Source organism: Puntigrus tetrazona, unplaced genomic scaffold (assembly GCF_018831695.1).
Source record: "Puntigrus tetrazona isolate hp1 unplaced genomic scaffold, ASM1883169v1 S000000001, whole genome shotgun sequence".
Classification (NCBI taxonomy): Eukaryota; Metazoa; Chordata; class Actinopteri; order Cypriniformes; family Cyprinidae; genus Puntigrus; species Puntigrus tetrazona.
Window position 1 is genome coordinate 962,536 of NW_025047681.1, and position 60,948 is coordinate 1,023,483.

Below are 60,948 nucleotides of genomic sequence, written 5' to 3' on the forward strand. Positions count from 1 at the left end.
GGACATAAAAACTACTTTGTGGGTGTAGTACTTTTACAGTGTGCTAGAGGGATGCTCTGAACGAGACATCAAGAATTTAAAGGAGGCTTCAGGAAACGAGAAGCCAGCCATGTTAATTATCAGTGTGTGCTCCTCACAAAATTTGTTTATAGCTAAACAACATTTCACGAGTTTGCACTGACATATAATTAATCAGAGTAAAAGTAAGCATGTTTGGCATGCTGTCAGGGAGAGGGCCCAGAGTTTCGACGGACTTCCGATCCCAGGGTTCCCTCTAAAAGCAGCATGTGTGAGCGATCTTCTCTGCTTGGAGATCTCCACAATGGTGGGTGCAATGCTCCTGCTTGAGTTGGCCACCGCAGTGATTTTTGTACGGTCCAAAATTGAAGTTTGATCAGGAACTGGAGGTTATACCTGGCGTGGAAAGATTTAAAGCACTTTCAAGCAGTCAGGTAAGATTTCAGGGTTCTGGGAGATGGTTCACTGGAATATTAGATGTGAATAGAGAGGAACTGGGATGGATAGGGTTCCGCTGCTGGAGCCAAAATCCTGAATTTCTGAAAGGAGAAATGAGAGAGGAAATCACCTATTTGATTTTACTTTACAGAAATATGTTTGGCAATTTTATAATTAATTGGTTGCTAGCTGGGATCCAAATAAGGCCAGGTGAATGAGAACTGTGTTTATGGATGCAGTAAACGCTAAGAAGAGCTTGAAGTGTACTAAAGATATTAGTGGTTGGGGAAGGTTTAATAAAAGTTGGGTTAAGTTGAGGCGAACCAGGGCTGCAGTAGAACCCCCTCTGAAACCTACTGAAGGGGTGGCGTCTGTGAATAATTGGATATCAATAGGGGAGTCAATTAGGTTGTTGTAGAAAACACTGAGATCTTGGAGGCAGGGATTAGTTAGAACTAATTGGTCTTCAAGGTTGTAGACTGATGAAGCCAGGGTGAGGAGGTGGGAGATAAAGGGCAGGAAGCTTAAGTGCCCGAGAAAACCCCATGAATGTTTTATGTTATTAAAAAAATTTACACAGTTTTATACATATTTTGGACTGTGGGGTGCACCATTGTTCTAATGACATAAATGGTTGCACTCCGTGAGCTAGACAGCTCAGAATACACAACTTGGAAAATAAATTATTGATATGATGACCAGAGCAAATAAAAGAGGACTTAGAGGACACAATGGATAGGCTTAAACCAAATGCCGTAGCATGATATTTTTTTTTCCCACAAGAAGTTTAAATTCCCTGGATATTGAGGAAAATTGTGATAAGAAACTCCTCCATGGCCGCAGAGTTATAATAACTGTAAGCAAGTTCTTTCGGTAGCTGTGGTCTACTAAAAGAGACAAAGGCTTCAGAGCTAAAATGGAGATTTTAGAAACTGGTCTTTAGGCAGTTTTAATCGTCTACAAGATACCATTCAAATCTCTTTGTTTCGTAAGCAGGTTTTCCTTAAGTAAGTGGTATAATATATCTAATCAGAAGTCAGGTGCCCCGCATTTACAAAGATTAATATGTGAAAACTACCATTCAATTAAATGTGTAGTTAGTGTGTGACAATCTCTCCAGAAACGTCATTGCATCATCACCAGGGAGTATACACTTCAGAATTTTGGAAGAGAGCAAGATCAGGAGAGATTTTGAGACTGGGATCTACAGTGGTCTCCTGATCAGGATCATCACACCCTTCATTAATCCACATATTGCTCTACAAGTATGTCATAATCTTAACAGTCAACTTTGATGTGTAATTAATTTGACATAAGCTGACCTAAAAAGATTTGAAGCTTGTCATATTTTCTTTTTTTTAATCGTGTATTAAAAAGTTTATTGTGGCTTGCTAATACTAATGATGGATATTTTTTTTTTTTACACCTGTAGGAATGACAAAAGAACGCAACAAGGTCTGTAATTGAGAGGATGATTGGAAAGCTTAAACGTTGAGCTATCAATGGCTTGCAAAATTATTGTGGTCTGTGTGGTTCTTTTTTTAAGATGAAGTGACCTAGTTATTCACATTTGTAGTGTAGCTACATAAAGGGGACATTTATAAGGCACCCTGTTTTCAGAGCTAACCTCTGTCCTCACTGCAGGGTGGTGGTGGGCAACAATGGAGATTTCTTCTCCAATATCTGAGGAGCTTGAATATATGAACCTCACATCAGTGCAGTGGTTTGGAGCAATGGAGACAGGTGAAGCTTCATGCTCCACATCCCTGGTCTTCACTGTTGAACCTGAGAAGGCTAAACCCCACACTCAGGACTCCAAGAGGCAGCACTTAACCTCAAGGAGCAATCAGGCAGAGAAAGAAACAGGGTGAACCCGTGCCTTTTAGGTCCCAAAAGGAGCACTTAGACTGCCAAGAAGACCACGCTTCACCCATGGTCTTCAATAATTTGTCTTCATGAGTTTAATCCTTGATAATGGATTGTTGAAATAGTGTTTCACCTTAATAGCGTTTAGACTCATTCATGAAAAGTGTACGTCACTGATTATTATTAAAAGGATAATTCACTTTACATGTAAAAGAGGACACAGACAGAAATGTATTCAGTTATGAATGTTATAGAAGAAGTGATTTTGTATCATTGATTAAGAACACAGATTGCTGTGATTCAATGTACTGATCTATTCATTGATTCAGTTCTGCATGAGTTTTAGTCTTTACTTGTTTATGAACATTTCTGTGGGTGTAACAAAGACTTTTAGTTTGTAGTTTTGTTGCCTTTTTCCTCCTGTTTTCCCGCTGCCCTGCTTGCTAGTTGTCATGGACACTCATTGGCCACACCCTTCTCCTTGTTAGTTGCCCTGGATACGGATTAGTTCATTAGCACCACTCATATAAATGATCCTGAGTTTCTGAGTCGCCACAAATATAACAGTTCTTGTTTTTGATCTGGTCTAAAAAAATAAATCAGAGGATGTTCGATTATATTTTGAAGAACTTGCTGTGACCAGCTACAAAAGGTCCTGCTAAGTGCTTTAGGTTTCTGAAGGGTGTTCACTTCTGTCCCGCTTGCATTCACTACGCAGTCTGACCCAATTTTTACTTCAAAACAAAAGATCTTAGAATACATCCCAGGAAGAGGATTTCCCAAAGTTGGAAGGTTTAGCGTGTGTGTTTGTACTAAATGTCCTTTTAAAAACACCTTTTACTTAAGGAACATCCAACAGTTGAAGTCTGAGCAACAAGTTGAACATGGCTCCTTCAATGCAATTCAGCTTCACATGACTTCTGCTGTTCGTTGTACTTTATCTTGACCAAAATTTTACCTGGAACATGCAAAAGAGTTTGACATTGTAAATAGGTGTAAATGAAAAAATACTGTATGGATGGATGCACAACATCGTTTATGCAGTAATATCACAATGTACATATATATCATTAGTCAGGTTGCTGGCACCCTGCTCCGCACTTTATCTACAGTGCTGATTATTTAACCACAAAATGTGTTAAGAAAAATAAAATATATGATCGCCAATGGAAAAAAGTACTGTCTAAAGATATAAAAGTCTTAAAGACTATATAAACGCATCAGGTGATTTTTTTAAATGTGCTCTATTCTATATATAATCACTTTAAGTTTGTAAAAAGTTTGTAAAGTTTTACACAGCTTCAGTAGCTGGCTAGCTAGCTAATCACGTCATCGACGGTGCTAGTCCTGACAATAAACTTGGCTTGGTAAAAGAAAATTCTCATTCGATTTATTAATTTGGTCTAGCATTTTAATGAAATAGTGGCCACACTGTAATAATTTGATTCCTTGTTTTAATTAAATGGAAATGAACGAGCATAGCAAACCGTGACTAGTTAAAATGACTCTTTTGGTGTTAAAATCAACTCGGAAATGTTTAATACTGAAATTTCAACTCTCCAATTTTTGCTGTGTAGGTGACAACATCTAGGAAATTGACCTGTTCGCTGTCCAACTCAAACTTCTGGTGTTAAGACCTGTAAATTTCATAATCTTCCTTGGAGTGCATCCATACTCCCCTTAATATCGTCCAGGAACCTAAAATACAAGCCTGGTTTAAATGGTTGAAAATGGCCCTGGCAACCATAAACTTTTTTTGTGTACATGGGTGTAAACTTTTTCGCATAGCAATGTCTTCTGTCTGTAGAAAGTATTTAAAATTAAGCCAAAAAATGTGTTTCCTTTCCCAGTCTAGAGAAGGCTACGTACTGAAACCGGCTCTTTTTTTTTGTTATAGCTCTTTCTTTGAATTTGTGTTTGGATTATACACTAGTTGATCTGAATGTCTCAGTGTTGGTTCTAGATCATTAGCGCAGATCTTTTATCTGTAACTATCATCAAGATCTGAGAGCCCTCGTGTTGGCTCTTGGCTAACTTTTTTTCTGTTGTCGTCATAATCTGGTTTTCTGAAATCATGGATTAATATTTTCTGTTTTCATAACTAGTGTTCAATTCTGTTTGAATAAAATCAATAATACTGGTGTTATGACCCCACGTAGGTCTAGGGGTACTGGGGTATAACATTTAAAAAGATAGACATTAAAGAACATGCATATAGTGTGTGGGACAAAGAAAACACCGCAAACTAATATACAAGATCTTCTTCTTCTTCTTCTTCTTCTTCTTCTTCTTCTTCTTCTTCTTCTTCTTCTTCTTCTTCTTTTTCTTCCGCTTATCCGGGCCGGGTCGCTGGAGGCAACAGTCTAAGCAGGACGCCCAGACTCCCCTCTTCCCAGACACTTCCTCCAGCTCTTCCGGGGAACACCGAGGCGCTCCCAGGCCAGCTGAGAGACATAGTCCCTCCAGTGTGTCCTAGGTCTTCCCGGGGCCCCCTTGGGAGGCATCCGGGAGGCATCCGGAACAGATGCCCGAGCCACCTCAGCTGGCCTCTCTCGATGTGGAGGAGCAGCGGGTTCACGCCGAGCTCCTCCCGATTGACTGAACTCCTCACCCTATCTCTAAGGGAGCGCCCAGCCACCCTACGGAGGAAACTCATTTCGGCTGCTTGTATCCGGGATCTCATCCTTTCGGTCATGACCCAAAGCTCATGACCATAGGTGAGAGTAGGAACAAAGATCGACCGGTAAATCAAGAGCTTCGCCTTGCGGCTCAGCTCCTTCTTCACCATGACAGACCAGTACAGCGACCGCATTACTGCAGAAGCTGCACCGATCCGTCTGTAAGTCTCTCGTTCCATCCTTCCCTCACTCGTGAACAAGACCCCAAGATACTAAAAATCCTCCACCTGAGGCAGGAGCTCCCCACCAACCTGAAGGGGGCAAGCCACCCTTGTCCGACTGAGGACCATGGCCTCAGACTTGGAGGTGCTGATTTTCATCCCTGCCGCTTCACACTCAGCTGCAAACCACCCCAGCACACACTGTAGGTCTTGGCCAGATGCAGTCAACAGAACAACATCATCATCAGCAAAAAGCAGAGAAGCTATCCTGTGGTTACTAAACCAGACCCCTCCGCCCCCTGACTGCACCTAGAAATCCTGTCCATAAAAATAATGAACAGGACCGGTGACAAAGGGCAGCCCTGTCGGAGTCCAACATGCACTGGAAACCAGTCTGACTTAATGCCGGCAATGCGAAGGTTGCTGAGGTTCAACTATCGGCTGAGGTTCAACTATCGGACGGATTCTCCTCTCCAGTACCCTGGCATAAACTTTCCCAGGAGGCTGAGAAGTGTGATCCCCTATAGTTGGAGCACACCCTCCGGTCCCCTTCTTAAAAAGAGGAACCACCACCCCCATCTGCCAGTCCAGAGGCACTTTCCCCCGCGTAATATACAAGATAATACTTTTATTTGTGTAGGTGATTATTAAATACAAGAGGTGTATCATTGTATATTGCGTTTGTTTGATGTTCGTTATTTGCCACCGTGTGTATTGTTGTTTCGCCTTCAATCCAAACATGTTGAATTCATTTTGAAACTCTGTATGAAAGATATCTGTCCTCAAATTATCTCTGGACGGTCATCTAAGTCTATACATCGACGTGGAACTTCACCTCGTTCTTTTTGTGCTCAGTATTCATACATTACAGCTGTTTTCACGCTAAAGAATAAAGAGAAAGTTAAGAAATGCACAGATACTAAAGAAATATATAGGAATTCCTATTAATGAAGTCAAAGCTGATTCTTGTTCAATTAAAGAATCGTTGAGTTTTTATTTAAAGCTCGAGTGATTCAGTGTGAATGACTGAGAATCAACAATAATATGAGTAAAGTATGAACTTTTACAACAAGTAAACATTTCTCAGTATTTTACATAATTGAATTGAATTTTAATGGCGAGTTTTCTCCACCGCATGAGCACCATCTAAACCATGTTGTACAGTAGCGCCAGCTAAGTAGGGATTTAATTTCAATAAGTACTCACTCATCGGGTGCTAAGAGTATGTACTGTAAATTTATTGGAACCTTCAAAATAATAAGGTTTTATTTACATTTGCAATGTTGACAACGGTGAATTCTACTATATAGCTACACAAATCATCACTGATGTCTATTTCATGATGTGATGTTCTCATCAATACTTGTCCAAGATGTTTTTTGTCTGATATTACATAAACATTTAGTGAACTTATTTAACTGTTTATATGATTTTGAATATATCATGCTAAACTCACAAGCCATCTGAAATAACATATGTATGTTTCCAAGTTCAACTGTACATTGCTATTTTAACTGAGGAAACCACATTTTTAGCTTTTAATACCTCCTGTTTCTGTGTGCGTAAAAGAAAACACAGCCACAGGTCAATATACAAACCTTAACACTTCTGCAAATCTACTCGCTTGTAGTCCAACACAGAAGCAGGAATGGATGGGGACCGTTTCAACAGAAGTTTGTTGTCCCTGATCCACCTAATGAACCAATGATGGGCTTTTTAGACAATTTAGGGTGGTTTGAGGGAAACCTTACCTGTTGCTTCTGATGGTCCCACAGGAGAAGCTTAGTCTTTCATGGAAATCCTGGAAGAGCATTGGACTACCACTGATTCTTAGCTCAGCCCCTTGTTCTTGTTGTAGTTAGTTGTACATATAAGTTCATTTATAATCAGGCATACCCCTTTTCTTGGTGTTTTCTGCATCCACCTTTGGATCTCTGATGTCAAGTGCTAAATAAAATCTTAACAAATGTCTTGTGCAGCAAACCAGCATATTAGAATGATTTCTGAAGGTCCGTGTTACACTAAAAATCAGCTTTAAATCACATTCATCAAAAAACATTTTAATATATTAAAATACATTCACAAAAAAATGGGTATTTTTATATTATTTATATTTGGGTATAATATTTACACATTTTTAGAGACTAAAAAGAGAAATAGCCTTTCTACAAGAAACACACTTACGTATGGAAGATCATAACCCACTTAGAAAAAGTTGTGTTGGCCAGGTTTACCATTCTAGCTTCAACCATAGGGCTAGAGGTGCAGCCGTAATAATCCATAAGAAAGTACAGTTTACTGCATCTGAAACAATTTCAGATCCCCAAGGTCGATCCCCAAACTGTACCTCTTTTAAAAATGTCTCAGATTCTTGATGGGTATATGACTAGATTATTTCTTTACTGTTTTACTTAGAACTATCCAACACGGCCAGTATGGAGGTGAAACATAACTTTACTTTACGATTGACAGTTGTCTAATAACTAATAAAACAGACTCTATATCACCATCGTTATCATGGGAGATATTTGAAGTTGTAATAAGAGGAGAAATAAAGCCTTACGTAATAAAGAAAGAAAAAAACACAGGAGAAACTCAATGAATCTATACAGAAAACACAGTCAGTATGCTAAGGCCAGAGAAAAATTGAGTCTTAAAACAAAATATTATCAGAAAAACTGAACGTGATGTGGTTCTTGCTCAACTGTTAAGAAGTAAATCAGCATCTCGGCTTATTTCCAAAGATTAGGAAAACATCACAAGAGACTACAGTAGATCCCCAGGAAATTAATTCTATTTTCCATAAATATGTTGGAGGTAAAAAGCCAAGAATATGAAGAGAGTTTCATGAAACACCTAAAGAGCATGGAGGACTGGCGCTTCCGAATTTGCTCAACTATTACTAAAGGCTATTTATTGGTTTCAGTCTCTACATAGAATGGTGTGAAGCAGAAAGGACTTGGGTAGAGTTAAATGTAGTGACTTTTACATTGATCATGTTTTTCTAATTATACTGATCTTATTTAAAATGTAATCTTCAAAAGATTTTTTTCAGGCCCATTGTGATGTGTTCCCACAAATGTATTAGTATTAGACTTGCTTCTTAAGACCCCGGTATGCCTTAAGAGACTTACTTTCAACATATATAACTCAATTATGACATTTCCTGATACATCACTAGAGAAGATCAAAACAGAATGGATAGGAGAGTTGAGAATTGACAAATCTAAAGATACTTGGGATAAAGCTATTGATAGAATAAGTAACACTTCATCTTGTGCACGACTTAATCTGATTCAGATGAAGGTTCTCTATCGTATTCATTATAGTGAAACCAAACTGGCTAAAATATACCTAAATATAAATAAAACTTGTGACCGTTGCAGAGCATTTAAGGCAGATTTAACCCATATGTTCTGGTCATGTACTCAATATTTGAAATTTTAAACTCTGCATTTAATTTAAGAATTCAGCTTAACCCCATAATGGCTTTGTTTGGTTTTACAGGTGACTTACATTCACATCACCAAAGATGAAGAAAATGTCTTGGCATTTGCAATATTAATAGCTAGAAAAAGAATTCTTTTAGATTGGAAATCACCAGCGCCGTCACTAGGACTTAGAGATGGAATGATTTTTCTAAAAACGGAAAAAATAAAATCAAATATTTTCTCAGAGCAGAAATGATCAAGCAGAAAATTTGATAAATAACCTATATTGAGAAGAACGTACTCCTCCGACACGAAGCTAATTTACAGATTTTTACGTCCTCAACAAAACTCAAGCTACTGCTAATGCCAACTCAAATGACTAAACTATGGTCATAAATATGGAGAAGTATCCAGCCCCCCAATGTATCCATTTTGTTGAATCCGGCCCCCTTTAGCAAAGGTTTGGACACCTCTAACTTAGACTGTATTTATTATTGCATAATTGTTATTAGATTAATGTTTTAAATACAAAACTCTGAACATAGAAATATGTTGGAAAAGAAGGAAATACTTTTAGATCGGAACCTAAAACCGTCAACTGGTGTTCATGAATGAAAGACTGAGTCATTCAAGTGATTCTTTCAAAATGACTGAATCCTTCAGGAGAGAATCAAATGACTGTTTTAATGAATGGCTTAGATCTTTGTTTATTTTTAGTAAAACAAACATGAAAAAGCACAAATTATAATAATGGGGTAGAAAAGCTTATTTTATAAAAAATAATTTTACACATTATTAAACATCCCGAGTTAAGATCTAAAATAAGTAAGATATAAAACATACAGTATTCAAGTAATTGTAACGCTTTTAATATATTGTTAAGGGAAAACAGAACAAGTTATAATTTCTTTTTTTCATTTGTAGTATATTTTCTTATTTTAATACAACCAAAAATAAACAGGTTAGGAAAGTATACAAGTGAAACAAAAATAAAAGTAAATTAAAATGGATGACAGTTTTTTTTTTTTATTGTAATATTTCACAAAGTTTGTTTTATACTGCTGTTTTTAATTTAATTAATCCTTGTTAAGCACAATACTTATTATTATGAATTATTATTTAGTGTTTAAAATAGTAGTGTTTAAAAAGGTCTATACACACTTTTTGCTGACTGTGATTTTACGCTTGTGCCAAAACATACATATATATAAGAGGTTTGATTTGACGTCATTCATTATAGTAACCAATAAATATTCAAAAGATGCCACATCTGTGTGTCTATGTGCCAAAACACCTCTAAAACCAACCAAAACCAGTCTAACTGTAACATTGAGTATGAAGCATAACCTAATAAACATATAATAATAAATGTTTCATTAATGTCCAATCTGCCTTGTAAGTGCACCTATAATTTATAATTGTTTATTAAAAGTGATTAGGTGGTTTATTTTTCTATTATCTGTTAATGTTCAGGGACAGGAGGAGAGTTTGTATTTGTAAAGAGTCACTGTTTAATATGGTGCTTAACACTTAATAGTATTCACAGGTTCTCTGCTGAGTTTCGAGTTCTCAGAGTTCCGTCACTGTTGTGACATCATAATGGAGGCAGCACTAAACTGCTCTTCTGACTGATTGTCTTCTGTTGGTGTGTTAGGAGTGAAAGGATCGACAGCTACTTTCGTGACTTTCTGCAGAAATTGACTAAAAATACTGAATTCACTTGCAGCGTTCAGTGTCCACAATGGTGCTGTTCAGCAGTGTTTTTAGAAGACTTTTTGAGTGTTTTGCTCCTCTCTTGCGCAGAAGGGAAACCCCTTTGAGAGCACAGCAGTGTGCAGCGCAAGAACGGGCGGCAATAGAGAAACTTCCTGAGGCCGTTCTGTGAAGGCGGTCGAGAACAGGCCTTCGACTTCACTGCCAAAAATAAGAAGCTCAGGAGGAGACACCGCCAGGTAACTTACCTGAAAAAATGCTGTAAAAAGATTTTTCTGGTAAATTTCACAATCAATTACAAAAACAACAACACACTGAAATGGTATTGTCTTGTATATTGTACTCTGTATTCACATACTTTTTACAGCACGGAGAGAAAAAGAAGCAAAGAAAGGTGAAGAGAAAGATGAAGAAGGAGAAAGAGAGCAAGGCTGAAAAAGAAAGAGAGCTTAGCCTTGAAAAGATAACGGATGGAGGACATGTGCCGCAGAAAAAGAGTCTGCCGCTGAGAAAGCTCCACTTCTTGTGGAAGTCAAACCTCTGCAGATTCTGGTCAGGCCTCCAGAGAGATCTTCCTTCTTGAAGACACGAGAAGGAGATCTTCAGGTGCTCCCAATGATCTCTGAAAACCTTCCTCCACCTCCACCCATGTATCCTCAAACGCCAGATCCTGCACCAGAGGAGGTGTCTCTGCCATGTTCTCCTCTTCTCGTGAGTCCTCCCAAACAGCTGGCGGTCGCTCCGAGCCCCACTCCGGCATCTGATGAAGATGTCGATCTGCGGTGTTCTTCAACTCAAGTGTGTCCTCCCAGGCCCGTGGACTCTCTCGCGCTCATCGACATTGAAGATGAGGAGAACAAGTATGTGGAGTACACAGGGAAGACCTATCAGGCCTGTGACTTCCCCAAGTCTGAAAGCCCCCGACTTCTGGAGGCTGAAATGAAACCGAGACCGAAGACTGCTTGGTTAGAGAGTGACAGCGAGGAGCTGGATCTAGCGTGGTCGTGTGTGAAGCGCTGGAGATCCTGGGGTGTGAGGAAGAGGACGATAACCCTGATCAAATGGGAGACGCCAAGGCCATGGAAGGGCATCTGAATGATGCCTCTCAGAAAAAGGAGTTGGACGAGCTGTTCTGTGTAAGCTCTCCTGAAGGTCCTGAAAATGAGTCCCAGCATGATGTGAAGATCCAGGAAAAGCCAAAAAGCAAAATAAAAGTGGCACCTTTTCTGTTCACCTGGGCAGAATGGAAGGCCAAGAGAAAGGAAGAGAAGAAAATCCGGAAGGAGAAGGAGAGAAGAGAAAATGAGTTGCTCCTTGAACTCTACACAAACGATCCGAAGCTGGAGTACTTGTGGAGCAACATGCACAACCACCAACCGCTCCTCTGAATGAAGATCATTGTCCCTTCCCCAAACATCTTCTCCTTTACCCTGATGCTCAGTCCTGTGTACAAATAAAACTAATGTGCAAACTAAAAGTTGAAAGATCTGTGCATGTTTCTGACTTTTAAAACATAAACACATGTTTAATGTTTAATAGGAAATCATGTTTGAAGTGATAAAAAAATTACATTACAAACGAGGGCAATATAAGCAATCAAAACCAAACAAAGATGAATAGAATGTAAGAAACCATACCATATTCTATGATGTTTTTGACAAAAACAAAAACTTTTTTATTTGTCTCTTTCAGAGACTGCTGCACATTTATTTTAACGGCTACTCTGTAAGACTTTTCATTGTAAATTTACAGTAAAATACTGGCAGCTGGGTTGCCAGCCACTTACTGTGTTTTTACAGGACTACTACTCTAAACAGTATTTACAGTCTAGTACTGTAGTTATCAAATACAATATCCTACGGCTACATATATATTTTTCTACAGTAGAAAACTTATGTACAGTCATTTGTCCTACAGGGAATACTGTAATTAGTACTTTTCATTCTGTACTCTTAAAATGAATAACGTACATGAAAATGATTTTACTTTCATCTCTAACAGCGGTCACAACAAGGAGTAGAATACAACATTCGACTTTTAAGTTTGTTTGTTTTTTAAAGCAAACAAGAAAATTGCTCAATGAGAACATGTGAGCCCAAATGCCATTTTATCTATAACTTGTAAAATGCAGTCAACAGTTAACAAACAGCCCTTCACGAAAATATATTTCTGAAGAAAAAATCCTATTTGTTCATTGTACATTAAAAGACTGCAGTGTTATAAGACTGTTTTTAAAGTGACCTAGATACTGAGGTAGTTTACAATTTTTTTATAATAAACAAAAATAAACTTGCCTTATACAAACACGTTGGCTACAATACAACAGCTGTATTTTTGTTTATAAAACAATTAAAATGCAATTTACAGTTAATTACCAGAACGTTAACATGGCAATAATCTTAATACACTTACTTTTCAAGAGAAACAGCTTGAGAAATGAAAGGATTTAAACTAAATTCCATTCAAAATCTGCAAGTTTTCACAGAAGAGTAGAAACCTGTGGGTTAAAAGTGTGTTAAAACTTCCACAGTTCTGGAAGTTCTAAAGAAGAAGGGTGTCCATATAGTGTGTATACAAGTCATTGGTGTTTGGGGATGAGTTTTTGGCTCAGGGGCTGTATTTAAAGTCACACCAGGTGTCCAGCTGACATTAGGACTTTTGCTCTTTGCAAACAAGTCAAGTTCCTCCACATTGACCGATTCAATCATTTATTTTGCTTATACACAGAGACATTGTCATGTTAGAATGGAAAAGGGTCCTGTCCAAACTGTTGCTTTAACATTAGAGGCATACAATTCTCTATAAATTCATATTTCATAAATATTAAGGTTTGCACTCATGGAACTTACTGAAGTAGTCAGATCTGTTCATCCAAGGGAGTGACCCAATCCTTCGGGCAATATAGTGGATATGAATGTCAAATATGATAAAGTCAAACCTCTGAACAAACTCTTCTTGATACTGGAGGTTGAAATTGTAGATTTGAAGCAAACAGTGCTGCAAGACCAGAGATAAAGTTGGGCTGTGCTCCTTCACACACGACCTGACCTTCTGTGCTCAACATCCACCGCTGGCTGCTTAGAGATTTACACTTTAAGTGTAAAATAAAGTTTTCTTTTCCTGACATACATCAATGTCACAGACTAATGTGGCAACATCAATTCCTAAGTGCTCAACAGAAGTCTTGGCCTTCTTCTTGTGATCCCTGAATATGTGAGCCTCCTTGAAAGCTGTGTACTTCTTAAATGTTCTGGAGCAATCAGAACGCCACATTTGAAATCAGTATTAGGAACATGACTGTGAATTCTCATGTGCTGACAAAATGATAACAGATCACAGAACTGACAGCATAGCTTTCTTTGTTAACAATTGGAAAACGAATCACAAGCACTTACGTTAACACTGATCTTCCTTCGTCAGGTTATTTATGCTGTGTCTGCATAACATTACCTTTTATAAGTGTCACTGAAAGAGATTTTTTGTGAATCGCTTTGTGTTATTTATTTATTTATTAAGCGTGAACCAACGTTTTAAGCAGAATCGAACGCCTAGATGAATCAGTGGGGGCAGAAATCAGTAGAGATAGCTCTGGTAAAGAAGCTGTTCTTCAGTCTACTATTTCTAGGCCCAGCCGGGGCCGGAGGGGGTCCGGTTTGGTGATGGATGATGTTGCCCTGTTGGCTGCATCTGGCCAAGACCTACAGTGTGCGCTGGGACGAATGGATGGTGGTAGCGAATGGATGGATGGATGGATATAATTTTTGAAATGCAAATAACAGTTTTCAGTTTAAATACTGAATTTATTCCTCTGATGTCAAAAATGATCAAAACAGTTGTGCTGCTTAGCATTGTTGTGGAAAGTGCGATGCATTTATTTTAGCTTACTGTTTAAACTAAGTTCAAACAGCCCGCCTTATAACCGTACTAAAAACATAGTTTACCTCAGATCTTGAAAACTATTTGAAGCAAAGATATGTTAAAACTATGATCGCTGCACGCTTCCAGAGAGCCCGCCCACAGACGCTTTTGATTGGCTGCGATATTTGATTGACTCGTCATGTCACTTGTATTTTGTCGCATTGAATGCAGTTAGAATACAGTGTTATTGGAGCAATTACATTTTTAAATCATTTAATCATTTTAAACCTTACTAACCCCAAATGTCTGAACAGTAACGGTATAAAAATAAAGGTAACATTTACTGCAGGAACACACGCACGCACATTATAATATGCAGTGTTTTTTTCATTGAATGCGTCTTTAGACTTTCAACTCAGATATGAAACCAAACAGTGAATATCGGTTATATTTATGCATTGTATCAGAGGATGATGACTGTCTGGATGTAGCAGCATGTGTTTGTTGGGGCAGATGTTTATGTTGTTTTACCGAATCGGAGAGATCCTGTGGGTAGAGCGCCGAGAGATCTTGCATGAATCATCTAAAGCATGGCCTACATTTCTGAGTCTGAGTTCATACCATGACATGAAGACACTATTCATATGCAGGGCAGCCGCTGTTGGGAAAAATCTTTGTTGTTTCCTCCCAGGTTCAGGTCTGTCAATGATGAGACTTACTCTTAAATTTAAAATCTTAAGTTTAATAAAGTCAGAATAATTGAGACTGAGCTCAGGATACAGAACAACAGCATCAAGGCATGCAGGGCAGTCCTGTATGCTCACACTACATTTCACACAATATTTATATTCTTGTGCTTGGGTCTTCCTCCCATTCAGGGTGTCCTTCACAGAACCAGGTGCAGTTGTTTCTTCTCGACCAGTAGATGAGCTCAGCAGTCTCCATATCTTGTTTCTGTAGATAAGACATTTTGTACAGCACATACACACATAATATCAAAATGGAAAAACACATAATATCAAATGGAAAAACACAGCCTTTATGAGGCCTGGGCACAGTGCTTCTATTGAGTAAAACCTGTAAAACATAAATCCTTTAAAACATAAATCCCACAATTCCCTCTCTTGATCTCTCTAAAAGAGATCACAACTTTTGCTCCACTTCTTCCTCACAGTGAATCACCTGGTATAAGTCAAATTCCCACAGGCAATCTTTTCCTTTTCCCTTACCAGAGTTAGTTTTGCTTCTCCCCACCCCTTATGACATCTCTTTGTGTCTGCCTTGAGTCCCTCCCTCTCTTGTTCCATTCCACAGTATCAACGTTATTATTACTACAACAATTCCCACCCCCCAACATGTGACCACCTTGTTAACATTATCCCTCATGATTTAGCACCATAATTATTATCTGCTTGTTGTTTGTCTCCCTCCTCGGGTTGGTCTGTTGCCGTTTCCCCGTCTCCCATCTCTTCTCCCTCTTCTCCCTCTCTCTGACCTTCTCGAAGGTCAGCTCGAACTGTTGTCAGAAACCTGCTAGGGTCATAACAGAAACAGCAAGCAGACAAGTGAAACCATGTGTTACCTTTTCCAGCCAACTGTACGCAAAGAGCAGGTTCGCGTGAGGTATTTTCATGGGCTCTGACCACCTGGGGGCAGACCATTTTCGTTTCATTTGTTTCAGCCTCACCCACTGCTCGTCATGTCCTCTTTTCATGTCCAATTCCTGTTGCTCTATTTCAGGCCAAAACGTCTGTGTGGAAAATGTGTTAATAACAGCTCTTACTTTTTGTTTGTAGGCCTTAGGTTTATCAGTGTACCCATCCCCAGGCATTGGGGCCCATGGGCCAGGAAATTGGCGTCCAGTGGTTAATTCAAAAGCAGTAAATCCAGTGGTTCTGTTTATTGAACATCTCACATACATTAAAGCTATTGGTAATGCTTCTACCCAATTCACAGAAGTGCTTGCACAGATTTTGGCTATTTTGTTTTTATGGTCAGGTTCAGTCGTTCAACTTTACCTTGGCTTTTATTATGGTATACTCCTCCATATTAGTGCTTCTGGGAAGGATGCAGCTTGCTCTCTAATTATAAACTCAACACTCGTCTTTGTTGAAATTGTTTCTGGTATAGCACACCACTCACAGTTTTGCCCGTGGTTGTCACATCTAAATCTAAAGGTTGGCCATAGTCTGGGGTTTGTACAGCAGCAGCCTTTGCCATGTCCCCTTTACGGTAATGAAGGCCTGTTCAGCCTCTGTTGTCCAATTCAATTCACCCTTACTTTTTTATTCCTATTTCCTTCACTAAAGCTCTAAATGTATACACAAAAATGCATTTGCCAGATCTATACAGTAGAAGTCGGTGTGTTCTGGGGTCAATCTGGTTAAAATGGTGTAAGGATTTGAAGTGGGCAGTTGTATTGTCATAACCCTCTCATTTATTTTTCTCAGGTCATTTACCATTCTATATTTCCCTGTGTAGTGTTTAATGACAGGCAGTATTGGGGTGTTCCACTCAGAGGTGGTCTCACACAGCACTCCCTTGTTCAATAGACTCTGAATGGTGGGGGCAATACCAGTCATGGCCTCACAATTATTTCTATACTGTCTCTCCTTTACCACTGTTGTTTTGTCTATTTCAAAAGACACTGGTTGAATATCACAATAACCCACATCCTCACTTCCTGTTGACCATAACTTTTCTGGTAGGTTGGCTAGCATCTCTTCTGCCCCTGGCCCATCCATTACAGCATTAGTCTTTTCTCTGTTTGACCTTAACTTCTCGTACCTGCCCTCACATATTTCTTCTATGTGTAGTCTGTGACCTCCTGTCATGTGCTATCTTTCCCAACCCTGTCTCTCATCTTCCCAATCTGCTGCCTGTTTTAGTCTTTTTACCATGGGCCCTAAGGCCTTTGCTCCGTGGTGTTTACTTATCATTAAGGAAATGTGTGGTACAGAGACAGTTTTCATTTCAAACCAGTCATATTTTTCCTTACTTAACCTTACTTCCACAGCTAGCCCTTCCTTTCCAATGTATATGACTGAGCCTTTCAGGTTGGTATCTCTTTGATCTACATATTGGCTAAACTCTGTTGCATAAACCTCATCATTGCTTTTTGTCATAGTATAAAGTACAGTATAATGGGTCAGAAACTGGCAGGAAGTGTCTCAACAGGTCTGGTCTCTGGTTTATCAGCTGCCTAAAGTTGGTTTGTTCTGGATGCAGCACTCTGACCCAATAAATGTCCACTCCCACTCTTCCTGTTGTAGTTAATACCCATTGACCAGCTGCAGGTACTAGACCACCCTTAATGGAACAGTTTTGTGTTTTTCCATTTGGAAAAGTTAAAATTACGCCCTCTGGGCTACACAGAATTTTCACCCCAATTTTACTAACAGGTCTCGTCCTAGCAGAGCAGAGGGCACACTGGCAAAGCATAATAAAGTCCTTTCTCAACCATTCCAGCCTGATTGTATAGAAGTAGGCCCCAGTGTCCACTAAGGCCTGTACTGGCTGTCTGTTGACCAGTATAGTTAGGTAGGGCTCAGCCTCAGCCCCTTACAGGTTCTCTGTGGGTCTCGTCAATAATCCGCCTGGTCTGCCTGGCCCCAGACTGGGCTTTGTCTGGGCACCTGTTAGTTGGTAGACCACGGGACATTTCTGGGGACACCTCTTCCTCTTCCCTGAGGCCCTCCTCTGACAGGAGCCCGTCCCGTGCAGGAGGTTGTCCCCGTCTATTCAGTGGGCAGTCTTTTCTCCAGTGATCACCTGCGCCGCACAGATAGCACCCCTGCTCTCTCCCTGGTCTCCCGTAATTCCCCCTATAATTTTGGTTTTCCCACCCATTTCCATAAGGTGGCCAGTCCGGCAGCGGGTCATATGGATAATCATATGGGCCCTGAGGCTGATAGTTTGCTGCCCCTTGTGACACTTCCTGTCCCTTCATCCCCTGATTCATTACAGGCATTTGCAGAGCTCCTCTCTAGGCTTCTTTTTATTCTTTTCTTTTTCTGCCTCTATTTGCAATTTTAGTAGTTGTGTTTTCAGTTTGTCTACTTCAGAATCCTCCCTTTCTTCTTTTTTCCATGGCTTTGTCTACATAGTAAATGAAATACCTGGCCCATGTCTCTCCACTACCCCCACACATTTCTGGACTGTTTTCTATTTGTTGTTTTGCTTTTTCTGGAACTCCCTTCACTACTGCCTGCCTGTAAAACTCTTTACAGATGTCACTGCAATCTGGGTGCTGCCCTGTCCTTTCTTCCCATTCAGCTTCTGTCCTATGCAGATATGCTGATGCAGATTCTTCTGCTCCTATCTTAAATTTTATAGATTGATAAGTCATTTTTGGTGTTGGATATAGGTTTGTAAGAGCCCTGCTTATTTGGGTAATTACTTTGGACAGTGGTTTCTCATTGGCCATGTCTTCTATTCTAGCTTCATCCTCTAAAGTAGTCATCTGGGTTCTGGTAAGCAGATGTCCCATTAGGGCCCTAAAGTCCCCTATTGCTAGTTCATTACCATGGGTTAATGTGGTCAGTTTATTTAACCATCTCATTCCTCCCTTAGTTAGATCTGGCAATTTCTGCAGTACTGCATTCATGTCTGCATTTCCCCATGGTCTATACTCTGGATTCTGTTGTCCTCCTATCCTGTACAGTGGATACTGGGTTGGGTATGTTGTTCTAACCCCCATGTCTTTCTTTAAATTTAAGGCTTGTAATAAGGTGGTTCCTGAGGCACCTCCTTCTCCTTTGTGGGGCTGGTAGCTGTACCAGCCCTCTGTTGGGCCTGTGCCGCCTGTTTATAACCCCAGTCTATGTCCAGCTCATATCCAGTGATTGTTACACTATCCTTTTCTTCACCCTGACCTTTAGCTAGGCTTAGCCCTTTCATTGAATCTTCCCTACATTCTTCTCTGATTTCCCTTTCCCTACTTTCGAGTTCTGCCCTCAGCATTCTGACATTTTCCTCCTCATGTATACTTTCTCCTCCATACAGACTACCTACTCTGCTTCCACATGCTGCCTCCTCCTTATCCACACCCGTCAGTCTCTTCCTTTCTCCAGTCAGCTGCCCTACGTGTCGCTCTAATTCCACTACTTCCTGAGTTCTCTGAAGTATTTCTCTGTCTAAACTACTGTTAATGATTGAACTCATGGGTTGTTTTGTCAGTTCTTCATTTATTAGCTCTCTTACTCTTTTTCTTCTTCAAACCTAGCCTCCTCACTTTGTTCTACCTCAACTGTCCCTCCTGTCAGGACAAACCTTCCATTTTTATTTGCCTGTTTGGTTGTCGTGGACACTTCCCTGCCACAACATGCATCACAGGCAGCATTAAAGGAGCGGAAGGGACTTTTCTGCATAGAGGGGTGGCCTAGGTTTTTCTTCTTCTGATTGTTTCTCATTAATAGCTGCAATTTTTACCCTGCAGACCATAACACTTTTTATTCTGCTCCATATTCTAGTCTGATAGGCCTTTTCTTTCACCTCTTTTTCTAATTTCCCTTTAGTAAAAAATGTTGCAGCTTGCCTGTTCTGTACCGCCATTTTATGCTCTTTGTCTGCTCTTTCTTCTTCTCTCATTATGGCCTTTAATAGTTCCCCTTTGTTCTCAGTGGAATTGTCCCACCCATTAATACACTCTAATTGCTTCCATGCCTTTTCTAATTCTCTTGTCACCCTTGGTTTTTCTTTAATTTCAGCCTGTGCCAACATTTGTCTACTCAATTTATCCCATACTTCCTTATAGGTAGTCATTTTATCAGTTTATATTTTACCCTAGTCCAATTACACTTCTCACAATTTGGATTATGACCAAACAGTCTGCACCATCAGGTTATTGGGGTGTTTGTATGTCTAACTTTTCTATGCTTCCCTATGGGTACTAATTGGCTTTTTATTATATGATCTAACACCACCTATTTTCCCAGGATCAATGTCCTTAATACAGAAACCACTGTGTGTGTACTGCTTCTTTCACTCTTGTTTTATTTTTGTCATTCAGTGTCCCAATCTCTTGGGCTCATACATTCAGCTTTCTCTCCGCACTTGAGGCCAAACCCTCGCGTCCGTTCCTACCAGGTCACACTTAAGTGACGGTCCAGAGAGAGGTGCGCGACAATTTGGTCTCAAAATACTTGAGATCAGCTTATCTCATTCACACACGCACTCAGGTACACACACAGATCGATATAACACCACACTTCACAATATTTCTTATACCTTTTTTTGTACCACGCCGGGTTTTACAAACTGTATTTTACCACGCCGGGTTTCACAAACTGCAACTTACCACGCCGGGTTTCACAAACTGTAGAGTACCACGCGGGTTTCACGAACTGTAAGTTACCACGCCGGGTTTCACGAAATCACCCTTTTAGTGAATTTCAACCTTGCCAGGACATTAATTTTACAGCTCAACCATGCCTGGAAATTAATACTACAGTTCAACCTTGCCAGGAAATTACCTTTTGCTGTTCAACCTTGTCAGGAAATTACTTATACAGTTCAACCTTTCTAAAAGGACATTACCATTTTTCTATTCATTTTGACTGCATTTACTTCTTTAAATCCTTTGAATTCGTCAATTATTCTGATTTCAATATACAGAAAACCACTGGTGCCTCCACCACTTCAACCAGATAATTTAGAGTAATCAATCCTGCAGTTCTTTTATGAAAAAGGTGACTGCTTACCTGTTTCGTTGTTCAGTACTGATGGTTGAAGCAGAGGATTCCCAGCAGAGACCTCGTCTCAGACAGATCCGGTGCCCCCTCCAAATTGTTGGAAAAATCTTTGTTGTTTCCCTCCCAGGTTCAGGTCTGTCAATGATGAGACTTACTCTTAAATTTAAAATCTTAAGTTTAATAAAGTCAGAATAATTGAGACTGAGCTCAGGATACAGAACAACAGCATCAAGGCATGCAGGGCAGTCCTGTATGCTCACACTACATTTCACACAATATTTATATTCTTGTGCTTGGGTCTTCCTCCCATTCAGGGTGTCCTTCACAGAACCAGGTGCAGTTGTTTCTTCTCGACCAGTAGATGAGCTCAGCAGTCTCCATATCTTGTTTCTGTAGATAAGACATTTTGTACAGCACATACACACATAATATCAAAATGGAAAAACACATAATATCAAATGGAAAAACACAGCCTTTATGAGGCCTGGGCACAGTGCTTCTATTGAGTAAAACCTGTAAAACATAAATCCTTTAAAACATAAATCCCACACCAGCCTACAAACAAAGAAAATACAATGCTGTTCCACGAACAAAAGTGCTCACCGTGCCATCATTGAGGTCGTTTTGGGTACTGACCTGAAACAACAGTACGGATGTGATCAGATGAATATTGACCAGGTCAGTTCTCCGATAGCATAATAACATGTGTCCTCCAATCATTAAAATGTGTTGTTTTTAGCCCCCACACGGAGCAGGACCACCGCTTAGGCTCTTAACGGATGAAGGTGAGCAGCACTGAGCTCAGATATATATATATATATATATATATATATATATATATATATATATATATATATATATATATATATATATATATATATATATATATAATCAGTTAATTAGTCATTTAGATGTGCCTCTTTGGAAACTCTTTACCTGATTTATAAGGATGAGAAACGCACATGCATGCTATATATGAGGATGACTATTTTAGGTTCGGTAGCTTTTGGTAATAAATGAAACGTTTGAAACAATTTTCCAAACTTTTTTTTTTTGAATTCCAGTTAAATTCTCGAGTCAAACTAGTTTAATTAAAAATACCTTCTTTAAGCTAAAGAAAATCTCTTTTGCTCATGTAACCCTTAGCATTTTTCATTGGGTAAGACTACTTTGCTAGAATTAGGTAGCGCCCCTTTAAAGAGGGCGGGGGTTACGCATCTTGTGAAAGGAGTAGATTAAACATAAAATGAGAATACGCACGGCATGTGAGGGGCTTATGTTTTTTATATAAAAATGTGTATTTCTGTGAAGAATGTTCATATAAATATATGTTTTTTTGCTGCATGAATTGAGCGAGAGTTGCGGAGATTGAGGAAATACTCTCATTTGATTCTTTACTTTTCACGATAGAGAGTCGATTTTGTTTGTGTTAAAGATATATGTATATATCTTTTCCTTTCTTCTCTTCTTTCGTTGCAGTATTATCTAAAGATAATGCCAGTCAGAATGTGATTTGTAGTGAAGGAAATGCAGTTAAAAGGTGTGTAACCGACGTAAAGTTGGTAAGAGAGCAGCTAGTTCTGTGGTGCTAGCTTTGCTAAGTGAGGTGAGCACGAGGTGTCTGATGCTCCAGATCAATCAGGTTTTCTTTCAGGAACCTGTTAATTATTCATATTGTAATTGTCTGTATTTTTTTTTTTACAGAATTTCCTCTTTTTCATTATACAGCAAAATACATGCTGTTTTACAGATATTTCCGGTTTTTAAAGTTCCACCATTAAATTTACAGGTAATTGCTTGTATTTTGGTATTACATCAATTTTCTGTTTTTTTTTAAATAAATTCTGTATTTTCACAGTATAATGTGTAATTTTACATAGAATGTTATTTAATATTTACAGATTATTTCTGTAAAAATGAGGGAATTTGAACCAGAAATCATCCAATGTTTTTATTGCTATTGACGATTATCTTAGAGTGAAGGGTTATTAATGTTAAATCATATTATTTGTACATCTTTTCTTACAAATAAATGCTCATTTTAAACATTATTTAGAATTGTATCATTTTCCTCTAAGTTTCCTTACCATGTGTATTATTCATGTGCATGTTAATTATTGTTAACAATTTTTTTCCCAACTCTGCATTACTGTTCTTATTCCTTTTATAAATGATTACAAATTAAAATGTGGTTTATTTCTGGGTTTGCCATGTCACATTAAACAATAGCTCAGTTTAGGTTGTGACTCAATTCCTATAAAGAATCCTGCATTACTAATAACTTAAAAAAAAAAACAGAGACCTCAATACTTTATATACTCAACACTTTTTATTAATCAAAACAAAAACCTAAGGCATTGGTCCAGTATCAAAAGTTGCCATTTTACATTTTTAAACTACAGAACTGTAATAAAAACTATAAAATAAAATACCTAACATGTGTTGACATTTTTAAGCAGATAATCTTCTTCGACTGTACAGAACACTTCTATAACTCTAACACTTAAACTGCTTCTATTAAAAAAGTAACAAAGAAATAAAAATAAAATAACATTACAATCTGCACTAAAGTTATCAATAGTACCAATCAACAATAAAAGACTTAAATCCTTTCAAAACATGTTGCATGGGGATATTTAGTTTTGGATTGCTTCCACGGGTTCTTCTAGACAGGCAAACTCTGGCTCGTATCATCCTCCTTGGATCTAGAAAGCAAACATTTGTTGACAAGTTAGAGATGCACTCATCTCACAAAGACACCAGTTTAACTAATCATCTGGCGTTTTCTGCCATTTTCCCTTCATAATGTCTATTTTTGCTTGATATGGCAGTTGGAAGTTATTGTAGTGCCACAGGGGCATGTTCATAAAATCCACAATGGCTGTGTCAAGTAAAAGTAAAACTGATGATAGTGATAAATAATAGTGTATGTTTTATTTCAGTCTATATTTAACAGCATGTACTGATGTACTAATTTATATAAACTACACTGTAAATGCAGAAATTGTACATTTGATTTGAGTCACTTGCGCGCGGTCTACTCTTAGCATTCATTTTTCAGTTATGTACATAGTTGGTAAGTTGCTTATTGTCACTTTGATTTTTCTAAGACCTCCATTCAAACTCACAAATGCGAGTTATAGGGTCAGGACTTTCGGGTTGACTGCATTGGCCCTTTTCTTTTCCAGACGCTCCACTTTGGAGCCTTTTTCAGGATTGATCTTAAATATGCACCTGTTCATAAATGAGTAGTGCAAAATACAAACGCCGTTTAATATCAACAAAACATCAACTCACAGTAAACAAAAAAAGACAAACAGAAGAATCTAGCATAAAAACCAAATATACTGACGATCAGAAGAAAACTAAAGCACACTCACCTTTGAAGAAACTCCCAACGTGGCCCCAAGTTCCACTGGGTAGTGCATGTTGAAAATGTAGTAGCAGATGAACATGCTGATCAGTAAAGCTCGTCAAATTTTCCATTCTCACCTCCTGGTCTGCCACCATGAAAGCTGCTGCAGATACTGGACTTGGTCCTATGGGGAAACAATGTCATACAGGCAAATCCATTACTTACAATGTTTCTTTTTTCAAGTAGTGAGGACAAATTCCATTGCCTCTCACTTTCCACATACAATGATGCATGGTGTGGGTGGCAGTCGTTCAGTCTCAACCTCATCTGCAATGCAGGTTTTGTCAACGACGTGGAACATTTTTGTATACTCCTCTTTGAAGTGTGAAAGTAGCATCAACACTGCCCCAGAGGGTCCACCACTCGCTTGGATTTCAGCTCTGTCTTTTGCAGCCATGGCTGACTTCTCAAATGGGAGAGAGTGAAAATAGTCTAGAACTATTGCAAATTTAGTAGCCGTGGCTTGTTCAAACGTCTCGCTTAGCTGGACACCAGTTAAAAGTTTGAAATGTTCCTTCATTCCGACAAGTGAGAATAGGTAGGGCCATTCTTTTTAAGGACCTGTGTGTCCTTACCAGATGTTATGTCATTTCTCTGAGATGCAAAAGTATCTGACATTAAGTCCTTCATATGTTTTTCATTTCTGACATTTGTCATGAACATTTCTTGCATCTCTTTTTTTTTTCCTTCAGCTCTGACTTCATTAATAGGAATTCTTATATATTTTTTGCAGTGTGAGTTAGTTATCGGTCGGGGTTCGCCCTTCTCTTCCCATTAAAGGGGTTTCGTTCATTCTTGGCAACGATTTAGCCGGTAGTAAAGTAAGGCTAGATTTAGAGGTCGTTGATCACCCTTGTACTGTTTCTTGCCCGGATGAGTTGTATGCAAGAGTTACCCTGATGTCTTTCCCACATGCGTTTTGATGCACAGTAACTCTAGAAGAATTCTTAGAGTCCAACTCAAGCTGTCGCAGCTTCACCTCTTTCTCAGCCTCAATTTCAAGCCTGCGGATTACGAGCCTCAGGTCCAACTCAGCCTGACACACCTGAGCCCTTTCCTGTGCCTCAAACTGTAAACGGGCCAAGCAGACTTTCAATTGCCCATCCTCCTTGTACCCAGCAGAAGTAGGAGAAAACGGGTAAAAGGTGGCAAGATGGCCTTGGCCTCCGCCTCAACCTCGCCGTCTGTCTCACTCTGCCCTTCCTTCATGGAACAGGCACTAGGCGGTTACTTTGACACAGCACAATCTGCACGCACAGCTTCTCAACATTTTGGGATGGGTTTTAAATATCCCATACGAGCCCCCAAAAAGTTATGGCCCCACGTAGGTCTAGAGGTACAGGGTATAACATTTAAAAAAACAGACATTAAAGAATGTGCTGGACAAAGAAAACACCTAAAGTGCAAGAGTATGCTTTTATTTTTGTTGGTGATTGTTAAACATGAAAATGACAGAACAAAAAGGAAAAGGTATATATACATGTACACTATTTACACTATGTACATGAGCAATACACGAGACGGAGGGAATGGGAAGAAGAGACGAGGGCGGGGCTAAAGCAAAGAAAATAAATCAAAAACAGCCTTCAGCTACTTAATTTCCCATAAGCTATCTACCAACAAAACTATATGAAAAGAAATGTCTTCAGCGCCCGAGACGCCCTAACTAACTACACTCGTTTAGCCAAAACAAGAGTACATAGGGTGGCACGCCCCTAACCTAATGCCTTGTTTGTAATTTGTGCCTTTTTTATGTATTTTTGTAACTGAAGGCAAGGCAAGTTTATTTATATAGCACATTTCATACACAATGGTAATTCAAAGTGCTTTACAAAAGAGTACAAACTGAAGTATAATATATATATATATATATATATATATATATATATATATATACACAGAATTGGCTACAATATTTACAGAATCTGGCAATAACAATGTAACAGCATTACTGTTAAACTAATTCAGTTACAGATCCATTCCAAATAATTCTAGTGGTTCTGTGACCTGAAATGAGAATTATTGTTTTGAAACTAATTGAACACACCTGAACCAGCTAACATGCTTTCACTAGGCCTGTGATTTTTAAAATGGGTTTAAAATATCAATATTTTACCAGTTAGTCGACGCAATCAAAATTAAGTCTCGCGATTTTATTGAATAATTAACTGAAACTGATGAATTGCGACAACCCTAATTGTAAATAAATTTTTTTCTACTGCGTCTTTCAAAAAGCAGATGCAGGAAATGCAGTCGCTGCACAGACCTGCCACTGTGGATCACGCTTGTTACTGTAGAAACTCAACAATATTACACTTGTAATAAAGCCTCCCTCACAAGTCACCTTCTTAGACCTAGCAAGCACAAGTCTACTGTCTCCTCCTCCTCTTGGTGCAGACTTCTTAAATGCATCATTGAAGACCATGGATGAAGCGTGGTCTTCTTGGCAGTCACAGGTGCTCCTTTTTGGGACCTAAAAGGCACGATTCACCTTGTGTCTTTCTCTACCTGATTGCTCCTTGAGGTTAAGTGCTGCCTCTTGGAGTCCTGAGTGTGGGGTTTAACCTTCTCAGGTTCAACAGTGAAGACCAGGGATGTGGAGCATGAAGCTTCACCTGTCTCCATTGCTCCAAACCACTGCACTGATGTGAGGTTCATATATTCAAGCTCCTCAGATATTGGAGAAGAAATCTCCATTGTTGCCCACCACCACCCTGCAGTGAGGACAGAGGTTAGCTCTGAAAACAGGGTGCCTTATAAATGTCCCCTTTATGTAGCTACACTACAAATGTGAATAACTAGGTCACTTCATCTTAAAAAGAACCACACAGACCACAATAATTTTTCAAGCCCTCAACATTTAAGCTTTCCAGTCATCCTCTCAATTACAGACCTTGTTGCGTTGTTGTATCATTCCTACAGGTGTAAAAAAATGGCCATCATTAGTATTAGCAAGCCACAATACACTCTTTTAATACACAATTAAAAAAAATTACACATCAAAGTTGACTGTTAAGATTATGACATACTTGTAGAGCAATATGTGGATTAATGAAGGGTGTGATGATCCCTGATCAGAGACCACTGTAGATCCCAGTCTCAAAATCTCTCCTGATCTTGCTCTCTTCCAAAATTCTGAAGTGTGTACTCCCTGGAGATGATGCAATGACGTTTCTGGAGAGATTGTCACACACTAACTACACATTTAATTGAATGGTAGCTTTTCACTTATTAATCTTTGTAAATGCGGGGCACCTGACTTCTGATTAGATATATTATACCACTTTTTAAAAAAGTACATAAAAATACAAGCTTTCTAGACCATGCAGGCAAATTATTTTTCCTGGAGTGAGAAAAGTAATAAAGAATTTTAAACTCTGGTCTATATCAATATATATTCATTAATAAAGATAAGCAACTAAATTAGGCAACATAAAACCATTTCACAGAAGTTACATATCTACAGGATGTGCCTGATCATGTTTGTAGGAGTATACTGTGTTTTAAAGGGGATCCCAGGTGTTAAGACATTTATAGCTTCATGTAAAGTATTTCTCTTACTGAAATACGTGCACAGTACATTCTGTGTCAATGACGTCAAATGGTTACACTCATGATCTACTGGCGCTTTTACTACAACACAACTCAAAATAAACAGTTCAGAAAATAAAATTCTGATAAGTATTTTGTGGTGCTTTTGGTTTTAATTTTCAGCTGAAGGGCAACAAGAAGCGATGTATGACTTTCCTAGTCATTTTACTAGTGATGAATCTGACAAAATAATAGGAAGATGACTGTAGATGAATAAAACTTCCTAAAGACCTGTTTCTAAAATCTCAATTTTAGTACTAAAGCCTTTGTCTCTTTTAGTAGACCACAGCTATCGAAAGAGCTTACTTATGGTTATTATAACGCTGCGGCCATGGAGGAGTTTCTTATCACAATTTTTCCTCAATATCCAGAGCATTTAAACTTCTTGTGGGGAAATAAAAACCATGCTGTGGCATTTGTTTTAAGCCTATCCATCGTGTCCTCTAAGTCCTCTTTCATTTGCTCTGGTCATCATATCAATAATTTATTTTCCAAGTTGTGTATTCTGAGCTGTCTAGCTCACGGAGTGCAACCATTTATGTCATTAGAACAATGGTGCACCCACAGTCCAAGATATGTATAATGCTATGTAATTTTTTTTTATAACAAAAACATTCACAACTTCCTCGTTATATCTCATGCTATCCCAGTGGCCCATCTTTTGACAGTCAACAAAGTCTTTGCTGACCTAGGGATTCCCTAACTGAAGAAAAACTTCAGGCACCGGTACTTCCATAAAATTTCTAGGCATCAGTCTCGATTTAAAGAACTTTCAAGCCTCTCTCTCTCCCAAGAAAAGATTGACAGAACCATCTTTGTAGCTTCAAACCTCAATCCTAATTGCCTCCCTATTGATATCCAATTATTCACAGACGCCTCCCCTTCAGTAGGTGTAATGATCTCATCTCTACACTGTTATTCCACTCCCAACCTGCAGGGGATGCCCTCCTTAAACCCTTTGGTTATGCTTCCCCAAAGACTCTAGATGGCACCATTGTACCTAATCCTGTTTAATACGCTCTTCATTAGCCCTGATTCCCTGCACCTGTGTTTAACCCTTTATAAGTGTGCTTGCTCTCTGCATCTATGTTCAGTCTTGAGTCTACGTACTGTGGTTGCCGGCTCGCAAGTCAAGTTTGTACCTTGTTGTACCTTTTTTGACCCCTGTGTCTATTTTCTGTTCCTTGTTTCTGAAGCTCGGCTATCCAAATTTGTTTGTACTTTGTGACTTTAGTTTCATTAGTAAAGATATTTTTTTGTTTGAAGACTCAAGTCTCCTGGCTCTTTTGCTCTTCTGCTCTTGGGTTTCAATGCCTGGAAGTTAGCTCCGTAGCTAATACCACCTGCTCAGAACACCAGAGACCAGGGTTCTAGTCCCGCCTAGGGCGACCCCTGACAGCAAGACTGAACCATGGAAGGAAACCCAGCAGAAGCAACTTCACCTCCTTCTAATGTGGATCGTATTTTAACAGCCCTCTCAGATCAAGCAGCAACCATACAGCGGCATGACCAGGCACTGTCTGAGATCCTTCATCTTTTAAATCTACAGTCTCAAGCCTCCTTATCCCAGGAACCTCAACCTCCTTCTGAGCAGTCTAACAGACCCATGTTGGCTGTCCCGTCCGAGCCCAAGTTACCAGCACCAGAGAGGTATGATGGCAGTCCAGAGAGATGCAGAGGATTCATTACCCAGTGTACTCTGGTTTTCCAGCTCCAACCCAGCAGCTTTCCAACTGAAAGTAGCAAGGTGGCCTACATGATTACTCTACTTACAGGCAAGGCTTTGGACTGGGCCTCAGCTTTGTGGGATCAGAAAGCTCTACTAACAATCAACAGCGATGACTTCATTTCTGAGATGAGGAGAGTTTTCCAACATCCAGCCAGTAGAGGGGATGTGGATCACCGACTGCTCCACCTCACTCAAGGTTCTCGGAGTGCAGCGGATTTTGCTATTGAATTTCGCACTCTTGCCACAGAGAGTGGGTGGGATCAACGAGCTTTGAGGGCTACCTTTCACCATGCCTTGTCTCCTGCGATCAAAGATGAATTAGCTTTCCGAGACCCGGCACCGAACCTTGAGTCCCTCATTGATGTGGCTATCCGGGTAGACCACCGCCTTAGAGAACGTCAGCAGGAGCGACAGCAGGAGACTAGGGTTTTTGAAGTCCCCAACCCTGTTAAACTGCCTTCAACTCTTAGTGCCCCGGAGGAGCCCATGCAACTGGGTGGAACTAGAATTTCCCAAGCTGAGCGCAACCGACGGATGAAGGAGAAATGCTGTCTCTACTGTGGCAAGTCAGGTCACTTTCGTTTTACTTGTCCTGAGTTGTCGGGAAAAGTCAACTCGTCCAGGAGGAGGGGGGCCAGGGCGAGAATAAGATCCTTCCCCTGCTCAGCAACCTCAGGTTTGACAATCCCAGCTACAATAACCCAGAGCAACCAACTCCACCATGCACTCGCCTTTATTGACTCTGGGGCTGCTGGGAGTTTTATGGACTATGAGTTGGCTAAGAGACTTGATGTTCAGCCGGTTACCCTCCAAAGACCCCTAAGTATCACGGCAGTTGATGGCAGTCCTCTGGGTTCAGGGAGAGTTAGTCAGTGTACTCCACCTCTCCAGCTACAGGTTGGACATCACCAGGAGCAGATAGAGTTTTATCTGATTCATTCTCCTAAGCTTCCTCTTATCCTTGGTTTTCCCTGGTTGACTTTACACAACCCACATATTGATTGGGCCCAAGGGGTTGTTAAGGCCTGGGGAACTAACTGTCAAGTTTCTGATACTTCTTTCTGCTGCTCTTCCAAGCTTTTAGAGACTTTTCAAGGACCCTCAGCTGACATCCCCATATGGAGAACAACATCCTCTTCTGATACTCAATCCACAGAGGTCATGGCCATTCCCGAGATGAGGTCAGTCACAACCAAATCTCTAATTCAGTGTCCCGAGTTATCCCGAGTTCCCCAGGAGTATGTAGACCTCCAGGAGGTCTTTAGTAAGACTCAAGCAGCCACATTACCCCCTCACAGATCCTATGATTGCACTATTGAATTAGTTCCTGGTACATGCCCACCACGTGGAAGGCTCTATTCCTCTCTGGCCCTGAGAGGTTGGCAATGGAGAAGTATCTTGAGGAAGCCCTGAGCAATGGACTTATACGTCCATCCACATCACCTGCAGGAGCGGGTTTTTTCTTCGTTGAAAAGAAGGATGGGGGACTTCGACCCTGCATAGACTATCGAGGTCTAAACCGCATTACCATCAAGAACCGATACCCTCTTCCTCTGATGACCACGGCTTTCGAGGTCCTACAAGGGGCCACTATCTTCACTAAGCTTGATCTGCGAAATGCATACCATCTAGTTAGAATACGTGAAGGGGATGAGTGGAAGACGGCTTTCAACACACCAACAGGGCACTACGAATACCAGGTAATGCCATTTGGCCTAGTCAATGCCCCAGCCATCTTCCAAGCCTTTATTAATGACGTTCTCAGAGAAATGTTAAATACATTTGTGTTCGTTTATCTGGACGACATTTTGATATTCTCTCGCAATTACCCAGAACATGTTCAACATGTCCGACAGGTCCTGGCCCAACTACTGAAACACAGACTTTATGTGAAGTTGGAAAAGAGTGAGTTTCATGTTCCAGAAGTTTCCTTCCTTGGTTTCAGGGTATCAAGGGGCAGCCTTCAGATGGACCCTGGCAAGATACAAGCTGTATTGGACTGGCCTCAACCTACGTCAGTTAAACAGGTACAGCGCTTTCTTGGCTTTTCCAATTTTTATAGAAGATTCATTAGGAACTTCAGTTCCATTGCCGAGCCCCTTTCTGCATTGACCAGGAAGTCAGCAAGGCCATTTATGTGGACCTGTAGAGCAGGTCAAGCCTTTAACAAACTAAAGCAACTCTTCACATCTGCCCCAATCCTAACCCTCCTGATCCAGAGCTGCCTTTTGTGTTGGAGGTGGATGCCTCAGATGTGGGAGTGGAGCTGTCTTGTCACAGAGATGTAAGAGTGATAATAAGCTTCACCCATGTGCCTTTTTTTTCTCGTAAGCTCACCCCGACACAGAGAAATTATGATATTGGAAACCGGGAGTTACTGGCTGTTAAGATGGCTTTGGAAGAGTGGAGGCACTGGCTGGAGGGGGCCAAACACCCATTCTTAATCTGGACTGACCACAAGAACCTTACTTATATTCGGGAAGCAAAGAGACTGAATGCCCGACAAGCCCGCTGGGCCTCTTTTTCAACCGGTTTGACTTTACTCTTTCCTATCGCCCAGGTTCGAAGAATCTCAAACCAGATGCACTCTCAAGGCAGTTTGAGCCACCAGAAGTGGATTCCTGTCCAGAACCCATTCTCCCCAACGTGAGAGTGGTAGCTCCCATTCAATGGGACGTTGAAACTGCGGTCAAGAAGGCCCAGATGCAGCAGCCAGGCCCAGGTAATGGCCCTCCAGGTCGCCTTTTGTTCCTAACTCTCTACGCTCTAAGGTTTTACAGTGGGCTCATGCTTCTCTTCCTTCTGGACATCCTGGAACTACTAAGACATGCAAGCTCATCCAAAGAAGGTTCTGGTGGCCTAGATTACAGAGGGACGTCCGGGAATTTGTTGCCGCTTGCATGGTCTGTGCCCAGAACAAGGAGCCAAGGACCACCCTCATGGCCTGCTGCACCCACTCCCCATTCCAAGACGCCCTTGGTCTCACATTTCGATGGACTTCATCACAGGCTTGCCACGGTCTCAAGGGAAACACGGTAATCCTAGTAGTGGTTGACAGATTTTCAAAGGCCTGTCACCTCCTACCTTTGCCCAAGCTCCCCACAGCCGGCCAAACTGCGGAACTGTTGATGAGGCAGGTGTTCAGGATCCACGGGTTTCCACATGATATGGTTTCTGATCGGGGCCCACAGTTTACTTCCCGGTTCTGGAAGGCATTTGGCAGACTCATTGGATCCTCCATTAGCCTGTCTTCTGGCTTCCACCCCCAGTCTAACGGCCAAACTGAGAGGGTAAATCAAGAGATTGAAAAGACTCTAAGATGCCTGGTTGCAGACAACCAATCTACATGGAGCTCTCATTTAATATGGGCCGAATTTGCACATAACACCCTTTACCATTCCTCCATAGGCATGTCACCTTTTGAGTGTCAGTTTGGTTTCCCCCCTCCTCTATTTCCTGGACAGAAGCCAGAGGTGGATGTTCCAGCTGCCACAAGGCTATTCCAAAGGTGCCGACGGGCCTGGAAAAAGGCCAGAGTGGCTTTATTAAGGGCTGTCCAACAACACCGGGTGCATGCAAACCGTCTCAGGAGGGCAGGGCCCACGCTTCGTCCGGGACAAAGAGTATGGCTCTCAACCCGAGACCTTCCTTTGCGGGTGGAATCCGCAAGCTGGCCCCGATACATTGGCCCATTCAAGATCCTCAAGAGGATTAATCCAGTCTCTTATCGACTCCTCCTGCCTAGGGCTATGAAGGTGCATCCCACTTTTCATGTCTCCCGTTTAAAACCTGTTGTTTGCTCTACTCTGTCTTCAACTAGGAACCCCCCCCCAGTTCCTCGCATGTTGGATGGCCAGCCAGTTTACACAGTCCGAAGGCTGCTGGATTCTCGACAGGTTCGTGGAGGCGTCCAATATCTTGTGGATTGGGAGGGATTTGGTCCAGAGGAGCGGTCCTGGGTTCCGGCACGAGATATTTTAGATCCACCCTTATCTCAGAGTTTCGCCGAGCCCAAGGGAACAGTCGGAAGAGCGTCAAGGTTCGTTCCTAGAGGAGGGGCTCCTGTAATGATCTCATCTCTACACTGTTATTCCACTCCCAACCTGCAGGGGATGCCCTCCTTAAACCCTTTGGTTATGCTTCCCCAAAGACTCTAGATGGCACCATTGTACCTAATCCTGTTTAATACGCTCTTCATTAGCCCTGATTCCCTGCACCTGTGTTTAACCCTTTATAAGTGTGCTTGCTCTCTGCATCTATGTTCAGTCTTGAGCCTCACGTACTGTGGTTGCCGGCTCATAAGTCAAGTTTGTACCTTGTTGTACCTTTTTTGACCCCTGTGTCTATTTTCTGTTCCTTGTTTTACGGAAGCTCGGCTATCCAAATTTGTTTGTACTTTGTGACTTTAGTTTCATTAGTAAAGATATTTTTTTTGTTTGAAGACTCAAGTCTCCTGGCTCTTTTGCTCTTCTGCTCTTGGGTTTCAATGCCTGGAAGTTAGCTCCGTAGCTAATACCACCTGCTCAGAACACCAGAGACCAGGGTTCTAATCCCGCCTAGAGGCGACCCCTGACAGTAGGTTTCAGGGGTTCTACAGCAACCGCTGGTTGACTCAACTTAACCCACCGAATTGTTAAACCTTCCCCAACCACTGATATCTTTAGTACTTTTCAAGCTCTTCTTCACCGTTCACTGCATCCACAAACACAGTTCTCATTCACCTGGCCTTATTTGGATCCCAGCTAGCAACCAATTAATTATAAAATTGCCAAACATATTTCTGTAAAGTAAAATCAAATAGGTGATTTCCTCTCTCATTTCTCCTTTCAGAAATTCAGGATTTTGGCTCCAGCAGCGGAACCCTATCCATCCCAGTTCCTCCCTATTCACATCTATATTCAATATTCCAGTGAACCATCCTTTAAGGTCTCTCCTCAAAGTCTCCCTCAATTCAATCCTCGAGCAGTTTCTCCCAGAACCCTGAAATCTTACCTGACTGCTTGAAAGTGCTTTAAATCTTTCCATGCCAGGTATAACCTCCAGTGCCTGATTTTTCACCCCTACTGTCTAGTACTTCTTTTATCTCTTTCCTCAATACCTCAATACACCTGCAAGTCAGTTTCATTAAGGGCTATTTAAGCGGTATTAATTGTTTCCATAAACCAATTTTTGGCACAGCCTCACCCCAAATAACCATGCTAAACATGCTTACTGTGATTAATTATATGTAAGTGTGAAATCGGGAAACTATTTTAAGATTGAAAAACCCACATATGGAAAGACTTTGTTCGAGAGCTAGAAATACACGCTTGATAAACTACCGATCACCTTCAAGAACATACATATGGTATAAGACACCTGTCACAAAATACAATAGAACAGTTTCTGGCGTATATAGTGTTAAAAAAGATGTTCTGGAGTTCCCTGCCTTTTGTTTAGAACTTAAAAGATCTGGCTTCAAAACTCTTCAGAGCAATGTATTTTGAATAAAGACAAACAGTACTGCTCTCTCAAATATGAAAGCTACAGTCCAGAACCTTGGAATTTGACAAGATTAGTTTGTTTTAGAGCTAGGTTTTATATGCCATCAGTGGTTTAATTTGAAAGTAAAGGAGTGATGAGAATATTTTCGGTATTCAAAGGTCTCTTCTTTGGCTCATGGACAGCTCCCAAGATTTTTTGTGTTAGACCACACAAAAAAAGATAATAATTTAAGAAACATTTTAATGCAATACATTAAATTGTTAAAAGAATATATAAAAAAATGCTGGTTTATGCTGGTTGGATAAGTTATGGGCCAACTTAAACCAGCATCCCATCTTCAAAACATACCTAACCAGCTTTTTTTCAAAGGAATAACATCAGTGTATTTCTGAAAAAATTGTTTTTATTTAGACTGTGTCTAACATTCTAATGATGTAAAATGGACACATTGAGCCATGTTCATTTTAAGCTGAACATTTCATTACTATTATGATGTTTTTAGTTTTTAGTCTTCCCATGAAGGTAAATATATATATAGAAATGCATTTTTTATATATATATATATATATATATATATTTCTAAATAAGAATATTTCATTTGAATACACCACCACTTAAAAAAAAGATGATTAATAATAATCTACTGTAAACTAAATCCCTATCATCTCTCAAAATACTGCATAAAGGACATGATTATTATCTACTGTAAAGTTACAATAGTAATTTAGTACACCAGTAATCTTAGAGTCTGTTTGACTCTTTCCAAAGTTAGACATGTCTTTGTTCAGTCTCACCAATGAGATGACGATGGAAAATATGATGAGCAGTCGGCTTAACTGTACTTTCAGTCAAGAGCACGGCATCACATAGATATATATAGACATACAGTATATATGAGCTTGACTCTTGAGCTCAGCATGCCAATGTTATTTTAGCATGACTGAGATACTATTCTCACCTATATATATATATATTTATTTTTCACATTTTTTATTATAAGTTTATAGTCATAGTTTATATTTATCTTGTATCACTGATACTCTTTGATTAACAATTTTAATTCGATTTTTTTAAATGACCTTTCATTTTGAAGTTTAAATAAATTTTTATCTGTTTTTCTTTTTTTTTTTGTATTAGCTTTTTATGTTTTCATACACACACACACACACACACACACACACACAATGTATTTGGTTTAATTATATCAGTACGTAAGGTTATGTATTTACCTTTTTTTAATATATAATGTGTGTGTGTGTGTGTGTGTGTATATATATATATATATTTTTTTTTTTTTTTTTTCAGAAGTAAATTTTATGTGTTTCTGTGGTATATGTTTTTATTTATCTTTAAATTACTTCATTTGAATTATTTTAGTACTTCAGTTTGCCTCATGAAAATTAAAAATATCTTGGTTGAAAAAAAAATCTATACGTTATTATAGTTCAAGTATAGATGTTTTTGTTATGGTTTTAGTTCATTGTTTGCTATTTTTATTTCAAGTAATGAAGTTTTTATAGTTTCAGCTGACAGTAATACCACTGGCATGCATGTCTGCTAATGTTTGTATATATAAATACACCACAGAGCCTGTGTAGAAGAGGGTTTAACGACAGTGATTCCATTACTTATCTGCATTAACGCCTTAGCTTCAGCTCTAGTGACAATGACAGCTGTTTGTGCAAATGACACCTGAGCACATTCACGTCTCTATCTCATCTTAAACCAGACTGCAGGACGATTCAGAGCTCAAGACCGATGGAATGAAACATTGAGAACCTAAATATGTTTCTCCTGAGACAGAATATCTCAAAGCAGCACCAGTAACGACACTGCTCCGAGAAGCGCGGACGCAAACCCAACTCCGATGACTCCAAGAGACAGATGCGACGAAAAGCCAGCTGTGTTGAGAATTTATCTTCGGTCGACCGAATCCGCAAACATGCAACCAAGCATCTGGGCTACAGCACACTCAGCCTGGCCATGCGAGGTCTGGAGGAGATGCCAGATGAACTGTGGGAGCTCCAGGAGCTCCAGAAGCTCAATCTGTCCTTGAACGCTCTTTCCGTTCTCCCATCCAGCTTGGGTTACCTAGCGAACCTGGTGATTCTCAACGTGTGGGGAGCAGGCTGCTCAGCCTCCCGCCGGAGATCGGACAGCTCGGGAAGCTGCGAGTGCTCTTTGCTCATAGGAACCGGCTGAGTGACGTTCCCGAGGAACTGGGGCACTGCTCCAACCTGGAGGTCCTGAGTTTGGCCAACAACCAGATCGTCACGCTTCCCAACAGTCTGTCGGAGCTGCGGCGGCTCACCAAGCTCAACCTCAGCCACAATCGCATCCAACACATCCCAGCATGTGTCTATAGCATGAGGAGCCTGAACTTCCTGCATCTGGCTAACAACCACCTGGAGAACCTGGCTGATAAGATCCAGGAGCTGGTGAACTTGAAGATCCTGATTGTGAGAAGAACTCTCTTCACGCTCTTCCCAGGACACTGTGCTGCCTGACGGGGCTGGAGCTGCTCAATGTGGACTTCAATGAGCTGCAGAGCATTCCCGATGAGATCTACAAGCTCCGCAGGCTGGAGAAGCTCGCCTGCCATCCGCTGGATAAAGGCCTGCATGTCGTCCACAACCCGCTGGTCAAACCCATTAAAGAGGTTCTGCAGGAGGTCTGAATGCACTTTATAACTACCTCAAACCTGCTTTTAACTACCTCAAACCTGTGACTTTTTGTGAGTCAAAGCAGTACAAAAATGACTTTCTCTGTATTTTTGTCTTGATTTTTAGCTTAAATATCTCATTCAAGCAAAAAAACTATTTAGTAATGTTTAATGTTTCCAGTTTAATTAAGTTTATGGTCCATTGGCAGATACATTTTTTAGTTTTATATTATAAATTTGCTAATTTTGACCAAATATTCTTTTTGGAAAAACGAGAGAGAGAGGGAAAATGCTGAGCAAGAAAATTGTTACCGTTGTGTGCAGAAAATATGTAAAAATTATTATTCATTTGTGCTTTTGACTAACATAGTAAAAAAAAATTGTACAATTTTTATAATAGTTCAAATAAATATTACATTTTACTAGAAAATAATAACTGGGCTATAGGTTTTACAAGAAAATATAACATTTTGAAGTTGAAAGGCTAAAATATGTAATTCGACATGTTGCTTGCTTTTTCTTTGTATTTGTGAAGTTCACTAGCAATGTCTAAACGAAAATTGTTCAATACATTTTGTTCCTAACAGGTGCAAGTGTAGGTGCAAGTTTAAAATTTTATTATTTTAAATGTCCACCTAAATTTCACTTTTAATTTTCTTTTCTTTTTCAGGGTAGTTTGTATTAATTTGTATATTTTAAAATTATGTTTAGAAAAAATACTTCATCTCGTTCTCATTCTGAGAGGGTCTCAAACCCAGGTCTCCAGCATGGAAGGCAGACGCTCTAACAAGCCACAAGACAGGGATTGAGGTTTACCTGCACAGCACCCACTTGCTGGCCTCTATTACATGTAACGATAAAGGTCACAAGACCAAATCATTTGAAACTTGTATTGGTATAGTCTGCAGGATTTTCTTTTGTTTCTTAGTTTGACTTATTTCTGGTATTTTTTTCCTACACACAGTACCCGCAGGTGTGCAATGATAATTATAATTAATTGCAAAAACTTTAGTGGCGTATATAGAGTGTCAATATATAGTGCATTCTTAAATTTCAGACCTAACCGACACTTGTGCCACAGAAACTACAGCAAGTAAGACAAACCTATCCAATTAACTTTGCTAATCGCTATTTATGATCCGTGTCATCAATTTCATCTCACATGTCCAACAATAGAATCCCAATAGAAACCATCACAGATGGTTGGCATTTAACGTCCCACAGTAGACACCTGTCACACTGTCACTTCCCACGCCTACCGATCCCGTCACCTGGACTCGTTCACAATCACCTAATTACTAATAGTACTAATCACCCGCACTTGCTGTCACTCACCAGCACTGGCATAAAGCAGACATTCACCATTCAGTCTATGGCTGATCTCAAGATTATACACTTGAGTTGCCGAATCCTGATTCGCCTGCCTGCCTGCCTCTCTCCGCTCCCCTGCCTGCCTGAGTTACTACTCATATTGGAATTACCAGTTAAGGAATTGACTTTTGTGTCTTAGTTTTGAACTTTGCTTCCCTAAGACTCTGTTACTTTTTTTTCCCCATGTTTGTTTATGGCGCGGAGTCGCCAGGGAATGTTAACCATTAAATTCTCTTCGTTTATTCCAACTATGTCTCTGTTTCATTGACCAAGATCGTGACAACACCATTATACTTTCCATTTAATACCAATTGAGTTCCCATTACATTTTCCATTGTGTTTTGGGCAGGGTTCTATTGGGGTTTTTTTCAGCAGGGAGATTAGTTAAATCACCAAAAATAAAGCGACATAAGGACCATTAATGATGGCTGTTTTGTTATTTACCATTTCAGACTAATATTTGCTCCCCGCGATAATAGCTCCTTTTTAATTTGAAACCCATACTCATTATGTTTTTGAATATGATGTAATAAACTGTCAAGAATATTTTCTAAACATTACAACTATATTTAATGACTTGAAATGCAATGAACTAATGACCTGATGTTTTGATGTTAGTTTGTGGTTGAAGAGTTTCACACAGAACCTCAGAGATGAGCTGATCTTCTCTGAAAAAGACCTTAGTGGAGTCAAATATGATGACATTGATGATTTCAATCTCCTGGAAAATATGATAAGACAAGAACTTCCAGATGTAATGTCTGAGGTCAGCATAAGATTCAACACAAAGATTTTTCCAGAAAATCTAGAACAGATGAACTTGTGCACATCATCAGTAGCAAGTGATAGATGTTTTTATCCCAATTACTCAGATGATAGAGTCCCCTGGAAACAATATATAAGAGTAGGAGTAGTTTTTGCAGAGTGAAGTTTTTGCAGACTTTTTCTGAACTGCTCTACTGGAAGTGGTTTGTGTGCAGATTCCAAAAGATCTGGAAAAATACTATAATAAAACATTTAAGGGGAGTGAAACAATACCAGAAGAATGGAAAAAAATATTGAGAGTTTGAAAAAAAAAAAATTTAGTAGAACATGTAAAGTAATAACATTAACATAATCCTATCATAACATATTACTCACCGCTTTAAATATGTGTTCTTCTGCTTATTGACTGTGCAATTATCTAAACTTAGACCGCATTAGAGAAAAGTTCAATGTTGAACTAATTTACTATTTTTTGTTACCTTGTCATTTTCCTTTGTTTAATGTGTCATCCATTGCAGGTTGCCTCTTACATCATACTCCCGTGTTTGTATGCATGGTCACTTTTCAAAAACTTGTAACTTGTAATTGGCTAACAATGCTTTTGGGAAATGGACCCTTGGCTGACACTTCTATGGCAAAACTTCTTTAGAGTTTAGTGCAAAGCTTATGTACACAGCATTCTTGCAAGAACTGACAACATTTTCTTTTGACATTTTCATAATTTTATTTTCCTAAATTTGTGCCTGCTCAAGTTAAAGACTAAAAAATACTATATAACATAATTTGATTTGACTGACTCAAGCATGCTTACCTGTGCAAGAACTTATGCGTTTTCACAATATACACACCTATACCCCAGGACAGCGTGCTAAAATATTCTTACTATTTGCTATCAGATTAGATGTAAGGGTGAACTTGTGATGATGTTATTATATATTGACAGTCCAAATAATTTAATAAATTGTTTTTGTCTGAAATGGGTTGTTGAAGTTTCAAGTCAAGTTATCTCAAGTGAGCTTTGTCATTTCAAACTAAATATAACTGCATAACCAATGCAAAAACTTACACAAAACTAACCAATATACTTTACATCTTGGTTGCCAAATCCTGTTTCTGGAGATCATCCTTCCTGCAGAGTTCACTCCCGTTTAAACTGAACCAACTAATTCTTGATAATTACAGACAGGTGTATTGGGTCAGGGATGGAGCTGAACTCTGTAGCTGGGTGATCTCCAACAGAATTATGTTGTCCAGTGCACATAAGAAATGAGAGTATAACAGTTGGCTTGTACAGGCCACTTAAGCACCTATGTTTAGACTATGTAATCTATACACTGAATCATTGCACTCAATCAAATCATTAATTAAATATTCACAAACGTCTTAAAAAGCGTACTTTTGCGAACCAGTCCTAGGTTTTTAGCTCAATCTTGTCCAGATCACAGCAGTAATAATATCTAGATCTAGATCAATAATTATTGTTAAAAAACGAATTTTGTCCTTTGGTTAGTAAGCTAATTTAAAAAGCCTATAAAGCCTAAACAAAATCTCAAAACATCATGAAAGTTATCAGAAAGTTTCATGGAAAATATGTGACTTAATAAGTATGCAAAGTTTTGTAGAGATTGTCCTAGGTGGCACTATAATAGTACAAAAAGCCTTCAAAAATACAGTATTTCAATTGTACATGAACGTAAATTGTAAACAAAAAAAAAGTTCATATATTCAGAAATACACTAGATCTGCATATGACTTATTTTCCTCATTCTGAACAACCTTGTTTTTTAGAATCAGAATCATTCAAATATTCTCAATTATGTCCAGCACCTACTTATGCAAACTAGTCCTAGGTTTTTGCCCGACCAGATCCAAATCTCAACAGAAATATTCTCTGGACAGTCAGTATCAGTAATTATATTCGAAAGAAATCAACCACTAGTTGGTGCTAACAACCTGTTTAGACTCTGTAATCACATGTTTCACAAATCCACTCAAACTTGCCTCAAGAACCATTGTTGTCAGTGAAATCATTCATTGTTATTCACAACCCAGCTAACACATGATGAAACAGTTACATAACTTAGTGTTTTTTGGTAATTCCATGACTTGCCAATAGGCAACGTAACCATGAGGTCTTATGCACATATTTTCATTACCATCCTATTACCTATTATTGTCACAACGTTGTCATATTCACACAAACACTAGAACTTCATATCATATGATATATCTCCTCATTCTGAACTACTTTGCTTCTGGGACTACAGCTGCCGATCCAATCAACATTAAATATTCTCAATTATGTTAAAAACCTACTTTTGTAATTGTAATAATATGTTGCAGGGTCAAAAACATATTGACCTATGGACACATCAAAATGGGCAAAATCAGGATGTGCGGTACTTCACAGCATATGTCACCAGCCATTACATGAGCGCACAGAATTTAACAGAATTTAATTTGATTTCCGTAATGCCTATAATTTGATCCACATAAGAGAGGAAAACAACTGGAATAGTGCACCCAGGGGGCATTTTTAATATCCTATCATGCCTTTTGGTTTGGCTAATCCCACAATATACGTCTACCTGCATGATGTATAGATTTTTTTATCTTCTTTCCAGGAACATGTTTAGCACGTCGGGTGAGTGCTCCAGAAGCTGCTCAAGAATGGGCTTTTTGTCAAGGTGGAGAAATGCACATTTCATGCACAGTCAGATCAGTTATTGGTATACATCATTTCAACCCGAGTGAACACTGACAAGATAAAGGCTGCGGTCGTTTGGCCAACCTCTGATTCCAGTGAGGCCCTAAAGAGGTTTCTGAGGTTCACCTGTTCTATCAGAGTTTTATTTGCCAAGATGCATCCTTGCACATTTCTTTCTCCTCAGTTTTTCTCTGCCAAACACAAATACCACACTGGTAACAGAGAGTCGCTGGCCATTGGGGAGTGGCGTCACTCGTTTGAGGGTTCCGGAGTTCCTTTCATTGTCTTGACCAATCATAAGAACCTTGAGTATATTAGATCTTCTAAATGGCTCAACTACAGGCACACTCATTTTGAGTTTTTGATCATTCTGAATGCCTGTCCTTTCCCTAGTGCAGTGGTTCTCAAAATGCAGCGTACCCCCAGGAGTACTTGAGGTACTGCAGGGGTACGTGGAGAAAACGTGAAATAAATAATGAAAATTAATAAAATCAACAGATAATGTTAATAGTATTTTTACATGAAATTAGGACTAAACAAGGATTTATTAAAAACAAATTCATAAATTTAAAATGCATTTCAATTTTTTGGACTTATTTGGGCGCGAAATAATGAACGTTCTGGAACGTTCAGAGATAGGAGAGGTTGCGATAAAATGGACAGGTGGCTTCTTAAAAGAGGACAAGCTCCTCCAACAGAAGAAGAAAATGCTAAAAAAAAAACAAAACAAACAAACCAGAGACTCAAAAATACCGGCAGTTTCATGATAAATACATAGGAATGGGATTTACATCTACATCACATAACCCTCCCTCAGCACTGTGCTTTTTATGTGGCGAGCTGTTAGCTAACAGTGCAATGAAGCCAGCTCATCTACAACAGCATCTCCGGACTAAACACCCAAATCAGGTCGGGAATTCACTGGACTTTTTCAAAAGAAAATTTCTTGAATTTACATCATGCCAAGAGAACATGAAAAAAGCCACAAGTGCATCAGCAAAATCACACAAAGCATCGTATGCTGTCTCTTTACTTCTGGCGAAAGCTAAAAAGCCATTTAGCCTGGCTGAGGAATTAATCATTCCTACAGCAGCTGTGCTCACTGAGACCATGCTGGATAAAACGGCAGCAGACAAAATAAAAACTGTTCCGCTATCAAATGACACTGTTTCGCGCAGAATTGACAAGATGGGGACTGATATTGTTGAACAACTGGTGGATAAACTCAGGGCTGGTGAATCATTTTCACTTCAATTGGATGAATCGGTTGACGTCAGTGGACAGGCGTAATTGGTTGCTTTTATGAGATACATGGATATTTGCGAACACATACTTTTTTGCAAAACTCTAGAGGGGAGAACAACAGGATATTTTCAACATTGTTGATTCATTTTTCTCAGAACGCGAGATCAGCTGGAAATCCTGTAGCAGTGTGTGCACCGACGAGGCAGCGTCAATGATAGGCCGTGTCAAAGGCCTCATTGTGCACAAATGCCAGAAGAATCCTGACATAATGTGGACACCTTGTGTAATTCACAGAGAAGCCCTGGCATCAAAGAAGATGAACCCAGAGCTTAATTCCGTGTTGAATGATGCCGTCAAGGCAATAAACTTTATGAAGTCGCGACCACTGAATGCACGTCTGTTCCGGAGATTATGTGATGACATGGGATCTGAGCACACCGAACTCCTTTTACACACCGAAGTCCGCTGGCTTTCGAGAGGCAAAGTGCTGAATAGGCTGTTCGAACTGCGAAATGAGGTTTGTAGCTTTTTGTCTGAGAATGAGTCCCCTCTAGCCACCTTGTTTAAGGACAACGAATGGATTGCCAAACTAGTGTATCTTGCTGATATTTTTACAAAACTGAATGAGTTGAATCTCAGTCTGCAAGGCAGGGACACTACGATTTTGAAACTTTATGACAGAGTTGGTGGTTTTCTCAAGAAAGCAGAGCTGTGGAAGAGACTGTGTGCAGAGGGTGATTTTAGCTGTTTTCCGCAGTTTGAATGCTTCGTCGTAAATGAGAATGTGGAGAGAAAGACAGTCAAAACCTTTTGGAATCAACTTTTTAAAAACTTTTTTAAATCATACTTCCCTGATGTAAGAGAAGTCTGAGCAACTGGATTGGGTTAGAAACCCATTTACACTTCCCCAAAGCAACCGTGTCACACTACCTGTTCACCTGAGGGAGGAGCTATTGGATTTATCCACAGACCGTGGATTGCAGACTTCTTTTGGAAACTTCTCCCATTGTATGTGTGACAGGGGATAGAACCACCCACAATTCACGGGGTACAAATAGAGAGATTTCTCTACAACTACCGGTCTCCTTCAGTCAAATGAAGGAATAAACAGAGGTGTGCAATCAATTTATTTAAATGGACACTTTAAATATAAAGACAGGTAAAATCATACAAAACACATCACATCACCAATTTAATACAATTGTTTTCATAAAATAGTAATACAGTGACCACCAATCATATACAACATCGATATCTCTCGACGACCCAACAATCGGGAGGAAAAGCAAAAACCCCCAAAAACCAAAATTCAATATAAATGAACCCCCACCCACAGTGAGAAAATAAAAACTAAAAATATCCCCACTCCAAACAGATAACCAAACCCACACCGCAAACCAAAAACAAAAGCAAACCCTCCCCAGAGATGAGCGTCCTTGTTGTCTATAAGGAAATTGACAAGGTCAGATAACAATTATTACTCACAATTCTACCAACAAAATAAACAATACAAAAGAAAAAAAACTAAAGAATACAATTTAATTAACCCAACAACAAGGGAAAAAAAAAGAAAAGACTAAATCATCTTAACTCCACACTCTCGTAATCACATAAATAATTAGTCCTTGTGCAACACGCACTCCCACTCGCACGCACACTCAATCAAATATCTTCTAGAATGCGAACTATGTCGCGGTACAGCAGCGCGTCAGGCCACCTCACAGCAGCAAAACAGCAGCGAGCAACTTTCTATAAAATAATTATTCAATAGTTATTAAACACGCACGCTAACGTATTAAAATGGCATCTTTAATTAACAACCAATTTAAAAGATATACAGACGTGGACAAAATTGTTGGTACCCTTTGGTCAATGAAAGAAAAAGTCACAATGGTCACAGAAATAACTGTTATCTGACAAAAGTAATAATAAATAAAAATTCTATAAATGTTAACCAATGAAAGTCAGACATTGTTTTCAACCATGCTTCAACAGAATTATTAAAAAAATAAACTCACGAAACAGGCATGGACAAAAATGATGGTACCCTAGAAAACACTGAAAATAATGTGACCAAAGGGACATGTTAATTCAAGGTGTGTCCACTAATTAGCATCACAGGTGTCTACAACCTTGTAATCAGCCATTGGGCCTATATATATGGCTCCAGGTAATCACTGTGTTGTTTGGTGATATGGTGTGTACCACACTCGACATGGACCAGAGGAAGCAAAGGAAAGAGTTGTCTCAAGAGATCAGAAAGAAAATTATAGACAAGCATGTTAAAAGGTAAAGGCTATAAGACCATCTCCAAGCAACTAGATGTTCCTGTGACTACAGTTGCACATATTATTCAGAAGTTTAAGATCCATGGGACTGTAGCCAACCTCCTGGACGTGGCGCAGGAGGAAAATTGATGACAAATCTAAGAGGCGGATAATCCGAATGGTAACAAAAGAGCCTAGAAAGACTTCTAAAGAGATTCAAGGTGAACTTCATGCTCAAGGAACATCAGTGTCAGATCGCACCATCCGTCGTTGTTTGAGCCAAAGTGGACTACATGGGAGACGACCAAGGAGGACACCATTGTTGAAAACGAATCATAAAAAAGCAAGACTGGAATATGCCAAACTACATGTTGACAAGCGAACAAAGCTTCTGGGAGAATGTCCTGTGGACAGATGAGACAAAAATCGAAGTTTTTGCCAAGGCACATCAGCTGTATGTTCACAGACGAAAAAATGAAGCATATCAAGAAAAGAACACTGTCCCTACTGTGAAACATGGAGGAGGCTCTGTTATGTTCTGGGGCTGCTTTGCTGCGTCTGGCACAGGGTGTCTTGAATCTGTGCAGGGTACAATGAAATCTCAAGACTATCAAGGAATTCTAGAGAGAAATGTACTAGCCAGTGTCAGAAAGCTTGGTCTCAGTCGCAGGTCATGGGTCTTGCAACAGGACAATGACCCAAAACACACCGCTAAAAACACCCAAGAATGGCTAAGAGGAAAAAAATTGGACTATTGTAAAGTGGCCTTCTATGAGCCCTGACCTCAATCCTATTGAGCATCTTTGGAAGGAGCTGAAACATGCAGTCTGGAAAAGGCACCCTTCAAACCGGACACAACTGGAGCAGTTTGCTCATGAGGAGTGGGCCAAAATACCTGCTGAGAGGTGCAGAAGTCTCATTGACAGTTACAGGAAGCGTTTGATTGCAGTGATTGCCTCAAAAGGTTGCGCAACAAAATATTAAGTTAGGGGTACCATCATTTTTGTCAGGTCTGTTTCATGAGTTTATTTTTTTAAATAATTCTGTTGAAGCATGGTTGAAAAACAATGTCTGACTTTCATTGGTTAACATTTATAGAATTTTATTTATTATTACTTTTGTCAGATTAAAGTTATTTCTGTGACCATTGTGAGTTTTTCTTTCATTGACCAAAGGGTACCAACAATTTTGTCCACGTCTGTAAGCACTTACCGGCAGCACAGCTAACGGACTCGCAATACGGATAGTGAATAATCCACCACTCCTACCCAGCTTGAACTAAAAGAAGCGGCACTATTAGTAATTGCCCTCACTTGAAACAATGCGACGTTATAGGTCAATACGCTAACGTACCCAAAACTGCGTTGATGCGGTCGCACATCCCCAGGCCCACGCTCAGAAATAGTTACTGCGTTTGCTACGGCTCATAGACTCAATGCTTAACGCACATAAGGTTTTTTCCTTTTACCATGCACTCACACACGGCCCATATCCCATGCCAGAGGAAAACGGAAGTAAAGGGGAATCTTCACGCTTCTTAAAGGGCCATGAACATCACTTCCGCCAAACAACACCCGCCCCCCATGAAACGAAAAACTCCTTCAAAACGACTACCCCGTTACATATGGCTCGCAATGCCTGGGATTTTGGCCTGTTCAGTCTGCATACAGGGTAAAACGTCCAGTCGTCCTCCAGAATGGTTACTCCAATTGCTGTCTGTCCCTTTCAGACCCTGGGCACACATCGCACTCAATTTTGTCAATGCCCTCCGACCCTCACTGGGTAATATGGTTATTTTGATCGTAGTGGACTGGTTCTTTAAGGTGGCTCATATCATCTCCTTGCACAAATACCCTCTGCCAAGGAAACAGTGGTTACTATTGCTGATCACATCTTTCATATTTGTGGCCTCCAAGTAGATGTGGTTTCCGACAGAGAACCCTAGTTTGTATCCAAATTTTGTCAGGTACTGGGGGCTAATCTGTATTCTGGGCTTCACCCTCAGGCCAACAGGCTAGCATGAGTGGGCCATCCAGGAGAGGCTGTTGAGATGTTTGGTCTCACAGATTCCCACTTCCTAAAGCCAGCAACTCTCACGGGTTGAGAATGTACATAACTCGTTACCAGTGTCAGCTACAAGCCTCTTGCCTTTCAAATGTAGTTTAGATTACCAGCCACCTATCTGTTCCAAGTCTGAAGTTGCGATCCTCTCTGCTCACCGCAATCGTCAAAAGGTGCCACCACACCTGGAGAAGAGCCTGAGAGAACAAGGCTCAAGCCAATTGCCAGCTGTATCAGAAAATACAGATGTTAAATGTTAAATTGCAAGTGTGTTATATGAAAAAAAGTGTAACAATAACAAAAAAGTTTCTTTCGGCATTAGTGTAGTGACAAATCTGACAGTCCTAATCAAATGTAAAATTTAATTTAATAATAACCCATATTCTAACAAATGTACATTTATTTAAACAGTGGCACAGTTGTGTAATGCCTAGTCAGCAGAGGGAGTCCTCACCTGACTACTAGCTGTGCTCAGCCCCTCTGATTCCACATCCATTTACTGTTTAGGGCCTTATAATTCAAGGCTCTCCACAAACTCATTGCAAAGTATTGCCAGTTCTACTGCCTTACCAAGCATTCTCTCATCCCTTATTACCTGCCACGTTTATGATCTCTGCCTGTTTTCCCGTTGACCGATTCAAGGACTTACCCTTCTGTTCTTTTTGCCTGATTGGATTAATGACCCATTGCCTGTTTTATGACCAAAGGCTTTTGGATTTCCCTGAACTTGTTGATATCTCTGACTGCCTTTGTGTTACTGACTCCTGCCTACCTTAACGTTTGTATTTGTTGCCCTTTTTTATTTGAATCCAACCGCACATGGATTCTACTCTGGCCTCTGCCTCCTCATTACAAGTTGTAGTGAGTATTCAAAAGACACATACATTTCTGGTTTCTGTTTACTGTACAAAACCAACAGATGTCTCCATTGTTCCAGGATAATATTAGGCTTCCTTTTTACCAGTGTATCTGTTAAAAATAATGCATTTTAGTTCATTCGATTTTTTTAACCAGGTTAAATATACTATTGTGATACTCCTCTAAGGGTCTTCAAGTAATTTCTATGCAATCTGGCAAACTTTTTTGGCATTTGTTGAAAAATACAAGTAGGAAATACATTCCCAAAATATGCATAATTGTTGATGTTTTCCTGCCTTCTTTTTACAATGCAATTAATACTTAACCTTTTGAGCAGTATGGTTTCACATATGGGATTTAGAATGCTAAATAACTGCTACATTCAAACTGCGTTTTTGAGCATTTGAGGTCACTGAGCCAGAGAGAGACCTGCACTGGTTTTGCAAGTTTGTGAATATTTTACATAAAAAGGAAAATAAAAGCCTGTCATGCTGTGTTATTGTGGCGTGGTGTGTCAAGTGAGAAGCATGACGTGTCCTCAAGAAAACAATAATGGGAACATTCTAAAAATGGGAACATTCTTGATAAAATAAATCAATATGTAATATTAAAATAGAACACTGAGCAAATGCAATAAAGTGAATGACAAATATCAATATGAACGAAAGTGTTAAATCAAAACAGATTTGCAGTTTCAGTCATGTGATCACAAGTAGGAGGTAACCAGAGTGCTGAGAGTCACTGTGAGAAAGAGAAAGAAAGAACACTATAATTAGGAGCAGATCCTAGAGCTGACTATACAAGGTTTTGTGTAGAAATGTCTACTATTACAGGTCAGTTCAATTTAATCATGATGGATTTTTTGAATGGGAAGATACTGCACCGCTATTATATATATATATTCCTTTATTTCTTGGGTGTTCATTATCTCTTCCTATTTTATATTTTAACCTACTTAAATACACAAAAACAAATATAATGGCTAGATTTACACTTATTATGACACTTTGCTATATGTAATAGTGTAGGAAGCAGAAATACATTTATTCAAGATATATGTAACCTTAAGCAATATGTTGAATCAAAATAATTATTGTAAAAATAAACAATAAAAATAACCAAATACATAATGTAGGACAAGAACAACAATAATAATAATTTTACTGTAACAAATGGGTTTAGCTGGTTGTTAGCTTTGGTGGTTTCTTTAAATGTGGACATTTGTGATTGGCTAATGAATCCTAACATTTGTTACTTGGAACTATCACAGTCAGTTGTTGGAGTGGCCAGTTTAGCCTGTTTTGACCTACGTAGATTGTTTCTTTGGAGTCAGCAAATGAATCTTTTTAAGTTGGAAGCCGTGACAGGAACATTTTAAATGTACTATTTAAAACAAGTTTCTCTCTTACTTTAGGAAATCTGAGGATTGTGCTGCTGGGCAAAACTGGATCAGGAAAGAGTGCTACAGGAAACACAATTCTGGGCAGAAATGCGTTTTTTGAAGACCTCAATCCAGAATCAGTTACTCAGGATTGTGAGATGAGAAACTCAAAAATAGGTTCAAGGAATGTCGCCATAATTGACACTCCAGGACTGTTTGACACATGGATGGGTGAAAAGAAGGATGTGAAATCTGAAATGATGACTGAAGACAAACTGAAGGCTAAAATAGCGGAGTGCATGGCGTTGTCTGCTCCTGGTCCTCACGTGTTCCTGCTGGTCATCAGACTGGATCAGAGGTACACAGATGAAGAGAAGAACGCAGTAAAATGGGTTCAGAAGAACTTTGGAGAAGAAGCATCACGCTACGTCTTCACTCTCTTCACTCATGCCAAATATCTGAAGAATAAAACACTGAAGGATCATGTAGAAGAGAATGAAGATCTGCGAAACTTTGTTATTAGCTGCGCCGGCAAATATCATTCATTAGAAAATGACCACAGAGCAAATCGGTCTCAGGTCAAAGAACTACTGGAAAAGATGGATAAAATGGTGGAGAGGAACGCAGGAAAGTACTACACTCGTTCTGTGTATACACATGTCCAGAGAAAATTAATCTTTGAAAAAGTAACCAGTGGCTTGTACAGTAATGTTGAAAAAAGATTATCATTCATAGTGGCAGTAGTAGCTGTAGTAGTAGCTATTGGCATCTTTATGCATGTTAGAAATTATTAGAAGTGCATCACTTTTATTCAGTCAGGAGGGATGTTTAAAAAGAAAACGTTTGTTGACCAGATCCCTACTGGAGTCGTTTAATGAAATGAAAATATTTCTAGTAATGCGCAAAGAGCTTGTTTATTAGGTCTGAACAAATAAACATTTTGTTTATTATTTTTATTGTTATGAATAAAGTAACACTCATATATTTGCCCTTCTTTGTGAATTTAAATTAATTTAGACCGAACTCAGTGATAATATTCTTTTTTCAGTTTTAATAAACGTGGAAACAAAATAAAATTAATAAATAAAAAAATCTATAAAGTATATTTTATTACATACAAATTCATTAATATATCTAAAAATATTTTGACACAAAATCCATATCTGATACTTTAATAAAAGACTAGTTCATAATGTGTGCATTATTTACTTTTGATTTGAAGAACCATTTTACAATTTTTTTTTTTTTTTTTTTTTTTTTTTTTTTACTTTAGGCTTACAGTGTTTGGTGCTTGTACATCATTGTTTATCATTTCCTCTGATATTAGGCATTACTCATGGGTAAGATTAGGTTTAAGTGTAGAGATATGGTCAAAATTTACATTTGTATTAAAATGTTGTTCACATAGAAACACAGAACTCTGCAATATCTGGATGTGCCAAGTATTACATTTTGTTGTTTTAAATAAAAAAAAAGGAACTATAAAAGGTATCTAACATTTTATGGACAAAAATACATATAGTGTTATGGGTTAATGTTGATTATTTCTATATAAATTGTAAGGAGGTGAATCAAAACCTGTAAATGCAATAAGACTAATCTGAGAAGGGAACAAAAGGACTTCAATAAGAGAGTAAACAACTATTCTAGCCTGGTAAAATAAATGTTAATCTTGGTTAATTTATAATATTGTCTGAAATAACTTAGGGTGAAATAATATGGTGACTCATATCAACGATCGATGGATGGAGCCGGGGGCACATTTTTGAGATCTTGACTTCTGTCCACCAAACTGGCTTAGCATGCTATTACATAGGGAACGCATAAAAAATTACTCTTTTTGAGTCTATTGAGGAAATAGCTGCATTAAGGTAAGCGATCTACGGGGTAGCCTCTGACTAAGACCTGGACTAGCCCAGATGTGTCGTGAGTCTTTTCTGGCCAAACAAGGTCTCTAAGTGACCCAGACTCCTAACGAACGATAAGTCGAAACTAGGAAATATTATAGTTAATTAATGATCCAAATTTAATCACAACTAGAGGGATCAGCAGTTACATTTAAATAAATATAACTAAAATCACTAAAGATTGGAGTCAGATAAAATTATATATAAGGTCAGTGTAATTATATATAATTGGATACACAAAATATTAATAAATATTAGTGATTTTTAACGAGATGCAAAGAAAAAGACCGAACAAGCATTGACCTTCGACCAGGGCCTCTGGATTCCGTTCTGCAGGAAAAGGGGGACCCTTACAAAATCAACTTATCGCAGCACTACATAAAATATACACCTTCATATTTTATAGTTTCTTTGTGTCATGAATGAGGGGTCTGAGGCGTGCGGATCCATTTGCAGACTTTTATTGAGCAAAGGCATGGTCAAAGCAGACAGGCGTCAAAACGCAGCAAACAGGAGTGTAAGAGGCAAGGCAATAACAAAATCCAAAAACAGGCGGAGGTCGGGTCAGGTAGCAAACAATCACAGTATCAGAAGACAGGCAGGGTCAAAACCAAAGAATCTAAGACTCGGGAAACAACAATCAAACGACAATCCAACAATAGTACAATGGAACCTGCAGGTGAGGGGCCTACAACAGTATTTATAGAGTTTTAACAGGGAGTAGCAGCAGAGGGAGTGATCACAGATCACCCAGAGGTAAGAGCTCCCTCTGCTGGCTTGGTGACACTTTGAAATATGTATGTACAGTTACTCTTTCCTATATTTATGGGAACCAAATTCCAAGGACCAGAACCTCGATAAAACACAGTTTTTTTCATCAAATTATTTTGTGGATACAGTAAAATAATGTCATCCTTACTCGCTTGATGTGTTTTAGAATCATGTCTAAGTCACACATTAACAAGTTTTATTAAAGAATAAACAAGGCGTATGATACTTCAATACCTTATGAATAAATACTAACGATCATAAATTTAATTTAACCTTCAACTGCAGCCATGACAACTTTCACTAGCATTGACCGGAAGGGATAATGAAGCACTAGCCTGGCTGTTCTGTTCTGAACCATCTAAAGTATTTTTAATGGTTTCTCAAATGCACTTAATTATACAACAGGCAAGTACTCAAGATGTAATCAAACTAATTAATGTACCACATTTTTTAAAAGTGTGAATGAAAGGTTGAATTCATTAAACATCCGTTCCTGTCTTCACCCCTGGATCCTGTCTGCCCCGCTGTTCACCCTCAGTCCGCCATTAGTGTGCTGGATCTGCCACTGGTCTGCCAGTCTCCATCAGCCTCTGCCTTGACACCTATATTATATCTTCATATATGAATTAATGACATTGTAGTATATTATTACACCACTCCAAATATGCTGTCAGTGCTTGTTTAGTTTATATTGACCTTTATAAAATGGGAAAAGTGGCCTGCATGAAAGGGCTTAACTAGAACAAAAATAGTTGATTACTAGACAATCATTTCATGAGAGTGGCATAATCCAGTAAAATATGTTCTTTAAGGTGTGCAGGTCAAATTTACCCGCTTTACCTGGTTTTAGAAATATATTGACCCCTCTTGATGTTTTGTTTACTTCCTTGTTACCTTTAATTCCCACATGTTGTCACACAATCTCAGGTACAATGGAACAATGATGATCATTTATTGGAACAGAGAACTGAAATAGGCGATGGCTAAGAATTTAGCTGAGTGTATAGTGTATGTCCACAGGAAACGGTGTCCACAATCTACAGAGCATAGAGGGTCAAGGGTAGTAAAGGGGTGTGAATGGTAGATCTTACGAAGCGCAACTGAGGGAGTGTGGTATTTTAGGAGTGTCTCTAATGAGCAACATGTGAGGGTGATTAGTATTGTGGGGATGATGATCTGGTGGGTGGTGCTTCAGAGGGAGGTGACTGTGGTGAATGCCTGACATTACCCCTCCTCCATAGGTCTTTCCTTCTGGACATTCTGACGGTGCTGGCTCCTGGAGGGTTGCTTGTTGGATCTGTTGATCTAATTCCCTTATGATGGGGCTGACAATGAGAGTGTCGGGAATGATGGGTTCCAGTTTGTTGGATGAATCAGTAGTATATTGGCGTGAAAGTGCATCTGCAGGAATGTTCTTGGATCCGGGTCGATAAGTAATCTTGAAGTTGATGTGTGTTAGAAAAAGAGCCCAGCGTGCTTGATGGAGATTGAGTCTCTTAGCCTCACGGATGTATTGCAGATTCTTGTGGTAAGTAATGATCCTGAATGGATGAATGGCACCCTCCAGGCAGTGTTGCCACTCCCAGGGCTAATTTGATGGCCAACAGGTTTCCACATCATAGTTTTGCTCTGCCGGTGACAGCTTGTGGGAATAAAAGGCACAGGGATGGAGGAGCGAGGAATCATCAGCCGCTTGGGAAAGCAAAGGTCTTCTTTAGATAGAGGAAAGCTTCGTGGGCAGAGGGCACCAAGTCAGGTGTTTCGGTTTGCACCTCAGAAGGGAAGTCATCAGGGCAGTGATAGAACTGTAGTTCTTGATGAAACGATGGTAGAAGTTAGCAAAACCTAAAAAGCGTTGGAACTCCTTGATTTTGATGGGTTCTGGCCATTTGAGGACTGCATCGACCTTCCCTTTGTCTATTTGCACACTCTCGACACTCATGTTGTATCCAAAGAATTGAAAAGATGATTTATGGAACTCTCCATTTTTCTAGTTTGAGGAATAGCTAATGACGACAGAGCTTATGGAGGACCTGCTGGATGTGTTGCTGATGTTCGGCCTAGTTCCGGGAGTAGTTCAAGATGTCATCAATATACACCACTACAAACTTATAGAGGAATTCCAGGAACACCTCATTCATAAATGTTTGGGAAGACAGAGGGACTGATGGATAACCCATATGGCATAACCAAGTACTCGTAGTGCCCAACTGGAAGCGGCCGAGTACTCCTGGAACTAAGCTGAACATCGCCAACATGTCCAGCAGGTCCTCCATAAGCTCCGTTGTCATCAGTTATTCCTTAAACTAGAAAAAAGCGAGTTCCACAAATCATCTGTTCAATTCCTTGGATACAACATGAGGTGGATGGACGAATAAATCCTTGCTTTAATGCTTCCTTTATATACTCCATGGCCAATGAGTTGGAAGTTGGGAGGCAGCTTGCTTTCTGAAAACATCCTGAACGCATAAGTACTTCACTGAGATTTCAGCTGGATTTTCTGGTTCTTGACGTTTCGGACTTTCAACCTGGGTAGATGCAAGAGGAATAGAGACAGCACGTGAAAGTCGACGCGATTGGATAGACAGTGTTGATGGCAATGCTCACTCCAACTACTGATATCACAGGGATCCCAGTGGAGTGTAGGGTGATGTAGCTGGAGCCATGGACGTCCCAAGATGATGCTTACAATGGAATCCTCCAGTACCAGAAACTGAATTTTCTCCTGGTGAATTTGTAGAGTGATGGATGTGGAGATGTGATAAACTTTCCCACGCTCAAGTGGCTTTCCTTGGATGGTTGTTATGGAGTATTCTGTTGAATGATGTTGTTTCTTGAGATATAGTTTGCTTAAACAGTCCAAGGAGTTGAAGTTTCCTGATGACCCTGAATCAACCAATGCGAGACAGATATTGAGAATTCAGCAGTATACAGAGTGATGGGTAATAAAGATAGTGTTGCAGTATCAATTTCAGATGTGATAGTACTTACCACAGGGTGTGGGGGTCGAATAGGACAGTTGCAGTGAGGTGCCCTTGGTTGCCACAATACAGACACAGTCCAGATGTAAGTCTCCGATTTCATTCAGTTCAGGAAAACGGATTGTAATCCACTTGCATGTGTTCTGGTACTGGAGGGTCTAGCTGCCACCGAGGCTGGCTGAGAAGCGGGATTAGAATTTTGACAGGTGGCCAGTCTCTGGGAGACTTTGGTGGTTTGTTGCAGAAAATCCTCTAATCCAATGGAATCATCATACAATGCCGTGGAAGCTCTGATTTCAGGATTGAGTCCATGCCGTAGGTGCACAGCAGCACGGCCTCATCCCAGCCACTAGTCGCTGCCAGCGTGTGGAAACAAAGGGTGTAGTCATGAACTGAAGAAGCACCTTGCTGTAAAATGGATCAACTGATCAGAAATTGTTATTGGCCCTGTGAAATGTGGTACTGAACACTCTCAGAGAAATGACCGATGAACTGGTCAAATGAGTAGATGATGGGATTATTGTTATTCCAGATGGCTTTCACCCATTGAAGTGCTTTTCCACAGAGCAGAGAGATGAGAAATGCTACCTAGTCTTCCTCTGAGGTGAACTGTTGCAGTTGCATCTGAATGAACAATCGAACTTGGGCATGGGACATCCTGAGGCAGATGGCGGTGCCGGTGTTAGTATTAAGGTCACTATCAGGGCAATCTACAGAGCATAGAGGTCAGGAACTAGCATGAGAGGAGTGTGAACAGTAGATCTGACAAAGTGCAACTGAGGGAGGTGTGGTATTTAAGAAGTTTCTCTAATGAGCAACATGAGTGAGGGTGATTAGTATTCTGGAGAGGATGATTTGGTAGGTAGTGCTTCAGAGGTATGTGACTGTGGTGAATGAATGACACATGTGCTGGTAGCAAGTACATAACCAGCCAGTATTTTCGGGAAAAAAGAAAATCTCAAGACTCAAACAACACATGAGGGTTAAGATTTTAAGTTTTGTACCTAATAGAAATCAGTGTACAGAAAAAGTCTCATGTTTGTTTATAGTGGCAATTCCCTTTTAATCAGTTTTATACAGCTGACACATTTGAATGCAAGAAGAAAAATGAAAGACAGAAATATACTTAAATATCTGAATTATGTGATAGCATAATATAAACATTAGGAGTGAATATTATTGTATATTATGTGCCATATGATATAGTACAGGCAGAAAATTTCAAAACGTACCCAATTACAGGAACATAGTTTTACTGTCAAAAACCTCCTACAACTGCTACAATGCTACTTGTTAGTCATTTTTCTCAGTGTCTTTTAGAGCTGAGCTTTCCGATTTCCTGAGCTTTATATATCTGAAAAGCATACTCCTTTCCTCCATTAAAAAGAACCATTTTATGATATCATTTGCAGAAGTTCTGTGACCTGATCTCGATTATTTCTGTTCTCATTGTTGAATGAGTGATATCTTCCCCAACAGGTCTTGATCAATTGTTTTAATTCATTGCTTTTACTGATATATGTCTCTATAGGCTTGCCCCTCAGCACATCAGCATGAGTGAACAGAATGATGGTGTAGTTGATGGCATCTTCTCCAAAGTTCTCCTGAATCCATTTTATAACATTCTTCTCCTGCTCTGTAAATTTCACACCCAGTTTCATCACCAGCAGAAATACATGAGGCCCAGGATAAGATAGGTTCATGCACTGCCTCGTTACATGTTGCAGCATTTCTTTACTCTGATCTCGAGTGTCAAACAGACCTGGACAGTCAATAACTGATATGCTGCGTCCATCCACATTTGCTTCTTGTTTTGGTACAGTTTTCTGTAACTGATCCTGTAGAGTTTTTCACATCAAAAAGGTCTTTATTCAGGATGGTGTTTCCTGATGCACTTTTTCCTGATCCAGTGTTGCCCAACAGCACAATCTGTATATCTGTTTACAATGAGAAGACACTGGTAAGTAATGTTTTTTTTTCCTTTATTCTATTAATCAATTGTTAAGCATTAGTAAATTAATTATTACAATTAATAAATATTAGTATACTTATAAAAGATAAAATGATTTAATTTTTTAAGCATATATATTTTCGCCACTTGATGGTACCAATTTTCCTGTGTTTCTTTCTCTCAGCTAATTAGGTTTATTAGTCCCAGCCCTGTCTAGTTAGCTTCCCTATTTAAGTGGCTCTCTTTTGTTATTTTTGCTTGCTATGGTGCCCTTTTGGTTTATGTGTTCTCTTGAGTTCTCTTGAGTTCTATTGAAAGATCTTTTTCTTTGAATTTTTGTCACTGGGCTTCTGATGTTGTGATATTTCTATTTTTTTAAATGGAAGCGAAGGCAGGGGGTGAGCAGAGCTCATTATGATTTAAAGAGACCTTGATGAAACAAATAGTTATGAAAATTAGATTTTTGACAGAGCATGTGACCCACGTTTCACAACAAATAAAAAACCCTAGTATCTCAGAAAATTTGAATATTACTTAAGACCAATACAAAGAACAATTTTTTTAAAATATTGGGCAACTGAAAGTATGAGCATGTAAAGCACTCAATACTTAGTTGAGAGTCCTTTTGCCTGGAATTACTGCAGCAATGCGGCATGTGGAGTCGATCAGTCTTTGCACTGTCTCAGGTGATATGAGAGCCCACGTTACTCTGATAGTGGCCTTCAGCTCTTCTACATTGTTGGGTCTGGCATATTGCATCTTCTCTCTTCACAATATCCAATAGATTTTTCTATGGGGTTAAGGTCATGCGAGTTTGCTGGCCAATTAAGAACAGGGATACCATGAACCTTAAAGCCCAGGCACTGGTAGCTTTGGCACTGTGTGCAGGTGCCAAGTCCTGTTGGAAAATGAAATCTGCATCTCCATAAAGTTGGTCAGCAGCAGGAAGCATGAAGTGCTCTAAAACGTCCCTTGTATATAGCTGCGTTGACCTTGGACCTCAGAAAACACAGTGGACCAACACCCAGCAGATGACAGCAGATATACAAACCATTACTGACTGTGGACACTTTTCTCAAGCAACATAGTTCTGTACCTCTCCTCTCTTTGCAAGTCTCTGGGACATAATTTCAAAAATACAACATTTACTATCAGCAGTCCTCCTTTTGTCTCTTTAGCCCAGTGAGACTCTTCTGATGCTGTCTGTTGTTTTAGGTGACTTCGGCTTCAGAAATCTGAATCTGAAATCCATTTTCTTGCCTTATGTCTGTGTGTAAGTAGTTTCTTGGGCCTGCCTCCCAGCTACCCGTCCACTCTTTGTGAATCCACTTACATTTTTAATGAGTTTGTTCAAAATCCTATCAGGGTGCAATTCTCCTATTGCCCATACACACTTTTCGTCTTTTCCTCTCTATTAATGTGTGGACACACAGGAGGCTCACTATGAACAGCCAGTCCTCTTTTGCAATGACCTACTATATACTTGACCTCCTTTTGCAAGGAGTGTCAGTGGTACGTCTTTAAGGCGTGCTGCTTGATCTGTGCGGTTTCATCCAATGTTGGAGAGCAAGCATGTACTGAATCCCTCCCGGACAACATTGCGACCGTTACGCCCATCAACTATCAGGGCAGTGTTAAGCTCCTGGCGGCTTATCGCAACTCTCCGCTATCTCCTCCTTTGGAAGTCCACCACGACTGAAATCGCTGAGGATGTTCACATTCCAGGAAAACTGAATCGTAGGGCTGATGCGTTCTCATGACAGCTCAGGCGTCATACAGCGGGCATCGTTCAGTTTACAACTTTAGAAATTCAAGCTTCCTCTGGAGCGTGACATTTATATATACAACTTACACTTATATATGCAAAATTACAACTATACATTTAGATTTGCATTTATATATTAGAATTACAACTATATATTCACAATTACATTTATATATTGAGAATTGCAAATATATATTTTCAGATTTACTTCTATATATTCAATTTACTTCTATATTCAGACATAAGATTCAGACGTAACTATATATTCACAATTTACATTTTATATATTCAGTTTACTTCTATATATTCAGATTTTTATATAATTATTTCCTGTTTGGCACCTCATAATATATATGTATGTTGGCCAGTGTCATGATGAGTTTAATTCTTTATATATTTTGAGACCTGTCTATCATGTTGTCTTGTTTGCAGCGGTACTTCCAGGGCTAGAGGATGATTACTGCGCATGCCTGCCAGCAGGGATAATCACCGCCTTGCAAGCAATAGGAAAGCTGATATGTGGCCTCCTAAGTTAAATCTAAATAAATGAAGGAAACAAAACAAATGCAGAACCCCCAATCACAGGGGAAGGCGATTTCACTTTGCCCATAAACTTTATCTCTGATGATGGCTTAAATTGTTTGCAATTCGCAGTAAATGATTTTAAAAGTTTAAACATGATTAAATTAATGATAGCAAACGAAAAGTTGTAAACTCTTGTATTGTTAGTTATTGTATTGTTATTAATCTCAGCATGAGGATAATTATGTTTAGATCAAAGATTAAAACGTATTTGCATACGTTATTAGATTTTATCAGTATGTCTGGTCTAGTTTTTGAATTTCTGAGTGTGTAAGTTTCAGCATGTTCATCAGTATTTATTATGATATACTAATATGTTTGATGCAGGAAAGAATTTAGGCTTGCAGAGAGTCTTTCTGCCATTTTCAGTTTATTCATGATTTTGATCACTCACACTGAAGTTCCTGAATGAGAATGAGAAGAATGCTTCACCATTGTTTCCAGTTCTGATGTATTGCCAGATACTCCAACAGGACTGTTGGGCAGTTACTCAATCAATGGGCAATTTTTGTATGTATATATGTATGTATATGTATGTATATATATATATATATATATCATATATATATATATATATATATATATATATATATATGTGTA

General features: G+C 39.4%; 1 protein-coding gene and 2 pseudogenes across 1 annotated transcript; 2 read left to right on the forward strand and 1 right to left on the reverse strand.

The window, feature by feature from the left end:
* The first annotated feature begins 36,931 nt into the window (after positions 1-36,931).
* LOC122331458 lies at positions 36,932-45,295 on the forward strand (annotated as a pseudogene).
* Positions 45,296-49,774: 4,479 nt separating this feature from the next.
* On the forward strand, positions 49,775-51,373 carry LOC122331500 (GTPase IMAP family member 9-like). The gene is made up of 2 exons (XM_043228934.1): positions 49,775-49,843; positions 50,425-51,373. Exons 1-2 carry the CDS (start codon positions 49,828-49,830, stop codon positions 51,183-51,185), a joined length of 777 nt encoding a protein of 258 aa, XP_043084869.1. The 5' UTR covers positions 49,775-49,827; the 3' UTR covers positions 51,186-51,373.
* A 6,071-nt stretch (positions 51,374-57,444) lies between these two features.
* Positions 57,445-58,760, reverse strand: LOC122331459 (annotated as a pseudogene).
* Positions 58,761-60,948: the final 2,188 nt, after the last annotated feature.